This window comes from Leptosomus discolor, chromosome 15, assembly GCF_034619465.1.
Source record: "Leptosomus discolor isolate bLepDis1 chromosome 15, bLepDis1.hap2, whole genome shotgun sequence".
NCBI classification, from domain to species: Eukaryota; Metazoa; Chordata; class Aves; order Leptosomiformes; family Leptosomidae; genus Leptosomus; species Leptosomus discolor.
The window spans coordinates 10,546,693-10,616,698 of NC_141405.1; the positions used below are offsets into that span (position 1 = coordinate 10,546,693).

Below are 70,006 nucleotides of genomic sequence, written 5' to 3' on the forward strand. Positions count from 1 at the left end.
CCACTGTCCTGCCTTCCTGCTTCTGATGCATGAGATGCTTTTGCTTTCGTATCATTAAATGATTTGCTTTCATAGATCACTTCTATATAGCATCCCCGGCTGCCTCAGCTGCCTTTCTGCACTGATGTGATGTTTCCTTTCTTTAAATGCCTTCAGTCCGAAGAACGACGTGCCCGCTTTTATCGCTCTTTATTGCTGCTTTATTGCTGGCTTTATCAGCCAAGTTGCTAGGAAAGTTAGTTTGTGGAAATTCCTTTGCCTCCCACAGCTATATTCCCACCCTCCTGCATCATTCCAACAGACCCTGCAAAGCTGGGCTTGTAAACTAATTGTTTACTGACTGGAGGAAAGAAAATAAATTAATAAAATCAGGACAGCGTTGCTTCATGCAAGGGAAGCTTCATGTTGGTGCAGGACCCAGTTGAACAGTTGAGGCCAGTCCATCAAGAGGCTATTTAGAAAAGAGGCTTGGGTGCTCTGTTGTCCAAGAAGGGAAAAATCATTGAATGTCCTGCAGAATTCTGATAGGAATTTGGGTGAAATGAATGCTTGCCAAAAACCATGTTAACAGTGTATTGCATAACTAATGCAGATTATTATGCTCGAGGGAAACAGACTTCTCAAAATGGCATCAGCAGTCAGAAAAAAAAACCAAAACAAACTCATTGCGATTATTAAAAAAAAAAAAAAAAAAAAAAAGGAGAGAGAGAAAACTGGCAAAATTCTGAGGAAAATTTTGGCAGTATAGGACCATAGAAATGGCTGTGCTGGCTCAGATCAAAGTCCAGAAAGCTCCAGATTCAGCCTCTGACAGAGCCAACAGGAGACGCTTAGATAAAAGCACCAGAGCAAGGCAAGCACCCTGTGATACTTTCCCAGTCTACTTTCCCAGCTTCCAGCAATTAGTATCTCAAGGACTTCCTGAGCTGACAGGGCTGTCTTTGAATTTAATATCCCCCGATGGATTTGTTTCACAGGGTCTTGTTCCAGTTGTTCTTCGAGCCCGTGCAGACTTGCAGCATCCACTGTGTCCCTCAGTGGGGAGCTGCAGGGGATGGAGTATCATCACCCTCGGGGCATCGGCAGCCGCTTTTGGCACCCTGGAGGAGATTAAAAAAGGGCTCAGGCCTTGGACCGCTGAAGCCAAAAGTGTAAAACTCAATAGCTCGGACAAAAATGTGGCTCAAAGCTGTTTTAGATCTGTGTCCTCTGTAGGTTCAACACAGGAGATCACAGCGGGTTGGCTCCTCTTATATGCTGTCAGCATGCAGGAGATGAGCGCGAATCACAATTTCTGAAAGTATCTGAATATGTTCTGACACAGTCATGTCCCCGCCAGGAAGCTTGGTTGGGATTTTTTTGGTTTTGGAGTCAGTGGGTGAATGTTGGTTTCGTTGAAGCCAGTGGGCTTTTCTCCAGTGCTTTCAGTCTGACTCTATCAGTGACGACAACTGGCTTAGAGTCGAAAGTAAAAAGTTGGATGAAGTCGGGTTTTGGGCATGAACGCAGACAGGACTAAAATATTTTAGAAATTTTTCTTGGTTTGGTGGAAAAGAAATGGCAGGAAAAGTAAGTCAATGTCTCCAAGATGTATTAGACCTCTTGTTTTAGAAGTTTGCTGAAGTTAAATGTCTCCCCTTCTGTTTTTCTTCTGCTTGAAATGGCTTTTCAGATAGCCATTCCACCAGTTTTATCAGAAAAGGTCCAAGACCACTCTTTCAGTGCATTTTGATCCAAACGGCGTTTTACGCTGGAGAAAAGGCCCATTCCTCTCACAGCCCTGCTGCGTGGTAGCCGTGAGGCTCAGTAACCCGCAGCGGCACCCCTTCCTGGGGCATGCGTCTGCCTCCTCCCCGGCCGCCTGGCTGAGACCCAGCCGCGCTCGGTGCACATCCCTCCGTGTGCTGGGGAAAGGGCAAGAGCCTGGCAGCCCTCTGAGCCCTGCTCTCGCTGCCAGCTGGGGGCCAGCTCTCAAAGTGGAGAGCATTCCCCCAGCCCTTCAGCTGGAAATACTTATTTAGTAGTTATTTTCTCTCTGGGTGTGTGTATTTTTATATATTTTTATTTGTTTGTTTGTTTGTTTGGAGGAGCATTATAGGTTCTCCATAAAATGTGAGTCAAACCATATATTGCTCTCCTTACTTCCCTAGTTGCACAGTTGTCTGAAACGAGGATTTTTTTCCCCGTTGTTCTGTCCCCAGCCCCACGTGAGCTGCGGGCTCGCTGATGGCAATGCAGGTTTCTGCCCCTTCCCCTTTGCATTTCAAATCCTCCGTTGCTAGTGGTCTGAATCAACAGGGTAGGGAAGAGGACGGAAATCCCTAAAATTGTGATGACAGAGCAAAGTCTTGGGGTTAAACAAGTTCATCCCCAAGAAAATCTTGTCTTTTTGTGTAGTTTGAAAATGCTTTTTTGAAGAGTGGTTTCATTCACCCGGCCCGGGGAAGGGGATGGTGTAGTGTATGCTGGACCGATGGTGGCAGAGCCCGTGATGGGCTGGTTCAGGTGATGCCGCAGACACAGGTAAATGAGGCTTAGACCCTTCTCAGCAAAGTCATCAAAGTCCACCACTGCCTTGTCAGACTAGCATCTGAACTAAAGTGATATAAACCCCACCTTCCCTCCTGAATTATCATTATTTTATTCTAGAAATTCAAGCTGAAGCATTGTAAGAGTTTTAAGTTATCCCACGGAATAGATTCAAAGTGAGAAATCCACATTTTTTTACCCAGTGTTTACACAACCTGTCAATCTTACAGTATTCTCAGCACAGCCTGTGGCAAATCTTGTTTGTGCACAAAACATTTTTCAAATTTATCGTGGCGCCTGCTTTTATTTAGGCGGTGATGACCACTGCCAGCCACACTCGTATGGAGGCTGAGCTGGGGCAGCTGGGCAGCTTTCGAGCCCCTTGATGGGGAGCACTGTGCAATTCCCTGGCCTGTGCCGGGTCGGGCGGCAGTGACGTCTCTCCAGCAAATCCCCAAGGGCTCTGCTGTGGCCATCCTCACTTTCTCCTCTCCTGGCCCGGACAGTCGCCATCCGGCACCTCCTGCTTTCCCTGCAGTGCTCTCACGTGAGCTCCCTGGAGCAGCACGGCCCCCTGTCCCGAGAGCTGCCATGAGACCACGTGCTCAGCAGATGTTTTTCCAAGGCCCTGCTCTGTTAAGTTGATGCACCTTTCCAAGAAAAGAAGTGTCTGAGGAGCACGGGAGTGATGTGCTCTTCTCCCTGGGTTTCCTCCACAGTTTCTAATCCACAACTCTCAGCCAAAATAGGCTTTGTTACCCGCAGGCTACTCTTTTCCCTGATTTGAGTTTCAGATATTTCTCTGGTGCTTAAAAAGCTGCTTTTGGCACCCTTTTCAGAACTGGAGCCGAGGTGGTTTTGCTCTCCCACCTTCACGGAGGAGCTCGGGTGCAGTTATGTGACCCCCACGCCTCCCGCCTGCCTTTCACCACTGTGCATCTCCCCGCTCTGCTTTTGGGGAACGGGTCAGATAATTTGTCCAGAGACACAGCAGCCCAGATCACAGACCTACAAACCCGAATCAGAAGATCGCCTCTAACGGCAGGCTAGATCGCAGCCCTTGGGGACAAGACCCTTCTCGCTCTGTGTTTGCACAGCCCAGAGCGTGACGCCATCAGCACTACCAGGGTCCTCCCGTTTCAGTGCCTGTTCTCAGGCTAAAGCCTGAAATAACTGGGGAAGGACCCTCTCCAGGAAACATCCCTGATGTCGCTGCGTGACTGGTGTGTGATGCCCTGATGCTGCATGAGGCTGTGTCATGGTGGAGCTCCTGGGGACACTGTGCATCTTCTCACCTGGGGTGCCAGCGCCTGGTGCACCCACCCGCCCCAGTGGAGCCTCTGCTGGGCCACGGGCTGGCCCAGGAACACCAGTGCAGGCACTGGGTTGCCCATGAGGGCACTACTTTGCCCATCAGGAGCACTGGGTGGCACACGGTTGCCCATGGGTGGCACTAGGATGCCCAACGGCTGTACTGGGTTGCCCGTTGATGGCACCGGGGGTTGTCCAGGGACAGGATCAGGTTGTCCAGCAAAGGCAGTAGGTTGCACAGAGTCTGCACTAAGTTGCCCAGGAGTGGCACTGGGTTGCCCACTGAGGGCAGTGAGTTCATAGGATCATAGAATCACAGAATGGTTTGGGTTGGAAGGGACCTCAAAGATCATCTTGTTCCAACCCCCCTGCCATGGGCAGGGACACCTCCCACCAGACCAGGTTGCTCAAGGCTCCATCCAGCCTGGCCTTGAGCACTGCCAGGGATGGAGGATCATAGAATATCTCAAGTTAGAAGGGACCCATAAGGATCAGCGAGTCCAACTCCCTGCTCCTTGCAGGACTACCTAAAACTAAACCCCATGACTGAGAGCATTGTCCAGCTGCTCAACACTTGCCCAACAGCTGCACCTGCTTGCCCAGGGGCTGCACAAAGCTGCCCAGCGAGAGCGGTAGGTTGCCCAGGGCAGGAACTAGGGTGCCATACGAGGGTATTTTCTTGCCCAGGGCTGGCCCTGGGTTGCCCATCGAGAGCGCTGTGTTGCCCGAGGGCTGCATCAGGTTGCCATGGCAGCTGCAGGGAGTCGGCCCGGGCAACACCCGGTCACCCGCTTCTTATGTCACTGACGGCACCCGGGACGCTGCAGTGCCTGGCAGAGCTGCCACCGAGCCTGGCAGCACAGCAGTGAGCAGCAGCCCCCGGGGCACCCTCAAGCCTCCGCAGTGCACCCCGCATCCAAGCAGCTAAGGGTGAGCAAGGGGAGGACTAAAAAAGCAGAGATATTTCTCCTGATCTTCTGCATTATCTCTTATGTCGCCTAAGTGTACCCCAGCTAGGTGGTTGGGGGCTCCCGTGGTGTGTCTGTGTTCAGGGGTGGCAGAAAGTAGCACCCTGGGATGACTTATCCCAAGAGGGTGCAGGGACATTTATTTCAGCTGGAAATGCAGGGGAAAGTAACCCTGGTCCATTCCCAAGTTCTTAAATATGTGTCTGTCAGTGGCTGAAAGGGAATAATTTATTTGCAGGGGTAGGAGCCAGGGAAGCAGTCTCCCACTCTCGGAATGCTGTTTCTCACGTATAAATAAGTGGCACGGAGCTAAGGAAAGTGCAGTCGCCTGTCCCTAGCAGGGACAAAAGGGCTGAAGTGACTGGTTTGTGGGAACCGACACACACAGTGGTTTTTGTTGGACCTGAGCACAGACGTTTCATCCTCAGCTCTGCCAAACTGGCTCGGAGGGTTGTGTTTGTGAAAGTTTTTCTGCTAAATTTGAGGGTGTGAGTTTCCCGCTGCCTATCCCACAGCCTCTTCAGCCAGGCTGGATCCTGGGGCGAGACTCGGTGCCCACAGCTATGCTGCTCTCAAGTCAGGTACTGGGGCAGCCCATGCCAGCATGGCCAAAATTGCTCAAGGCTTGCAAATACTGTCCTCAAAGTTCAGTGATTTCCCAGCTGCGGGCTGTACACTTTTGCCCTCTGACTCATCCCTATTTTTCTCCGATTTGCCCGAACTGAAGGTCCTGTTATTCTCCTGTATTCGCCGTTCTCTAATTTAATAGCTGCATTCTGAGACATTGTTCATCTGAATGCACCAAACTGCTACAGGCACAGGTGACGCAAGAAGTCTCTTAGGTCACCTGTCCCCATAGCTAGATGTTGGAAAACGTGCAGTTTAATGAGTCAATGGGCTGCGAGCGTCCGGCATGAAGGAGGGTTACCCTCGGTGTACAGCAACAGCAGCTCCCAGGCAGAGCCTGCCTGTCTCCGTGTGCCTCCCATCCATCGCCTTTTAAGCCTTTAGGAAGGAAAGTAGGAAACTGTGACTCCTTCGTCCTGCCCTTGTGTAGAGAGAGGCATTCTTTGTTGCAGAGGTGACTAAAATGAAAGAAACTCTCTTTCCCAAGGGTTTAATGATTTTAAAAATAAGGCAGTCTCTCTCAGCTCGCCTACACATGCAAAGTGATTAGGGTAGCCCAGGAGGAGAAATTAAACCTCTAGCCACGTGATCGCTTCTGTCGATGCTTTGTTCTAGAATAAAAGTGAGTTTATTTCATGCAAACATCCCATTTTTAAAGGAATAAAGTTGATTTCATGCTGTGACAAATAGGATTTAGCACATGCTTCAGGTCAATCTCCCCTCCCACCCAGGGATCTTGTTGTAGCACACCAGCGTCCCAATCTTTCACTGCGGCTCCGAGCCAGGCTGGGAGCAGTGGGGATGGGATGGTGTTAGGGGAAGGACACATCCCTGCAACACAGCACCTGGCTACAACAGCTATAGGGACTTATTCTGCCCGTGGGTGACACCTGTAACCATACAGAAACTTCACACCGAGCACAGCATACCCTCCTGAGTGTTTGTCCTTAGATGAGGTGTGTCAGGTACATTCGGTGGCCCCTCTGCATTATATTTCTGATAAAATTGACTGATAACCTTAATCTGAAAAGAGCAATGGCACCCACATGCCTTACACAGTTATTGGTAGCAAAATCTTCCTGTGTGACTCTTCCCCTTAGGGTTACTGCAAGGCTGGTGTTTACGAGCTGCTCTGAAAAGACTTTGTGGGATATCTCCTTTCCAAGTGCATTTGTTTTACAGCAGGTGAGCCAGAGATGTTTTTCTTCCTTTGCAAGTCCAGAGATGGCTGTTCTTTTTAGGTTGAAATGGGGGGGGGTGGGGGGGGTGGGTGCAGGGGTGGGGTGAAATTTGGATATAGTCCAAATTTAAGCAAAGCTCAGCTCACCTGCGGACACCTCACTCAAGCTTTTACTGCAAGTGAAAATAGAGATGATGAGGTTGGATTCCCTCACCCACAAACCGCGCTGGGTTGGTAGCAGCTGTGCATCCAAAGCTATCACGGCTGGTAATGGAACTTTTAAAGAGGAAATTACAGCAGGAATACTATAAGATCAGCAAAAACGCTGGCCAAAAGAAACAAATGAACATCAGAGAATCAGCAACTACAGTTTCATTGGACGGACAGACAAAATGAAGGCACAGTATCTGTCATTCTCCTTAGTAGCCATGATTTGTTTCTCTCTACATTCCAAGACCTGATGAGAGATACTGACAACAAAGTAAAATCCTTATATATAAAAATGCTTGGGATGCTGTCAGAAGGGATTTGCTTTCAAGAGTTTTAGGCCTGTCCAGGCGATGTGTGGGTGCTGTGTGCATCGCTCTTCGTATTTTAAGTTGCGTGTGTCGCTGTAAGAAGTAGCGCAAGTGCAGGAGCTTACTGAGTGAGGTTGTCTTCTTCTGTCTCCTTTGTGCAGGACACATACCTGAATAGCGGCGTTCAAGAATGGAGCTGGTTGGATCTCCCTTAACTGCAACATATGCCCATCCAAGATCAACACCTACCAAGTTTCTGCCTGCCATCAGCACCATGGCTTCAAGCTATAAGAACCGTTTTCCTTACTACCCCTTGCCTCAGAGCTTCAGCCTCCCCCGGATGCCCAGAGCCTACTACAAAGCAGCTGCCATCAACCCAACTTTGGCTCCCTTTTCCAAAAGCTCCCAGGGGTTACCCCCAAGCAAGATGCTTCCTTTTGTTTCCAACAGAACAACCCTCTTCAGCCGGTACACCTCTGACGACTGGTACATGTCCAATCTGACCAACTACAAAGAGTCGGAGACTACCCGGCGCAATGCCGAGTGTCTGAGAGTCGATACCTCCCGTCTGATTCACGATAAATATCAGCAGACAAAGAAGACCCAAGTAGAAAGCACCAAAAACCTGGGAGATCGTGTCCAAGAGATAGAATTTTGGAAGTCAGAGCTCTGCCATGAGCTGGATGAGATGATCGGGGAAACGAACGCACTCACAGACTTGAAGAAAAGACTGGAGAGAGCCTTGGCTGAGACAGAGGCCCCTCTCCAGGTAAGCACCCTGTCCGGTGGGCTGCAAGCTGTAGCCTACTGCTGAAACATCTGCAGCCATTCAGACGCCCAATTAAGTTTCATTGCAGCTCCGTAACGTCTAGAAAGTTTTTATTAAGAGACCATTAGTTAAGTTAGTAATAAACAAATGCCTTGCCATCTGCTGCCTCCCCTATCAGTACGTACTGAGCACATCAGAACAGTATTTGCTTAACCAAATATTTTTATAAGTGGTACATCCAAAATCCTGGTTTGGGAGACAAAAGCCCATGTCCTCCTACGAGGCTCTGGCGAGGTCAGCCTCAAGCCTGACACAGGTCCCTGCCTTCAGCTGTGGCTGCGCCAGGGACACGTGTGCTCCCCCACGTTGATTTAATGCTGATGTTGCAGCTCGGCTGCTCGTTGTCAGCTAAACCAGCTGCCCTGGGCACTTTTTTTCCCGTGCTGTCGTCTCTGTGCCCACCTACAATTTCATTTCTTACATTACTTGACATGGGGACCATCCCTGTAGGGATTTGCAACCAGCAGTGATGGCATGTCCCCAACAGGTCACTCAGGAGTGCTTGCTTCACCGGGAGAAGAGGATGGGCATTGACCTGGTCCATGATGATGTGGAGAAACAGCTCTTTGTGGTAAGTTTGTCAACACAGATCATGTGTTATTTTTACCTAAACTACTCTGAACAGGTTTTGCAGCCCTGTTCCCTCTCTGGCTCCTTAGTGCCTGTGAGGTGCTAAACTCTTCAAACCCCCAAAACCTGCAGGGCCAGGGGACGACGTTCCCCCACGCAGCAGCGTGCCCACACGGTGTAGGTAAGACTTGCCCTGCCAGAGGCAGGAATAGCTGAAAACCAGCTGTGTGTTTGTGTAGCCTATCAGGGTCCTCTGTCCCTCTTCAAGGAGCTTGTGGGACTCTCCTGCCTTTCAGAGCCCTGCCGGCACAGGATCTATAAGTATCTGTCACATACATGTGATATATCTCTATATATCTGTGTCACATACATATATATTACGCACACATGCACACACACAGATATGGAGAAGGCAGTGTCTGCCCGACAGCTTGTCTGGTTTTCCCAACTATGTTACTTGGTCTAATAAAAGATATTACATCTACCCCCAGCTTTGCTTTGCTCAGAGCAGCGTGGCCGCAGTAAGACTGTGTGTGCTTAGGCAATGCATTTTATAGCAGTCCTAAAACCGCGCACTCCTGCCTGCCTTTATATAGGCTGCTTTAAATTATGAATAAAAAGCAAACACGATGAGAGCTGGCACAGAAGATGGGATCCTATCGCAGGGTACAACAAAATACAATCACTGCAAAGGCATCGCGAAACTGCAGCCCCTGGGACTGTGAAGCCACTGCTCTGTTAGAAGATTTTTTCTTATGAGTCAGGCCCTAAAAAAATTGAAAGATTAGTTTAAGGGTCATGAGATTTTAAGAAAATAATTGGAGCTGGTTATCTCCATAATGGCATTTTGGATTTTAAGTGTTTCGGACATATTTAGGCCATGCTTTTCAGCTGGCTCCTGCAGACAGGAGGGCTTAAAAATTATGGTTTTGGAGCACTAATCACCTGCCTCCAGTAGCTGGGGCTTCACAAACGCGATAGATTTGTGCTGAAGTCAAGTGAGCTGAGAGCAGCACATGCCTTCCTCCGGTGGAGCTGGATGTTTCTTAGAAATGGCTTAGAAAGTTACACCAAACTCAAGTCCATCTCCTCTTGTCCCAGATGGATGGGATTTCTCCTGGGGAAGAAAACATTTGGGGAGCAAAAAGGGCAGATGCTGATTGGGGATGGGGATGTGTAGCGCTGCTGGTCCAGAGAACCTCTATGCCTGTTCATATCAGGTCAGGATCTGTCCCTGTCTCCTATAGTGGAACTAATCATCACTTGACATTGATGTCAAGATGAGAAAACACTTGGCAACCCACCCTGAAAGTGAAGTGGGAGGCCATGGCTGTGGCCACAGCACCCTCCCATCCCCTCCTGGTCGCTGCGCCCAGGCTCAGCTGCACAAGTGAGCGCTCTGGGGTTGGGGGGCACTTTCTCCACTCCCTGCCAGTTTGCTTTGTCCTTGCTGTGTGCACGGTTGGAGAGGCCTGAGGGGATGAGTGTGACCAGGACAACTGAGCATGGATACTGATGGGGTCATGTTTTGCCTTTGCCCAGGAAGCCGACGTCATCAGATCCTGCCAGGAGAGGATGCAGCAGTACCTGGATAAGGCGAAAGCCCAGCTCGCGTAAGGAGGAGCTCCTTCTCTCATGCTGCATTTGCAGCTGCGATGTGAAACCCCGGCAGACCCCCACCTCTGCCCACACCCTACAGCCGTAAAACCTGGGCAGGCTCCATGGGAAGCGGGCAGTGGCGCCCACAGGAGCACGTAGCTGCCCAGGTGGGAGGAAACCATTCCACCCATACATCCCCACCCATGGCTCTTGTTTGTGTGTTGAAGGTCCAACAGGGCAGCCCAGCATGAGCTGGAGAGGGACCTGGCCAACAAGCAGACAGCCTACCGCATCGACGACAAGTGCCACCACCTGAGGAACACCTCCGATGGCATCAGCTACTTCCGAGGGGTGGAGCGGGTTGACGCCACGTGAGTGCACGCTGGGCAGCACGAGAGCACCGAGCTGTCCCTGGGATGCGCGGTGCCTCGCCCTGGCAGGGAACGGGTTGTCCCCAGCCCACTGTAAAGGCATGTGTCTCTGCATGGCACATCCATCCTGCCTGGAAACACCCATCTTGGAGGGGCCGTTTCTCCCTGCTCACCATAAAGGGAGAACAACCCTCTGCTTTCAGCTGGATGCTGAACACGCAGTGGGTGAAAGCGAGTCCCACCTAATTACACATTATATCAGGGTTCAGAGATCAGCCTGAAAATGAACTCAGCCCAACACCTCTGCACAGCTCATTAAGTTTATGCGTATTTTCAAAGATGTGTCAGTGCTTGCATGAGCGCTCTTGGTTGACGTGACGTCTGGGGGGTTCACCCCTGCATGGAGAGGGCCTGGCAGGGAGCCGAAATGACACAGAAGATAAAGAAATAGAGAGCATGGTCCTGGGATACGGTTCAGCTGCTTTTGGGTGCCAGGAATTCAGCTTCGGCTCTGCAGTAGATGAATGGTGACCTAAACCAGCACTCGCAGAGATACGCGCTAAGTGGCAAAGGGCTGAGGGAATATATCTGCTGCTCACAAGGACGCGTGCAGTTTATGGAGGGGCATAGATTGATTCAATCTTTCTAATATTTGAATAATTATTCACAGCTCAGACATATTGCAAATGAATTGCAAAGGATTGATGCTAAAATTCAGAGGGGGGCAAAATGTGCCGAGAACCAGCATGTTTTAAATGGGGCTTATGTGGTATTTAAGTCTTTTGTTGACCTTGTTCTGGCCTACTGCACAGGCGTGAACTTCATCGTGAATGCACAGACAGGGAAATGAATATTATCTAATGCTTGTTCAGTTTAGTATGAAACTGAGATAAGTTATGAGCAAAATTAATTGACTGCAATCTGCGCGTCGACGTGAAGCTGGGAATCACTTGGCACTTAGATGGCTCGAACGTGTAAATATGAGGTCTGACTAAAATCTTCATTTTTCTGGGGGAATCTTTGCTTTGTCTGGGCTTTCATAAGTACCACAGTTGTCTTCATGAACATGTCATCATTTCATAAGCATATCGAACAAATGGTGTCCAGGTGTTTTACCTTCATGTGGTCAAATTAAGAGCGTAGCTTTAACCTGCATTTAATCCACACTGCTCCCATGGCATGCCTGGCCATGGCCAGCTTCAGCAGCATGGGCTTACTGGAGGCCTCTCCTTCCTCCTCCCCAGGATCTCGGTGCCAGAGTCGTGGGCCAAGTTCTCGGACGACAACATTCTCCTCTCCCAGAGCGAACGGGCGGCCTCCGCCAAGCTGCGGGACAACCTCGAGAACCTGCTGGTGGTGACGGCCAACGAGATGTGGCGCCAGTTCAACAGGGTGAACGTCGCCTTTGCCAACCGCATCGCTGAGACAGCTGACGCCAAGAGCAAGATTCAGACCCACCTGGCCAAGGTAGCCTGAACCCCTCCCTTTCGGTGTGACACCGTCACTTCCCAGTGACACCACTCTCCACACAGACCTGGCCCAAGAAGAGGAACGGTTGCTACAAGGAGCTGGTTATAGTATCATTATCTGTTTGAAATTCCAAGTACTGGGGACATTCTCCTTGGAGCAGGACAAGTTGGCACTGTAACTTCCTCTCAAGGGATCCTTTATTTCCCTAGTGCCCAGCAGCAAAGGGATTTCAAGCAGAAGGTGGAAATGCTGTTTGCATCTCCTGGTAGTTACTTCAGAAGTGCTGGCTGCCCTGCAGAAAGTCTTTGCTGGGCCTCTACTGGGGTGCCTGCCGGGGGGTTTGCAGGCTCCCTTCTCCTCCAAGGACATGCTTTCAGGCTCAGTGCTCCAGGTTTGCTGCATGGTCAGCCGTGTGTTTCCCGCATGGCTCTGCCAAGCAGGGGAAGTGGAGATCAGTGATGGGCACCTGGCTCGGACTGCTGGGTCTCATGGAAAGCTTCCTGAAAAGAGCTTGACACGGTATCGATTAACTGAGCAGAGACTGGGCTTGCAGCTCTGCAGGCTGATGTCACGTCTTTAATTGAGGATCCATTAAAAACTTTCCCTCTATGAGTTGCTATTGATGGATGATCAATTCCTGCAAGCAGTAATTTTGGGTAGCTGGTAATTCAATAGATCCATCACTGCTCCAAAATCTCCTCTGATGTGACAGCAACAGCAAAGAGAGGCTTTTCCTTGAAAAGAAATCTGCTGGATCTGTGCCTTGGCATGTGTCAGAGCGACAGGGGTCTGAGCCCAGGGTCTGCTTATTCATCTTGTTTTTTTCTGCAGATGGACAGGAGAAAAGGGAAATGATGTGGTCACTTGAGAATATATCATTTAATTTATGAATGCGTTTTTTTCATGCCAGACACTGCAGGAAATCTTCCAGATCGAGATGAACATAGAAGCCATCCGAAAAGCCATTAGGGACAATGGGCTAGTGTTAAAAGTGGCTCAGACCCGGCTGGATGAGCGCACGCGGAGACCCAATGTGGAGCTGTGCCGGGACACTGCCCAGCTCCGGTAAGGCAGGACCCAGGGCTGGGAGGGTCCTTGAGGAGTGACTGGTCGTAGCGCTCAGGAGCATCACTGGATGACAAAATTAATCTTTTTTTTTTTTTTTTTCCCCAAAGAGTCATTCCATAAGTGCACTGGTATAATCAAGAGCAATGATTAGGTATCCCGGCCTCGGGGTGGTAGAAGAGCTCTGCACCCACGAAGGAGGCTGTACGCCATGGCCGGGTACAGCCTGATACCACCCCGTGAAGGGATGGATTTTTCCCACTTGGGTAAACCTCACCTACTCTCCTGCCTGCTTCCCAGCTGTTGGATGGCTTAGTTTTGCAGTATAAGCCCTTTAATCTCTGACAGGCTTGTGTTGAGAGCACTTAGCTGCTTCCTTTTGGGTCACTGCAAGAAAGGATGCACCATGTGGAGAAGCAGTAAGGGCTGTCCTCACCTCCCCTGAGGACACTGGAAATCCTTTCAAGGACATAGTGAGCCCTTTGGGACTGCACCCCAAGGGGCCGTGGAGGAGCAGGCTGCCCTGAGTGCCCAACAGCACCCCATGTGAGGGGTGAGGCACCCCAAACCTCACCCCTCCTCCTAGGAGCCCTCTGGGAATGACTCCACGTGAAGCTTTTTAGAAGCCATATAAACCCAGCCCTTGCATGCCATTGGGTTTTTCCATCCTCCACTTGTTTCACATTCACTTTTAGCCTCTCCCAGCTCCCCCATTTTGCTGTGTGTGCATCCGTGGGTGTGGGGAGGAACGCTGCACAGGGAGATCCGGGTGGGTGAACCAACAAACCCGCAAAACCAAACAGGAACAGGAAACCACAGCTGCTCATCCCTCTTCTCGGTGGCACAAGCTGCTCCAGGAGATGAGGCTGCACATCGCCGAAGCCTTAGAGCAAACTTAACCATGCCTGCCCACGGAGGTCTGGAGGAGCTCTGCCCTCGCCTTTCCCGTGCATCTGCCAGAAATGAGGGGTTGAGTTACTCCGAGCACACTGAAGGGGGAAATCCTGTCCCCAAGGGGCCCATCACCAACGCCGTGCTAGAAACCACCCCCGTGACGGGACTGTTAATGGGCATTTCTTGCTGTTTTCCAGCCTCGTCAATGAGGTCCATGAAATCAATGAGACAATCCAGAGCCTTCAGCAGCGGCTGAGAGACGCCGAGAACATACTGCAAATGCTGGTGCATGCCAAGTCGATCTTGGAGCATGACCTGGCCACCAAAGCCAACTCGCTGTTCATTGACCAGGAGAAGTGCATGGGGATGCGCAAGACCTTTCCCAACACTGCACGGCTGCTGGGTTGCTTTTAGGCTGGGCTCAGCTGAACCCACGCTATCTGTTGCAGGAGTATTCCCAGTTTTGCTAGGACGCATTCCCAGTTTTGCTAAGATGCTTTGAAAATACATGATTAGACTTTCACTTCCTCATGAAAGCCCTGAGTAGAAATTAAACGATCACTTTGTGTGTTACATGGTCTACCAGGATTTTTTATTCCTTTGGTTTTTCACTTTCCGTTGCTTTTCCACGGTGTGCCAGAAAGTAGCTGAAAATATCCTGTGTGTGACTAAGAGTAAATCCACCCACAGCGATACATTCCTACCCTTTCAGTCTGTGATTTTAGGAGAAAAACTCTCATGTCCTCCTCGCTTTGAGCCTGTCTGATGCGGAAAAAGCACAAGGGGAAGTAAAGCTAGTTGTCAGAGTAATTAGCTGTTGACATCTTTAATGTATTTTTAATGGTTCAGGAGAAGAAACACAAGCTATCTAGTAAAGCATTACAGTATGTTCTGTTCCTAAACAGAAAAACTTGCATTTTAAGCTGATGTCTAGTGATCATTTTCTTGCTTTTGAAAAATTTTAAATGTCATCTAAAATGTCAGTGCTGGGGTCTTAAAACAAAGAAGTGCTTTTGGCTAGCTAATTGAAGAAAATGCTGCGGTTTTAATCTTGGTGAGTATGGATTGGTTCCTAATTTAACCTCTTGCAAGTAGTTTGTTGGTGGAAGCACCAAAGCACTTTGAAGATAAAGGAACAAATCAGTCCTTAAGTCAGCCACCTCGACTGCCATAGTACCTGCTCTCTGGCTGTAAATTTTACCAAGTGTTTGAATTTTCAGAGGATAAGTCTTTAATCAATCTGAAGTTCAGTGTGACAGTCACTTTGCAAATTGTCCCGTCAGACTCACGTGTCAGACACTCTCGACTCTTTTAACCTAAGCAGAGCTGAGCTCAGCCTAAAGCCTGTAGGCACCAAGAATCCCAAAGGAGCAGAAGCTCAAGTCCCTTCTCTTCCCTTGAGAATCCAGGGCATGGACCTCCTGGCCCAGCGTGGGGACTCTCAGGAGCTGAGAGCATCTTCTCTCATCTCGTACCCCCAGATGACTCCAGCTCACAGCACAGGTCCAGACAGACCTGCCTGCCCTCCCTGCTCTCCCAGGGGCAGCCCCCGAGAGCTGTAACCTGTGCCAAGGTCCTGCCCTGGCCCCAGCATCTTGGCAGGATCTCTCTTCAGAGCTGCAGCCCTAAACAGGAAGCAATTGTCTATTTTTTTTTTTTTCTTTCTTTTTTACTAGCACTTTTGTCTCACGGAGACTAAAGATAGGTTTCCTCTACTTTGTGTGTATCTTGGAGCCAGAGTCTGTCGGAGACAGCAGCCACCCTTTCTAAAGAGACGATATAACCGCAAGCAAGAAAAACTGTCCAGCTCATCGCACCTTCCCTTTCTGCACTTATCTCCCTCCCCAAAATAAGCCGATGGCATGCTGAACTCATAGGGACTTCCAGTTTTTGTTGGCACCCTCGCTAGCCTTTGTGCTGCTTTGAGCTGTTACTCTCCCTGTGTTCCTTTACTGAAAGCTTTCATAAACCCTGGTGATTTTGGCTGCTCGGCTGTTTTGAAGCCCCACTCCAGATGGCTGGTTTTCAGGCAGAGCTGCCTGTTTTCTGTTTTGAGAATTGGGTCCCGTGAATTGTCTCGAGCTGAGCGCTGGGAAACGGAGGCACCCCAGTCCCTTTCTGAAAGACTCATGCTTTTAAGTGACTTGAGCGAAATCCTGGCATCAGCGACAGCTTCACATTCATTTCATTTCCACCTTCATTTTTGAGTCACATAAAAAGATACCTGAGCTCTGTTGTACTATGAGGGCACACCAATATCAGCACCCAAACTTTCCTATTTTCTCCAATTTTGCTTTCAGAGTCCCCCATCTTTCCCCCTAGCCCAACTCCTTTAAGGCTTTCTCCTAATTGACAGTGTTTATGTGGTGTTGCAATTATCCAGCTCTAAATTTTATCTTCCCGTCCTACCCTCTTGATGCTTCTTTACACAAGATAGGCTGTGGGAGCGTAGCTCGCTGAAAACAGGCATGGAATGCTAGAGGGCCTGCACAAGGAAAACTCTGTTGAACAGTTTGTCTAAGCTAACATGGTAGGCCTCAAGGACGCTTCGACCTTGAGGGTCAGAATAGAAGAATTAGAAGCTAACATCCGTATGAGGCGAAACGCATTAGTATTAATAGTAAAGTGATAGGTAGAAGCAGATGACTGATGTATGTATAGCACAATTGGAGTTTATGAAAAACTGCAAGTCATGATGACTTTGGAAAATTATCCTATTTAAGAAAGTGCATCTGCACACAAAAAGGAGTTTCCTGATATAACTCATATTGAGTCTTTTGTGGATTCTCCAACTCCCGTCTCCGCAACTCTCAGCCAGTCGCACACTTGATCTATACTCCTCTATGTGTACATGACAGCCCTTGTAACGACCTTCCCTTTGTATCGCCATACCTCTACATTAGGGGGGGGGGGGGGGGGGGGGGAAAAGCTTTCCAAACTACTAGCTATTAACTGGAGCTATTTAAGATGACCCAGCCAAATCAAGGAAAAAAGGTTTACCATAGGGAGCCATTCTGAAGTCATCCCACTTCATGGGGAGAATTATGTAGGTCACCAAAAAGCCTTTCATTCCTGACCTGCTGGTGCAGCAGTGGCACAGCGAGTACAGAGTAAAGGAAAAGTAACAGCAGTCACCAGTGAAGGCTGAAATCCCAGCACTCGCACAACTCCAATTCCAGGCACTTCAGTGGAACAGATTTCACTCACATGCATCTCAGCTGAGAAGGTAAAAAAGGGACAGCAGACTCAATACTGCAAGTTTGTGACTCAGAGATAAAAAGGGAAACGAAATGCTACCGTCGGAGCCTGCCTGCTGCTCCCAGCCACACCTGCTGAGGCATAAAAAAGCAAACAAAAAGCTTACCACGCCTCCAGCACCAAGAGTCCAACCACAACACCTGCTTTAGAAATTCTTTGTGCCATATGTCCCTCCGTCCCAAGGATGACGTGAACAACCTTTCACATCAGTTAATTGCAGTGCTCGTGCAGTAGGTAACACTTTTATGGCTTTTTATTTCCAACATCCTGCAGCTGTGGTCCGATAGCGCTCACGGTACCAGATCCCTAAATAGCAGCAGCCAAAAAATCCCAGGAACCTGCTTTCACAGCTGAATTGCAAAGTCTTTTCTTAACAGGACAGACACCAGAGCACACACCTCAGCCACTCTGACACTGAATTAGTCTGCTTTTCACCCTGCCACAGGCAGGACTCTGCCCCCCCCCGCCCGCCCTTTTCTTGCCTGCTGGACAGAGAAAGCAATGCTCTGCCCCATTCCAGCTCTCCAGTTCTACGCCAACCACACTGCGAGACGTACAGAATAAACCCAGATATTCAACAAATCCAACGCAGGGTCAGAGAAGCAGCTTTCAGAGACTTTGCTGCTTTCAGCCAAGTTATCATCAGAATGAGACTGAGCTCCTCTAAGCCTACAAACTTAAAGGAGGCTTCTACAGAAGAAGCAGCAAGCCCTGAGCTGTCCTGGTCTCAACATTTCTACTCTTTTCTCATGAAAGATCTTTCATTTTTATTACTTCCTATGCAGAGTGGCAATTAAGAACATAATACCTTTGCACGACAAGCTCCCAGCCTGAGAACTGAAAAGCGGGGCAGACCTCAGAGAGGAAGAAGCAGAGTTATTTTACAGAGCGTCAGCAACACAGCGAGCAAAATATCCCATGTAATCCCTGCCCTGGAGCACCTGAAGGCCATACATAAGCAATTGCTGGGGGTCCCGACCATCCACCTTCAGGTCTCTGCTGATAACAGCAAAGGAAGAGGTAGATACTGGGGCAATTTGAGAGAGGACCCCCTCCCCAAAAGTAAGGCAATCCTAAGCACACCCCAAGCTTTAGGGAGCCAGCCCAGAACAGCAGGAAATAAAGTTAAAATGAACTATCTTGCATTCCGCCAGCCCCCAGCCGGCAGCACACCAACCGCCTCGGGGCTCCGGTGGGAAGGGAAGACAAAGAGCGAGATAAAAGAAAATGGATGCATCCCCGGGGTGCTGGGCAGCGTCCCGGGGGCCTCGTCCCCGCAGCTCCCCCCACCCGGACTCCAGCCCTCGGCGCCGATACCCGCTGCCCCGCACCAGGGCTGGCGCAGCCAGGGCGGCCGGGACACCGTGGGCCTCCCCCGGGCCCGGCGGGCTGAGGTAGTGTGGGCCGAGCGCCCCCCCCACAGTCCTCCCCATCTCCACGAGCTGAGGTGGTGTGGCCCGCGTTCCCCCCCCCCCCCGCCTCCCCACGGGCTGAGGTGTTGCGGCCCGGAGCGCTCACGTGACCGGGTGTTGATGTGTCGCCTGGCAACGGGAACATGGCGCAGACAGCAGCGGGTGACTGTGGGGCTGGGCCGCGGCCGGGCCTTGAACCGCCCGGCCCTCGGCCGCCCGGCCTCCCCGGCCCCGCGGGTGCCCGTGCCCAGCCCTGCGGCGGCCTGCAGCTGGCGGGCCCCGGGGAGCTGGGCTGGTTCTCACTCTTCCCTCCGCTCTGGTTGCAGGCACAGGCCATCCCCAGCCCAGCAATATGGAGGAGGCCGCCGGTGCCGCAGCAGAGGGCTCTGGGGTGGAATCCGGCTCCGCTACGCGGGATATCGGCCGAGTTCTGTCGTATCTTGCTATGGAGGTGATTTCCTTCAGAACGTTCGCGGGGCACCATGGTGTTCCTACGCTCTCCTTGCAGAGTGATGGCTTCGTGAAAGCAGTTTCAATAGCGAGAAGTAAAACAAGGGAGCGGTTGTTGAAGTCTTGCCCTGCCTATTAAAAAAACAAAGTTAAATGTCGTTGTAGTTCTGTGTGTCAGCAGCGTCCTGAAGCATGTGCTTCTCACTCAGCTCCCAGATGGCTGTAGGCATGTTAAACGGGAGCTTGCCCCCATCTCACAGACACACGTACGGGGGCTGTGTTCGAGGTTGGTGGTGATAAGTTTTTTCTGTCTGTTCGTACTCACGATATTTGAATTTGGCAAATGATGGCACGGGATAAAACAGTGTCTCTTTAAAAAGAAGATAATAGTTTGGCTACCTGTAGCACCAGCTGGAGGACTACAATCCCTAAGGGCATTTTTTTAAAAAATAGACGTGAGCCAGAAACACATCTGAAATTAAAAGTGGTGTGTAGAATTTTTGTCAGGATCTTTACCGTCTTCATGCTGCCTGGGTGACTTTTTTTGTGAACGAGATTAAATTTCAGAATTAAACTCCCATGACAAAAAGCAGTTGTTACAGCACCGTAGCATGAGCATTAAATAAAATGCACAACCTGCTGTAACGCTGCTATTCTGCTTTTTGCCTGTGTGTGTGCTAGGCAGTAGAGGAGGAGAATGGGAGCGACAATGAAGAAGCAGGGTCCGTTCCTCCGCAGGACCAAAAAGAGACATTGCCACCAGCAGAAAGAGGAGCTACAGAGCTGTTTGTTAGTTCTGCAGAGGTGAGACACTAATAACACACACAATCTTATGCACAGAAGGCATGGCCGGTATTTGTAACTTCAAATTCTCCTGGGGCGGTTTTGTTGCTGCCAACACAAACCCGACCAGAACTGAACAGAGAGAAGCTAAATGGTCAGGCACAAAGTCTACAAAAGCTGTGACAGAGCTGGAGAGGTTCCTCTGTTGTGCTGCATGTGGGTAAAGGTGGCTTTTGAATCGGCAGAGGCACAGCTTTGCCAGTGTATCTGTGGGCTGAGTTTAGAACAAGGCCCTCTTGCCGATTCTGTGTCTGCATCGTTCTTGTCTCGTGATGACAGAAATAAGCAGATTGTCAGGGCAGACTGAAAAGCTGTTTCAGGTGGTGGATTTTACGTTTCAGAAAAAATCCCCTGAGACTTTCTTGGACAAAGTCAAATTAGACAGTTGTCCTCCTGCGTTGGGTGACATGGAGAAGCCAGTAACTGAGAGAGAAAACCCTCCCCTTCCTTCAGGAGCTCCTCAGCAGGTGTCTGCGTGGTCAGCCTTTATCTTTGACGTACACCAGGTGCATTAAACCACTGTCCTGCCTTCCTGCTTCTGATGCATGAGATGCTTTTGCTTTCGTATCATTAAATGATTTGCTTTCATAGATCACTTCTATATAGCATCCCCGGCTGCCTCAGCTGCCTTTCTGCACTGATGTGATGTTTCCTTTCTTTAAATGCCTTCAGTCCGAAGAACGACGTGCCCGCTTTTATCGCTCTTTATTGCTGCTTTACTGCTGGCTTTATCAGCCAAGTTGCTAGGAAAGTTAGTTTGTGGAAATTCCTTTGCCTCCCACAGCTATATTCCCACCCTCCTGCATCATTCCAACAGACCCTGCAAAGCTGGGCTTGTAAACTAATTGTTTACTGACTGGAGGAAAGAAAATAAATTAATAAAATCAGGACAGCGTTGCTTCATGCAAGGGAAGCTTCATGTTGGTGCAGGACCCAGTTGAACAGTTGAGGCCAGTCCATCAAGAGGCTATTTAGAAAAGAGGCTTGGGTGCTCTGTTGTCCAAGAAGGGAAAAATCATTGAATGTCCTGCAGAATTCTGATAGGAATTTGGGTGAAATGAATGCTTGCCAAAAACCATGTTAACAGTGTATTGCATAACTAATGCAGATTATTATGCTCGAGGGAAACAGACTTCCCAAAATGGCATCAGCAGTCAGAAAAAAAAAACAAAACAAACTCATTGCGATTATTAAAAAAAAAAAAAAAAAAAAAAGGAGAGAGAGAAAACTGGCAAAATTCTGAGGAAAATTTTGGCAGTATAGGACCATAGAAATGGCTGTGCTGGCTCAGATCAAAGTCCAGAAAGCTCCAGATTCAGCCTCTGACAGAGCCAACAGGAGACGCTTAGATAAAAGCACCAGAGCAAGGCAAGCACCCTGTGATACTTTCCCAGTCTACTTTCCCAGCTTCCAGCAATTAGTATCTCAAGGACTTCCTGAGCTGACAGGGCTGTCTTTGAATTTAATATCCCCCGATGGATTTGTTTCACAGGGTCTTGTTCCAGTTGTTCTTCGAGCCCGTGCAGACTTGCAGCATCCACTGTGTCCCTCAGTGGGGAGCTGCAGGGGATGGAGTATCATCACCCTTGGGGCATCGGCAGCCGCTTTTGGCACCCTGGAGGAGATTAAAAAAGGGCTCAGGCCTTGGACCGCTGAAGCCAAAAGTGTAAAACTCAATAGCTCGGACAAAAATGTGGCTCAAAGCTGTTTTAGATCTGTGTCCTCTGTAGGTTCAACACAGGAGATCACAGCGGGTTGGCTCCTCTTATATGCTGTCAGCATGCAGGAGATGAGCGCGAATCACAATTTCTGAAAGTATCTGAATATGTTCTGACACAGTCATGTCCCCGCCAGGAAGCTTGGTTGGGATTTTTTTGGTTTTGGAGTCAGTGGGTGAATGTTGGTTTCGTTGAAGCCAGTGGGCTTTTCTCCAGTGCTTTCAGTCTGACTCTATCAGTGACGACAACTGGCTTAGAGTCGAAAGTAAAAAGTTGGATGAAGTCGGGTTTTGGGCATGAACGCAGACAGGACTAAAATATTTTAGAAATTTTTCTTGGTTTGGTGGAAAAGAAATGGCAGGAAAAGTAAGTCAATGTCTCCAAGATGTATTAGACCTCTTGTTTTAGAAGTTTGCTGAAGTTAAATGTCTCCCCTTCTGTTTTTCTTCTGCTTGAAATGGCTTTTCAGATAGCCATTCCACCAGTTTTATCAGAAAAGGTCCAAGACCACTCTTTCAGTGCATTTTGATCCAAACGGCGTTTTACGCTGGAGAAAAGGCCCATTCCTCTCACAGCCCTGCTGCGTGGTAGCCGTGAGGCTCAGTAACCTGCAGCGGCACCCCTTCCTGGGGCATGCGTCTGCCTCCTCCCCGGCCGCCTGGCTGAGACCCAGCCGCGCTCGGTGCACATCCCTCCGTGTGCTGGGGAAAGGGCAAGAGCCTGGCAGCCCTCTGAGCCCTGCTCTCGCTGCCAGCTGGGGGCCAGCTCTCAAAGTGGAGAGCATTCCCCCAGCCCTTCAGCTGGAAATACTTATTTAGTAGTTATTTTCTCTCTGGGTGTGTGTATTTTTATATATTTTTATTTGTTTGTTTGTTTGTTTGGAGGAGCATTATAGGTTCTCCATAAAATGTGAGTCAAACCATATATTGCTCTCCTTACTTCCCTAGTCGCACAGTTGTCTGAAACGAGGATTTTTTTCCCCGTTGTTCTGTCCCCAGCCCCACGTGAGCTGCGGGCTCGCTGATGGCAACGCAGGTTTCTGCCCCTTCCCCTTTGCATTTCAAATCCTCCGTTGCTAGTGGTCTGAATCAACAGGGTAGGGAAGAGGACGGAAATCCCTAAAATTGTGATGACAGAGCAAAGTCTTGGGGTTAAACAAGTTCATCCCCAAGAAAATCTTGTCTTTTTGTGTAGTTTGAAAATGCTTTTTTGAAGAGTGGTTTCATTCACCCGGCCCGGGGAAGGGGATGGTGTAGTGTATGCTGGACCGATGGTGGCAGAGCCCGTGATGGGCTGGTTCAGGTGATGCCGCAGACACAGGTAAATGAGGCTTAGACCCTTCTCAGCAAAGTCATCAAAGTCCACCACTGCCTTGTCAGACTAGCATCTGAACTAAAGTGATATAAACCCCACCTTCCCTCCTGAATTATCATTATTTTATTCTAGAAATTCAAGCTGAAGCATTGTAAGAGTTTTAAGTTATCCCACGGAATAGATTCAAAGTGAGAAATCCACATTTTTTTACCCAGTGTTTACACAACCTGTCAATCTTACAGTATTCTCAGCACAGCCTGTGGCAAATCTTGTTTGTGCACAAAACATTTTTCAAATTTATCGTGGCGCCTGCTTTTATTTAGGCGGTGATGACCACTGCCAGCCACACTCGTATGGAGGCTGAGCTGGGGCAGCTGGGCAGCTTTCGAGCCCCTTGATGGGGAGCACTGTGCAATTCCCTGGCCTGTGCCGGGTCGGGCGGCAGTGACGTCTCTCCAGCAAATCCCCAAGGGCTCTGCTGTGGCCATCCTCACTTTCTCCTCTCCTGGCCCGGACAGTCGCCATCCGGCACCTCCTGCTTTCCCTGCAGTGCTCTCACGTGAGCTCCCTGGAGCAGCACGGCCCCCTGTCCCGAGAGCTGCCATGAGACCACGTGCTCAGCAGATGTTTTTCCAAGGCCCTGCTCTGTTAAGTTGATGCACCTTTCCAAGAAAAGAAGTGTCTGAGGAGCACGGGAGTGATGTGCTCTTCTCCCTGGGTTTCCTCCACAGTTTCTAATCCACAACTCTCAGCCAAAATAGGCTTTGTTACCCGCAGGCTACTCTTTTCCCTGATTTGAGTTTCAGATATTTCTCTGGTGCTTAAAAAGCTGCTTTTGGCACCCTTTTCAGAACTGGAGCCGAGGTGGTTTTGCTCTCCCACCTTCACGGAGGAGCTCGGGTGCAGTTATGTGACCCCCACGCCTCCCGCCTGCCTTTCACCACTGTGCATCTCCCCGCTCTGCTTTTGGGGAACGGGTCAGGTAATTTGTCCAGAGACACAGCAGCCCAGATCACAGACCTACAAACCCGAATCAGAAGATCGCCTCTAACGGCAGGCTAGATCGCAGCCCTTGGGGACAAGACCCTTCTCGCTCTGTGTTTGCACAGCCCAGAGCGTGACGCCATCAGCACTACCAGGGTCCTCCCGTTTCAGTGCCTGTTCTCAGGCTAAAGCCTGAAATAACTGGGGAAGGACCCTCTCCAGGAAACATCCCTGATGTCGCTGCGTGACTGGTGTGTGATGCCCTGATGCTGCATGAGGCTGTGTCATGGTGGAGCTCCTGGGGACACTGTGCATCTTCTCACCTGGGGTGCCAGCGCCTGGTGCACCCACCCGCCCCAGTGGAGCCTCTGCTGGGCCACGGGCTGGCCCAGGAACACCAGTGCAGGCACTGGGTTGCCCATGAGGGCACTACTTTGCCCATCAGGAGCACTGGGTGGCACACGGTTGCCCATGGGTGGCACTAGGATGCCCAACGGCTGTACTGCGTTGCCCGTTGATGGCACCGGGGGTTGTCCAGGGACAGGATCAGGTTGTCCAGCAAAGGCAGTAGGTTGCATAGAGTCTGCACTAAGTTGCCCAGGAGTGGCACTGGGTTGCCCACTGAGGGCAGTGAGTTCATAGGATCATAGAATCACAGAATGGTTTGGGTTGGAAGGGACCTCAAAGATCATCTTGTTCCAACCCCCCTGCCATGGGCAGGGACACCTCCCACCAGACCAGGTTGCTCAAGGCTCCATCCAGCCTGGCCTTGAGCACTGCCAGGGATGGAGGATCATAGAATATCTCAAGTTAGAAGGGACCCATAAGGATCAGCGAGTCCAACTCCCTGCTCCTTGCAGGACTACCTAAAACTAAACCCCATGACTGAGAGCATTGTCCAGCTGCTCAACACTTGCCCAACAGCTGCACCTGCTTGCCCAGGGGCTGCACAAAGCTGCCCAGCGAGAGCGGTAGGTTGCCCAGGGCAGGAACTAGGGTGCCATACGAGGGTATTTTCTTGCCCAGGGCTGGCCCTGGGTTGCCCATCGAGAGCGCTGTGTTGCCCGAGGGCTGCATCAGGTTGCCATGGCAGCTGCAGGGAGTCGGCCCGGGCAACACCCGGTCACCCGCTTCTTATGTCACTGACGGCACCCGGGACGCTGCAGTGCCTGGCAGAGCTGCCACCGAGCCTGGCAGCACAGCAGTGAGCAGCAGCCCCCGGGGCACCCTCAAGCCTCCGCAGTGCACCCCGCATCCAAGCAGCTAAGGGTGAGCAAGGGGAGGACTAAAAAAGCAGAGATATTTCTCCTGATCTTCTGCATTATCTCTTATGTCGCCTAAGTGTACCCCAGCTAGGTGGTTGGGGGCTCCCGTGGTGTGTCTGTGTTCAGGGGTGGCAGAAAGTAGCACCCTGGGATGACTTATCCCAAGAGGGTGCAGGGACATTTATTTCAGCTGGAAATGCAGGGGAAAGTAACCCTGGTCCATTCCCAAGTTCTTAAATATGTGTCTGTCAGTGGCTGAAAGGGAATAATTTATTTGCAGGGGTAGGAGCCAGGGAAGCAGTCTCCCACTCTCGGAATGCTGTTTCTCACGTATAAATAAGTGGCACGGAGCTAAGGAAAGTGCAGTCGCCTGTCCCTAGCAGGGACAAAAGGGCTGAAGTGACTGGTTTGTGGGAACCGACACACACAGTGGTTTTTGTTGGACCTGAGCACAGACGTTTCATCCTCAGCTCTGCCAAACTGGCTCGGAGGGTTGTGTTTGTGAAAGTTTTTCTGCTAAATTTGAGGGTGTGAGTTTCCCGCTGCCTATCCCACAGCCTCTTCAGCCAGGCTGGATCCTGGGGCGAGACTCGGTGCCCACAGCTATGCTGCTCTCAAGTCAGGTACTGGGGCAGCCCATGCCAGCATGGCCAAAATTGCTCAAGGCTTGCAAATACTGTCCTCAAAGTTCAGTGATTTCCCAGCTGCGGGCTGTACACTTTTGCCCTCTGACTCATCCCTATTTTTCTCCGATTTGCCCGAACTGAAGGTCCTGTTATTCTCCTGTATTCGCCGTTCTCTAATTTAATAGCTGCATTCTGAGACATTGTTCATCTGAATGCACCAAACTGCTACAGGCACAGGTGACGCAAGAAGTCTCTTAGGTCACCTGTCCCCATAGCTAGATGTTGGAAAACGTGCAGTTTAATGAGTCAATGGGTCAATGGGCTGCGAGCGTCCGGCATGAAGGAGGGTTACCCTCGGTGTACAGCAACAGCAGCTCCCAGGCAGAGCCTGCCTGTCTCCGTGTGCCTCCCATCCATCGCCTTTTAAGCCTTTAGGAAGGAAAGTAGGAAACTGTGACTCCTTCGTCCTGCCCTTGTGTAGAGAGAGGCATTCTTTGTTGCAGAGGTGACTAAAATGAAAGAAACTCTCTTTCCCAAGGGTTTAATGATTTTAAAAATAAGGCAGTCTCTCTCAGCTCGCCTACACATGCAAAGTGATTAGGGTAGCCCAGGAGGAGCAATTAAACCTCTAGCCACGTGATCGCTTCTGTCGATGCTTTGTTCTAGAATAAAAGTGAGTTTATTTCATGCAAACATCCCATTTTTAAAGGAATAAAGTTGATTTCATGCTGTGACAAATAGGATTTAGCACATGCTTCAGGTCAATCTCCCCTCCCACCCAGGGATCTTGTTGTAGCACACCAGCGTCCCAATCTTTCACTGCGGCTCCGAGCCAGGCTGGGAGCAGTGGGGATGGGATGGTGTTAGGGGAAGGACACATCCCTGCAACACAGCACCTGGCTACAACAGCTATAGGGACTTATTCTGCCCGTGGGTGACACCTGTAACCATACAGAAACTTCACACCGAGCACAGCATACCCTCCTGAGTGTTTGTCCTTAGATGAGGTGTGTCAGGTACATTCGGTGGCCCCTCTGCATTATATTTCTGATAAAATTGACTGATAACCTTAATCTGAAAAAAGCAATGGCACCCACATGCCTTACACAGTTATTGGTAGCAAAATCTTCCTGTGTGACTCTTCCCCTTAGGGTTACTGCAAGGCTGGTGTTTACGAGCTGCTCTGAAAAGACTTTGTGGGATATCTCCTTTCCAAGTGCATTTGTTTTACAGCAGGTGAGCCAGAGATGTTTTTCTTCCTTTGCAAGTCCAGAGATGGCTGTTCTTTTTAGGTTGAAATGGGGGGGGGGGTGGGTGCAGGGGTGGGGTGAAATTTGGATATAGTCCAAATTTAAGCAAAGCTCAGCTCACCTGCGGACACCTCACTCAAGCTTTTACTGCAAGTGAAAATAGAGATGATGAGGATGGATTCCCTCACCCACAAACCGCGCTGGGTTGGTAGCAGCTGTGCATCCAAAGCTATCACGGCTGGTAATGGAACTTTTAAAGAGGAAATTACAGCAGGAATACTATAAGATCAGCAAAAACGCTGGCCAAAAGAAACAAATGAACATCAGAGAATCAGCAACTACAGTTTCATTGGACGGACAGACAAAATGAAGGCACAGTATCTGTCATTCTCCTTAGTAGCCATGATTTGTTTCTCTCTACATTCCAAGACCTGATGAGAGATACTGACAACAAAGTAAAATCCTTATATATAAAAATGCTTGGGATGCTGTCAGAAGGGATTTGCTTTCAAGAGTTTTAGGCCTGTCCAGGCGATGTGTGGGTGCTGTGTGCATCGCTCTTCGTATTTTAAGTTGCGTGTGTCGCTGTAAGAAGTAGCGCAAGTGCAGGAGCTTACTGAGTGAGGTTGTCTTCTTCTGTCTCCTTTGTGCAGGACACATACCTGAATAGCGGCGTTCAAGAATGGAGCTGGTTGGATCTCCCTTAACTGCAACATATGCCCATCCAAGATCAACACCTACCAAGTTTCTGCCTGCCATCAGCACCATGGCTTCAAGCTATAAGAACCGTTTTCCTTACTACCCCTTGCCTCAGAGCTTCAGCCTCCCCCGGATGCCCAGAGCCTACTACAAAGCAGCTGCCATCAACCCAACTTTGGCTCCCTTTTCCAAAAGCTCCCAGGGGTTACCCCCAAGCAAGATGCTTCCTTTTGTTTCCAACAGAACAACCCTCTTCAGCCGGTACACCTCTGACGACTGGTACATGTCCAATCTGACCAACTACAAAGAGTCGGAGACTACCCGGCGCAATGCCGAGTGTCTGAGAGTCGATACCTCCCGTCTGATTCACGATAAATATCAGCAGACAAAGAAGACCCAAGTAGAAAGCACCAAAAACCTGGGAGATCGTGTCCAAGAGATAGAATTTTGGAAGTCAGAGCTCTGCCATGAGCTGGATGAGATGATCGGGGAAACGAACGCACTCACAGACTTGAAGAAAAGACTGGAGAGAGCCTTGGCTGAGACAGAGGCCCCTCTCCAGGTAAGCACCCTGTCCGGTGGGCTGCAAGCTGTAGCCTACTGCTGAAACATCTGCAGCCATTCAGACGCCCAATTAAGTTTCATTGCAGCTCCGTAACGTCTAGAAAGTTTTTATTAAGAGACCATTAGTTAAGTTAGTAATAAACAAATGCCTTGCCATCTGCTGCCTCCCCTATCAGTACGTACTGAGCACACCAGAACAGTATTTGCTTAACCAAATATTTTTATAAGTGGTACATCCAAAATCCTGGTTTGGGAGACAAAAGCCCATGCCCTCCTACGAGGCTCTGGCGAGGTCAGCCTCAAGCCTGACACAGGTCCCTGCCTTCAGCTGTGGCTGCGCCAGGGACACGTGTGCTCCCCCACGTTGATTTAATGCTGATGTTGCAGCTCGGCTGCTCGTTGTCAGCTAAACCAGCTGCCCTGGGCACTTTTTTTCCCGTGCTGTCGTCTCTGTGCCCACCTACAATTTCATTTCTTACATTACTTGACATGGGGACCATCCCTGTAGGGATTTGCAACCAGCAGTGATGGCATGTCCCCAACAGGTCACTCAGGAGTGCTTGCTTCACCGGGAGAAGAGGATGGGCATTGACCTGGTCCATGATGATGTGGAGAAACAGCTCTTTGTGGTAAGTTTGTCAACACAGATCATGTGTTATTTTTACCTAAACTACTCTGAACAGGTTTTGCAGCCCTGTTCCCTCTCTGGCTCCTTAGTGCCTGTGAGGTGCTAAACTCTTCAAACCCCCAAAACCTGCAGGGCCAGGGGACGACGTTCCCCCACGCAGCAGCGTGCCCACACGGTGTGGGTAAGACTTGCCCTGCCAGAGGCAGGAATAGCTGAAAACCAGCTGTGTGTTTGTGTAGCCTATCAGGGTCCTCTGTCCCTCTTCAAGGAGCTTGTGGGACTCTCCTGCCTTTCAGAGCCCTGCCGGCACAGGATCTATAAGTATCTGTCACATACATGTGATATATCTCTATATATCTGTGTCACATACATATATATTACGCACACATGCACACACACAGATATGGAGAAGGCAGTGTCTGCCCGACAGCTTGTCTGGTTTTCCCAACTATGTTACTTGGTCTAATAAAAGATATTACATCTACCCCCAGCTTTGCTTTGCTCAGAGCAGCGTGGCCGCAGTAAGACTGTGTGTGCTTAGGCAATGCATTTTATAGCAGTCCTAAAACCGCGCACTCCTGCCTGCCTTTATATAGGCTGCTTTAAATTATGAATAAAAAGCAAACACGATGAGAGCTGGCACAGAAGATGGGATCCTATCGCAGGGTACAACAAAATACAATCACTGCAAAGGCATCGCGAAACTGCAGCCCCTGGGACTGTGAAGCCACTGCTCTGTTAGAAGATTTTTTCTTATGAGTCAGGCCCTAAAAAAATTGAAAGATTAGTTTAAGGGTCATGAGATTTTAAGAAAATAATTGGAGCTGGTTATCTCCATAATGGCATTTTGGATTTTAAGTGTTTCGGACATATTTAGGCCATGCTTTTCAGCTGGCTCCTGCAGACAGGAGGGCTTAAAAATTATGGTTTTGGAGCACTAATCACCTGCCTCCAGTAGCTGGGGCTTCACAAACGCGACAGATTTGTGCTGAAGTCAAGTGAGCTGAGAGCAGCACATGCCTTCCTCCGGTGGAGCTGGATGTTTCTTAGAAATGGCTTAGAAAGTTACACCAAACTCAAGTCCGTCTCCTCTTGTCCCAGATGGATGGGATTTCTCCTGGGGAAGAAAACATTTGGGGAGCAAAAAGGGCAGATGCTGATTGGGGATGGGGATGTGTAGCGCTGCTGGTCCAGAGAACCTCTATGCCTGTTCATATCAGGTCAGGATCTGTCCCTGTCTCCTATAGTGGAACTAATCATCACTTGACATTGATGTCAAGATGAGAAAACACTTGGCAACCCACCCTGAAAGTGAAGTGGGAGGCCATGGCTGTGGCCACAGCACCCTCCCATCCCCTCCTGGTCGCTGCGCCCAGGCTCAGCTGCACAAGTGAGCGCTCTGGGGTTGGGGGGCACTTTCTCCACTCCCTGCCAGTTTGCTTTGTCCTTGCTGTGTGCACGGTTGGAGAGGCCTGAGGGGATGAGTGTGACCAGGACAACTGAGCATGGATACTGATGGGGTCATGTTTTGCCTTTGCCCAGGAAGCCGATGTCATCAGATCCTGCCAGGAGAGGATGCAGCAGTACCTGGATAAGGCGAAAGCCCAGCTCGCGTAAGGAGGAGCTCCTTCTCTCATGCTGCATTTGCAGCTGCGATGTGAAACCCCGGCAGACCCCCACCTCTGCCCACACCCTACAGCCGTAAAACCTGGGCAGGCTCCATGGGAAGCGGGCAGTGGCGCCCACAGGAGCACGTAGCTGCCCAGGTGGGAGGAAACCATTCCACCCATACATCCCCACCCATGGCTCTTGTTTGTGTGTTGAAGGTCCAACAGGGCAGCCCAGCATGAGCTGGAGAGGGACCTGGCCAACAAGCAGACAGCCTACCGCATCGACGACAAGTGCCACCACCTGAGGAACACCTCCGATGGCATCAGCTACTTCCGAGGGGTGGAGCGGGTTGACGCCACGTGAGTGCACGCTGGGCAGCACGAGAGCACCGAGCTGTCCCTGGGATGCGCGGTGCCTCGCCCTGGCAGGGAACGGGTTGTCCCCAGCCCACTGTAAAGGCATGTGTCTCTGCATGGCACATCCATCCTGCCTGGAAACACCCATCTTGGAGGGGCCGTTTCTCCCTGCTCACCATAAAGGGAGAACAACCCTCTGCTTTCAGCTGGATGCTGAACACGCAGTGGGTGAAAGCGAGTCCCACCTAATTACACATTATATCAGGGTTCAGAGATCAGCCTGAAAATGAACTCAGCCCAACACCTCTGCACAGCTCATTAAGTTTATGCGTATTTTCAAAGATGTGTCAGTGCTTGCATGAGCGCTCTTGGTTGACGTGACGTCTGGGGGGTTCACCCCTGCATGGAGAGGGCCTGGCAGGGAGCCGAAATGACACAGAAGATAAAGAAATAGAGAGCATGGTCCTGGGATACGGTTCAGCTGCTTTTGGGTGCCAGGAATTCAGCTTCGGCTCTGCAGTAGATGAATGGTGACCTAAACCAGCACTCGCAGAGATATGCGCTAAGTGGCAAAGGGCTGAGGGAATATATCTGCTGCTCACAAGGACGCGTGCAGTTTATGGAGGGGCATAGATTGATTCAATCTTTCTAATATTTGAATAATTATTCACAGCTCAGACATATTGCAAATGAATTGCAAAGGATTGATGCTAAAATTCAGAGGGGGGCAAAATGTGCCGAGAACCAGCATGTTTTAAATGGGGCTTATGTGGTATTTAAGTCTTTTGTTGACCTTGTTCTGGCCTACTGCACAGGCGTGAACTTCATCGTGAATGCACAGACAGGGAAATGAATATTATCTAATGCTTGTTCAGTTTAGTATGAAACTGAGATAAGTTATGAGCAAAATTAATTGACTGCAATCTGCGCGTCGACGTGAAGCTGGGAATCACTTGGCACTTAGATGGCTCGAACGTGTAAATATGAGGTCTGACTAAAATCTTCATTTTTCTGGGGGAATCTTTGCTTTGTCTGGGCTTTCATAAGTACCACAGTTGTCTTCATGAACATGTCATCATTTCATAAGCATATCGAACAAATGGTGTCCAGGTGTTTTACCTTCATGTGGTCAAATTAAGAGCGTAGCTTTAACCTGCATTTAATCCACACTGCTCCCATGGCATGCCTGGCCATGGCCAGCTTCAGCAGCATGGGCTTACTGGAGGCCTCTCCTTCCTCCTCCCCAGGATCTCGGTGCCAGAGTCGTGGGCCAAGTTCTCGGACGACAACATTCTCCTCTCCCAGAGCGAACGGGCGGCCTCCGCCAAGCTGCGGGACAACCTCGAGAACCTGCTGGTGGTGACGGCCAACGAGATGTGGCGCCAGTTCAACAGGGTGAACGTCGCCTTTGCCAACCGCATCGCTGAGACAGCTGACGCCAAGAGCAAGATTCAGACCCACCTGGCCAAGGTAGCCTGAACCCCTCCCTTTCGGTGTGACACCGTCACTTCCCAGTGACACCACTCTCCACACAGACCTGGCCCAAGAAGAGGAACGGTTGCTACAAGGAGCTGGTTATAGTATCATTATCTGTTTGAAATTCCAAGTACTGGGGACATTCTCCTTGGAGCAGGACAAGTTGGCACTGTAACTTCCTCTCAAGGGATCCTTTATTTCCCTAGTGCCCAGCAGCAAAGGGATTTCAAGCAGAAGGTGGAAATGCTGTTTGCATCTCCTGGTAGTTACTTCAGAAGTGCTGGCTGCCCTGCAGAAAGTCTTTGCTGGGCCTCTACTGGGGTGCCTGCCGGGGGGTTTGCAGGCTCCCTTCTCCTCCAAGGACATGCTTTCAGGCTCAGTGCTCCAGGTTTGCTGCATGGTCAGCCGTGTGTTTCCCGCATGGCTCTGCCAAGCAGGGGAAGTGGAGATCAGTGATGGGCACCTGGCTCGGACTGCTGGGTCTCATGGAAAGCTTCCTGAAAAGAGCTTGACACGGTATCGATTAACTGAGCAGAGACTGGGCTTGCAGCTCTGCAGGCTGATGTCACGTCTTTAATTGAGGATCCATTAGAAACTTTCCCTCTATGAGTTGCTATTGATGGATGATCAATTCCTGCAAGCAGTAATTTTGGGTAGCTGGTAATTCAATAGATCCATCACTGCTCCAAAATCTCCTCCGATGTGACAGCAACAGCAAAGAGAGGCTTTTCCTTGAAAAGAAATCTGCTGGATCTGTGCCTTGGCATGTGTCAGAGCGACAGGGGTCTGAGCCCAGGGTCTGCTTATTCAACTTGTTTTTTTCTGCAGATGGACAGGAGAAAAGGGAAATGATGTGGTCACTTGAGAATATATCATTTAATTTATGAATGCGTTTTTTTCATGCCAGACACTGCAGGAAATCTTCCAGATCGAGATGAACATAGAAGCCATCCGAAAAGCCATTAGGGACAATGGGCTAGTGTTAAAAGTGGCTCAGACCCGGCTGGATGAGCGCACGCGGAGACCCAATGTGGAGCTGTGCCGGGACACTGCCCAGCTCCGGTAAGGCAGGACCCAGGGCTGGGAGGGTCCTTGAGGAGTGACTGGTCGTAGCGCTCAGGAGCATCACTGGATGACAAAATTAATCTTTTTTTTTTTTTTTTCCCCAAAGAGTCATTCCATAAGTGCACTGGTATAATCAAGAGCAATGATTAGGTATCCCGGCCTCGGGGTGGTAGAAGAGCTCTGCACCCACGAAGGAGGCTGTACGCCATGGCCGGGTACAGCCTGATACCACCCCGTGAAGGGATGGATTTTTCCCACTTGGGTAAACCTCACCTACTCTCCTGCCTGCTTCCCAGCTGTTGGATGGCTTAGTTTTGCAGTATAAGCCCTTTAATCTCTGACAGGCTTGTGTTGAGAGCACTTAGCTGCTTCCTTTTGGGTCACTGCAAGAAAGGATGCACCATGTGGAGAAGCAGTAAGGGCTGTCCTCACCTCCCCTGAGGACACTGGAAATCCTTTCAAGGACATAGTGAGCCCTTTGGGACTGCACCCCAAGGGGCCGTGGAGGAGCAGGCTGCCCTGAGTGCCCAACAGCACCCCATGTGAGGGGTGAGGCACCCCAAACCTCACCCCTCCTCCTAGGAGCCCTCTGGGAATGACTCCACGTGAAGCTTTTTAGAAGCCATATAAACCCAGCCCTTGCATGCCATTGGGTTTTTCCATCCTCCACTTGTTTCACATTCACTTTTAGCCTCTCCCAGCTCCCCCATTTTGCTGTGTGTGCATCCGTGGGTGTGGGGAGGAACGCTGCACAGGGAGATCCGGGTGGGTGAACCAACAAACCCGCAAAACCAAACAGGAACAGGAAACCACAGCTGCTCATCCCTCTTCTCGGTGGCACAAGCTGCTCCAGGAGATGAGGCTGCACATCGCCGAAGCCTTAGAGCAAACTTAACCATGCCTGCCCACGGAGGTCTGGAGGAGCTCTGCCCTCGCCTTTCCCGTGCATCTGCCAGAAATGAGGGGTTGAGTTACTCCGAGCACACTGAAGGGGGAAATCCTGTCCCCAAGGGGACCATCACCAACGCCGTGCTAGAAACCACCCCCGTGACGGGACTGTTAATGGGCATTTCTTGCTGTTTTCCAGCCTCGTCAATGAGGTCCATGAAATCAATGAGACGATCCAGAGCCTTCAGCAGCGGCTGAGAGACGCCGAGAACATACTGCAAATGCTGGTGCATGCCAAGTCGATCTTGGAGCATGACCTGGCCACCAAAGCCAACTCGCTGTTCATTGACCAGGAGAAGTGCATGGGGATGCGCAAGACCTTTCCCAACACTGCACGGCTGCTGGGTTACTTTTAGGCTGGGCTCAGCTGAACCCACGCTATCTGTTGCAGGAGTATTCCCAGTTTTGCTAGGACGCATTCCCAGTTTTGCTAAGATGCTTTGAAAATACATGATTAGACTTTCACTTCCTCATGAAAGCCCTGAGTAGAAATTAAACGATCACTTTGTGTGTTACATGGTCTACCAGGATTTTTTATTCCTTTGGTTTTTCACTTTCCGTTGCTTTTCCACAGTGTGCCAGAAAGTAGCTGAAAATATCCTGTATGTGACTGAGAGTAAATCCACCCACAGCGATTCATTCCTACCCTTTCAGTCTGTGATTTTAGGAGAAAAACTCTCATGTCCTCCTCGCTTTGAGCCTGTCTGATGCGGAAAAAGCACAAGGGGAAGTAAAGCTAGTTGTCAGAGTAATTAGCTGTTGACATCTTTAATGTATTTTTAATGGTTCAGGAGAAGAAAAACAAACTATCCAGTAAAGCATTACAGTATGTTCTGTTCCTAAACAGAAAAACTTGCATTTTAAGCTGATGTCTAGTGATCATTTTCTTGCTTTTGAAAAATTTTAAATGTCATCTAAAATGTCAGTGCTGGGGTCTTAAAACAAAGAAGTGCTTTTGGCTAGCTAATTGAAGAAAATGCTGCGGTTTTAATCTTGGTGAGTATGGATTGGTTCCTAATTTAACCTCTTGCAAGTAGTCTGTTGGTGGAAGCACCAAAGCACTTTGAAGATAAAGGAACAAATCAGTCCTTAAGTCAGCCACCTCGACTGCCATAGTACCTGCTCTCTGGCTGTAAATTTTACCAAGTGTTTGAATTTTCAGAGGATAAGTCTTTAATCAATCTGAAGTTCAGTGTGACAGTCACTTTGCAAATTGTCCCGTCAGACTCACGTGTCAGACACTCTCGACTCTTTTAACCTAAGCAGAGCTGAGCTCAGCCTAAAGCCTGTAGGCACCAAGAATCCTAAAGGAGCAGAAGTTCAAGTCCCTTCTCTTCCCTCGGGAATCCAGGGCATGGACCTCCTGGCCCAGCGTGGGGACTCTCAGGAGCTGAGAGCATCTTCTCTCGTCTCGTACCCCCAGATGACTCCAGCTCACAGCACAGGTCCAGACAGACCTGCCTGCCCTCCCTGCTCTCCCAGGGGCAGCCCCCGAGAGCTGTAACCTGTGCCAAGGTCCTGCCCTGGCCCCAGCATCTTGGCAGGATCTCTCTTCAGAGCTGCAGCCCTAAACAGGAAGCAATTGTCTATTTTTTTTTTTTTCTTTCTTTTTTACTAGCACTTTTGTCTCACAGAGACTAAAGATAGGTTTCCTCTACTTTGTGTGTATCTTGGAGCCAGAGTCTGTCGGAGACAGCAGCCACCCTTTCTAAAGAGACGATATAACCGCAAGCAAGAAAAACTGTCCAGCTCATCGCACCTTCCCTTTCTGCACTTATCTCCCTCCCCAAAATAAGCCGATGGCATGCTGAACTCATAGGGACTTCCAGTTTTTGTTGGCACCCTCGCTAGCCTTTGTGCTGCTTTGAGCTGTTACTCTCCCTGTGTTCCTTTACTGAAAGCTTTCATAAACCCTGGTGATTTTGGCTGCTCGGCTGTTTTGAAGCCCCGCTCCAGATGGCTGGTTTTCAGGCAGAGCTGCCTGTTTTCTGTTTTGAGAATTGGGTCCCGTGAATTGTCTCGAGCTGAGCGCTGGGAAACGGAGGCACCCCAGTCCCTTTCTGAAAGACTCATGCTTTTAAGTGACTTGAGCGAAATCCTGGCATCAGCGACAGCTTCACATTCATTTCATTTCCACCTTCATTTTTGAGTCACATAAAAAGATACCTGAGCTCTGTTGTACTATGAGGGCACACCAATATCAGCACCCAAACTCTCCTATTTTCTCCAATTTTGCTTTCAGAGTCCCCCATCTTTCCCCCTAGCCCAACTCCTTTAAGGCTTTCTCCTAATTGACAGTGTTTATGTGGTGTTGCAATTATCCAGCTCTAAATTTTATCTTCCCGTCCTACCCTCTTGATGCTTCTTTACACAAGATAGGCTGTGGGAGCGTAGCTCGCTGAAAACAGGCATGGAATGCTAGAGGGCCTGCACAAGGAAAACTCTGTTGAACAGTTTGTCTAAGCTAACATAGTAGGCCTCAAGGACGCTTCGACCTTGAGGGTCAGAATAGAAGAATTAGAAGCTAACATCCGTATGAGGCGAAACGCATTAGTATTAATAGTAAAGTGATAGGTAGAAGCAGATGACTGATGTATGTATAGCACAATTGGAGTTTATGAAAAACTGCAAGTCATGATGACTTTGGAAAATTATCCTATTTAAGAAAGTGCATCTGCACAATAAAAGGAGTTTTCTGATATAACTCATATTGAGTCTTTTGTGGATTCTCCAACTCCCGTCTCCGCAATTGGCAACGCATTTCTTTCCTCCATTTGAGCCATGACCAGAGGAATTTCAGTTGCAGCTTCTCTAATTTCTTTCACAAATACTTTCCCCTTTCCTGCAGCAGATTTCCCAGACATTAGAGAATTCCCAGGTCCCTTTGGGCTTTGATTCTCTCCATGCCAGTTTTCCGTAAGTTGACAATATTGATGTTACTTCTGGTAGCTGACACTCTAAAATCTCCCTCAAGCAATTTAGTCATCTAACCCTATGTGTGCTTCAGTTTGAGTCTGTTTTTTCCCCCTCTCACAGTGTGTCCTATGCCCATCCCATGGCAGGAGCCAGCCCTGCCACAAAACTCCTGTAAAATGGGTCTCTAGGGAGAGGGTTTGGGGTGAAATTCTAACAGACACATGGCTTGTGGCAGGGTCTCCTGCACAGGGATGGATTTTCCTCCCATGACTGAGCTGCTGGTGAGTAAAGCTGCTCGGTTCAGTCACTGCAGGGTTGGTTTTGGGGTTGTAGCCGAGCAGCCTTTATCTTTGACGTACACCAGGTGCATTAAACCACTGTCCTGCCTTCCTGCTTCTGATGCATGAGATGCTTTTGCTTTCGTATCATTAAATGATTTGCTTTCATAGATCACTTCTATATAGCATCCCCGGCTGCCTCAGCTGCCTTTCTGCACTGATGTGATGTTTCCTTTCTTTAAATGCCTTCAGTCCGAAGAACGACGTGCCCGCTTTTATCGCTCTTTATTGCTGCTTTATTGCTGGCTTTATCAGCCAAGTTGCTAGGAAAGTTAGTTTGTGGAAATTCCTTTGCCTCCCACAGCTATATTCCCACCCTTCTGCATCATTCCAACAGACCCTGCAAAGCTGGGCTTGTAAACTAATTGTTTACTGACTGGAGGAAAGAAAATAAATTAATAAAATCAGGACAGCGTTGCTTCATGCAAGGGAAGCTTCATGTTGGTGCAGGACCCAGTTGAACAGTTGAGGCCAGTCCATCAAGAGGCAATTTAGAAAAGAGGCTTGGGTGCGCTGTTGTCCAAGAAGGGAAAAATCATTGAATGTCCTGCAGAATTCTGATAGGAATTTGGGTGAAATGAATGCTTGCCAAAAACCATGTTAACAGTGTATTGCATAACTAATGCAGATTATTATGCTCGAGGGAAACAGACTTCCCAAAACGGCATCAGCAGTCAGAAAAAAAACCAAAACAAACTCATTGTGATTATTAAAAAAAAAAAAAGAAAAAAGGAGAGAGAGAAAACTGGCAAAATTCTGAGGAAAATTTTGGCAGTATAGGACCATAGAAATGGCTGTGCTGGCTCAGATCAAAGTCCAGAAAGCTCCAGATTCAGCCTCTGACAGAGCCAACAGGAGACGCTTAGATAAAAGCACCAGAGCAAGGCAAGCACCCTGTGATACTTTCCCAGTCTACTTTCCCAGCTTCCAGCAATTAGTATCTCAAGGACTTCCTGAGCTGACAGGGCTGTCTTTGAATTTAATATCCCCCGATGGATTTGTTTCACAGGGTCTTGTTCCAGTTGTTCTTCGAGCCCGTGCAGACTTGCAGCATCCACTGTGTCCCTCAGTGGGGAGCTGCAGGGGATGGAGTATCATCACCCTCGGGGCATCGGCAGCCGCTTTTGGCACCCTGGAGGAGATTAAAAAAGGGCTCAGGCCTTGGACCGCTGAAGCCAAAAGTGTAAAACTCAATAGCTCGGACAAAAATGTAGCTCAAAGCTGTTTTAGATCTGTGTCCTCTGTAGGTTCAACACAGGAGATCACAGCGGGTTGGCTCCTCTTATATGCTGTCAGCATGCAGGAGATGAGCGCGAATCACAATTTCTGAAAGTATCTGAATATGTTCTGACACAGTCATGTCCCCGCCAGGAAGCTTGGTTGGGATTTTTTTGGTTTTGGAGTCAGTGGGTGAATGTTGGTTTCGTTGAAGCCAGTGGGCTTTTCTCCAGTGCTTTCAGTCTGACTCTATCAGTGACGACAACTGGCTTAGAGTCGAAAGTAAAAAGTTGGATGAAGTCGGGTTTTGGGCATGAACGCAGACAGGACTAAAATATTTTAGAAATTTTTCTTGGTTTGGTGGAAAAGAAATGGCAGGAAAAGTAAGTCAATGTCTCCAAGATGTATTAGACCTCTTGTTTTAGAAGTTTGCTGAAGTTAAATGTCTCCCCTTCTGTTTTTCTTCTGCTTGAAATGGCTTTTCAGATAGCCATTCCACCAGTTTTATCAGAAAAGGTCCAAGACCACTCTTTCAGTGCATTTTGATCCAAACGGCGTTTTACGCTGGAGAAAAGGCCCATTCCTCTCACAGCCCTGCTGCGTGGTAGCCGTGAGGCTCAGTAACCCGCAGCGGCACCCCTTCCTGGGGCATGCGTCTGCCTCCTCCCCGGCCGCCTGGCTGAGACCCAGCCGCGCTCGGTGCACATCCCTCCGTGTGCTGGGGAAAGGGCAAGAGCCTGGCAGCCCTCTGAGCCCTGCTCTCGCTGCCAGCTGGGGGCCAGCTCTCAAAGTGGAGAGCATTCCCCCAGCCCTTCAGCTGGAAATACTTATTTAGTAGTTATTTTCTCTCTGGGTGTGTGTATTTTTATATATTTTTATTTGTTTGTTTGTTTGTTTGGAGGAGCATTATAGGTTCTCCATAAAATGTGAGTCAAACCATATATTGCTCTCCTTACTTCCCTAGTCGCACAGTTGTCTGAAACGAGGATTTTTTTCCCCGTTGTTCTGTCCCCAGCCCCACGTGAGCTGCGGGCTCGCTGATGGCAATGCAGGTTTCTGCCCCTTCCCCTTTGCATTTCAAATCCTCCGTTGCTAGTGGTCTGAATCAACAGGGTAGGGAAGAGGACGGAAATCCCTAAAATTGTGATGACAGAGCAAAGTCTTGGGGTTAAACAAGTTCATCCCCAAGAAAATCTTGTCTTTTTGTGTAGTTTGAAAATGCTTTTTTGAAGAGTGGTTTCATTCACCCGGCCCGGGGAAGGGGATGGTGTAGTGTATGCTGGACCGATGGTGGCAGAGCCCGTGATGGGCTGGTTCAGGTGATGCCGCAGACACAGGTAAATGAGGCTTAGACCCTTCTCAGCAAAGTCATCAAAGTCCACCACTGCCTTGTCAGACTAGCATCTGAGCTAAAGCGATATAAACCCCACTTTCCCTCCTGAATTATCATTATTTTATTCTAGAAATTCAAGCTGAAGCATTGTAAGAGTTTTAAGTTATCCCACGGAATAGATTCAAAGTGAGAAATCCACATTTTTTTACCCAGTGTTTACACAACCTGTCAATCTTACAGTATTCTCAGCACAGCCTGTGGCAAATCTTGTTTGTACACAAAATATTTTTCAAATTTATCGTGGCGCCTGCTTTTATTTAGGCGGTGATGACCACTGCCAGCCACACTCGTATGGAGGCTGAGCTGGGGCAGCTGGGCAGCTTTCGAGCCCCTTGATGGGGAGCACTGTGCAATTCCCTGGCCTGTGCCGGGTCGGGCGGCAGTGACGTCTCTCCAGCAAAACCCCAAGGGCTCTGCTGTGGCCATCCTCACTTTCTCCTCTCCTGGCCCGGACAGTCGCCATCCGGCACCTCCTGCTTTCCCTGCAGTGCTCTCACGTGAGCTCCCTGGAGCAGCACGGCCCCCTGTCCCGAGAGCTGCCATGAGAGCACGTGCTCAGCAGATGTTTTTCCAAGGCCCTGCTCTATTAAGTTGATGCACCTTTCCAAGAAAAGAAGTGTCTGAGGAGCACGGGAGTGATGTGCTCTTCTCCCTGGATTTCCTCCACAGTTTCTAATCCACAACTCTCAGCCAAAATAGGCTTTGTTACCCGCAGGCTACTCTTTTCCCTGATTTGAGTTTCAGATATTTCTCTGGTGCTTAAAAAGCTGCTTTTGGCACCCTTTTCAGAACTGGAGCCGAGGTGGTTTTGCTCTCCCACCTTCACGGAGGAGCTCGGGTGCAGTTATGTGACCCCCACGCCTCCCGCCTGCCTTTCACCACTGTGCATCTCCCCGCTCTGCTTTTGGGGAACGGGTCAGATAATTTGTCCAGAGACACAGCAGCCCAGATCACAGACCTACAAACCCGAATCAGAAGATCGCCTCTAACGGCAGGCTAGATCGCAGCCCTTGGGGACAAGACCCTTCTCGCTCTGTGTTTGCACAGCCCAGAGCGTGACGCCATCAGCACTACCAGGGTCCTCCCGTTTCAGTGCCTGTTCTCAGGCTAAAGCCTGAAATAACTGGGGAAGGACCCTCTCCAGGAAACATCCCTGATGTCGCTGCGTGACTGGTGTGTGATGCCCTGATGCTGCATGAGGCTGTGTCATGGTGGAGCTCCTGGGGACACTGTGCATCTTCTCACCTGGGGTGCCAGCGCCTGGTGCACCCACCCGCCCCAGTGGAGCCTCTGCTGGGCCACGGGCTGGCCCAGGAACACCAGTGCAGGCACTGGGTTGCCCATGAGGGCACTACTTTGCCCATCAGGAGCACTGGGTGGCACACGGTTGCCCATGGGTGGCACTAGGATGCCCAACGGCTGTACTGGGTTGCCCGTTGATGGCACCGGGGGTTGTCCAGGGACAGGATCAGGTTGTCCAGCAAAGGCAGTAGGTTGCACAGAGTCTGCACTAAGTTGCCCAGGAGTGGCACTGGGTTGCCCACTGAGGGCAGTGAGTTCATAGGATCATAGAATCACAGAATGGTTTGGGTTGGAAGGGACCTCAAAGATCATCTTGTTCCAACCCCCCTGCCATGGGCAGGGACACCTCTCACCAGACCAGGTTGCTCAAGGCTCCATCCAGCCTGGCCTTGAGCACTGCCAGGGATGGAGGATCATAGAATATCTCAAGTTAGAAGGGACCCATAAGGATCAGCGAGTCCAACTCCCTGCTCCTTGCAGGACTACCTAAAACTAAACCCCATGACTGAGAGCATTGTCCAGCTGCTCAACACTTGCCCAACAGCTGCACCTGCTTGCCCAGGGGCTGCACAAAGCTGCCCAGCGAGAGCGGTAGGTTGCCCAGGGCAGGAACTAGGGTGCCATACGAGGGTATTTTCTTGCCCAGGGCTGGCCCTGGGTTGCCCATCGAGAGCGCTGTGTTGCCCGAGGGCTGCATCAGGTTGCCATGGCAGCTGCAGGGAGTCGGCCCGGGCAACACCCGGTCACCCGCTTCTTATGTCACTGACGGCACCCGGGACGCTGCAGTGCCTGGCAGAGCTGCCACCGAGCCTGGCAGCACAGCAGTGAGCAGCAGCCCCCGGGGCACCCTCAAGCCTCCGCAGTGCACCCCGCATCCAAGCAGCTAAGGGTGAGCAAGGGGAGGACTAAAAAAGCAGAGATATTTCTCCTGATCTTCTGCATTATCTCTTATGTCGCCTAAGTGTACCCCAGCTAGGTGGTTGGGGGCTCCCGTGGTGTGTCTGTGTTCAGGGGTGGCAGAAAGTAGCACCCTGGGATGACTTATCCCAAGAGGGTGCAGGGACATTTATTTCAGCTGGAAATGCAGGGGAAAGTAACCCTGGTCCATTCCCAAGTTCTTAAATATGTGTCTGTCAGTGGCTGAAAGGGAATAATTTATTTGCAGGGGTAGGAGCCAGGGAAGCAGTCTCCCACTCTCGGAATGCTGTTTCTCACGTATAAATAAGTGGCACGGAGTTAAGGAAAGTGCAGTCGCCTGTCCCTAGCAGGGACAAAAGGGCTGAAGTGACTGGTTTGTGGGAACCGACACACACAGTGGTTTTTGTTGGACCTGAGCACAGACGTTTCATCCTCAGCTCTGCCAAACTGGCTCGGAGGGTTGTGTTTGTGAAAGTTTTTCTGCTAAATTTGAGGGTGTGAGTTTCCCGCTGCCTATCCCACAGCCTCTTCAGCCAGGCTGGATCCTGGGGCGAGACTCGGTGCCCACAGCTATGCTGCTCTCAAGTCAGGTACTGGGGCAGCCCATGCCAGCATGGCCAAAATTGCTCAAGGCTTGCAAATACTGTCCTCAAAGTTCAGTGATTTCCCAGCTGCGGGCTGTACACTTTTGCCCTCTGACTCATCCCTATTTTTCTCCGATTTGCCCGAACTGAAGGTCCTGTTATTCTCCTGTATTCGCCGTTCTCTAATTTAATAGCTGCATTCTGAGACATTGTTCATCTGAATGCACCAAACTGCTACAGGCACAGGTGACGCAAGAAGTCTCTTAGGTCACCTGTCCCCATAGCTAGATGTTGGAAAACGTGCAGTTTAATGAGTCAATGGGCTGCGAGCGTCCGGCATGAAGGAGGGTTACCCTCGGTGTACAGCAACAGCAGCTCCCAGGCAGAGCCTGCCTGTCTCCGTGTGCCTCCCATCCATCGCCTTTTAAGCCTTTAGGAAGGAAAGTAGGAAACTGTGACTCCTTCGTCCTGCCCTTGTGTAGAGAGAGGCATTCTTTGTTGCAGAGGTGACTAAAATGAAAGAAACTCTCTTTCCCAAGGGTTTAATGATTTTAAAAATAAGGCAGTCTCTCTCAGCTCGCCTACACATGCAAAGTGATTAGGGTAGCCCAGGAGGAGCAATTAAACCTCTAGCCACGTGATCGCTTCTGTCGATGCTTTGTTCTAGAATAAAAGTGAGTTTATTTCATGCAAACATCCCATTTTTAAAGGAATAAAGTTGATTTCATGCTGTGACAAATAGGATTTAGCACATGCTTCAGGTCAATCTCCCCTCCCACCCAGGGATCTTGTTGTAGCACACCAGCGTCCCAATCTTTCACTGCGGCTCCGAGCCAGGCTGGGAGCAGTGGGGATGGGATGGTGTTAGGGGAAGGACACATCCCTGCAACACAGCACCTGGCTACAACAGCTATAGGGACTTATTCTGCCCGTGGGTGACACCTGTAACCATACAGAAACTTCACACCGAGCACAGCATACCCTCCTGAGTGTTTGTCCTTAGATGAGGTGTGTCAGGTACATTCGGTGGCCCCTCTGCATTATATTTCTGATAAAATTGACTGATAACCTTAATCTGAAAAGAGCAATGGCACCCACATGCCTTACACAGTTATTGGTAGCAAAATCTTCCTGTGTGACTCTTCCCCTTAGGGTTACTGCAAGGCTGGTGTTTACGAGCTGCTCTGAAAAGACTTTGTGGGATATCTCCTTTCCAAGTGCATTTGTTTTACAGCAGGTGAGCCAGAGATGTTTTTCTTCCTTTGCAAGTCCAGAGATGGCTGTTCTTTTTAGGTTGAAATGGGGGGGGGTGGGGGGGGGTGGGTGCAGGGGTGGGGTGAAATTTGGATATAGTCCAAATTTAAGCAAAGCTCAGCTCACCTGCGGACACCTCACTCAAGCTTTTACTGCAAGTGAAAATAGAGATGATGAGGATGGATTCCCTCACCCACAAACCACGCTGGGTTGGTAGCAGCTGTGCATCCAAAGCTATCACGGCTGGTAATGGAACTTTTAAAGAGGAAATTACAGCAGGAATACTATAAGATCAGCAAAAACGCTGGCCAAAAGAAACAAATGAACATCAGAGAATCAGCAACTACAGTTTCATTGGACGGACAGACAAAATGAAGGCACAGTATCTGTCATTCTCCTTAGTAGCCATGATTTGTTTCTCTCTACATTCCAAGACCTGATGAGAGATACTGACAACAAAGTAAAATCCTTATATATAAAAATGCTTGGGATGCTGTCAGAAGGGATTTGCTTTCAAGAGTTTTAGGCCTGTCCAGGCGATGTGTGGGTGCTGTGTGCATCGCTCTTCGTATTTTAAGTTGCGTGTGTCGCTGTAAGAAGTAGCGCAAGTGCAGGAGCTTACTGAGTGAGGTTGTCTTCTTCTGTCTCCTTTGTGCAGGACACATACCTGAATAGCGGCGTTCAAGAATGGAGCTGGTTGGATCTCCCTTAACTGCAACATATGCCCATCCAAGATCAACACCTACCAAGTTTCTGCCTGCCATCAGCACCATGGCTTCAAGCTATAAGAACCGTTTTCCTTACTACCCCTTGCCTCAGAGCTTCAGCCTCCCCCGGATGCCCAGAGCCTACTACAAAGCAGCTGCCATCAACCCAACTTTGGCTCCCTTTTCCAAAAGCTCCCAGGGGTTACCCCCAAGCAAGATGCTTCCTTTTGTTTCCAACAGAACAACCCTCTTCAGCCGGTACACCTCTGACGACTGGTACATGTCCAATCTGACCAACTACAAAGAGTCGGAGACTACCCGGCGCAATGCCGAGTGTCTGAGAGTCGATACCTCCCGTCTGATTCACGATAAATATCAGCAGACAAAGAAGACCCAAGTAGAAAGCACCAAAAACCTGGGAGATCGTGTCCAAGAGATAGAATTTTGGAAGTCAGAGCTCTGCCATGAGCTGGATGAGATGATCGGGGAAACGAACGCACTCACAGACTTGAAGAAAAGACTGGAGAGAGCCTTGGCTGAGACAGAGGCCCCTCTCCAGGTAAGCACCCTGTCCGGTGGGCTGCAAGCTGTAGCCTACTGCTGAAACATCTGCAGCCATTCAGACGCCCAATTAAGTTTCATTGCAGCTCCGTAACATCTAGAAAGTTTTTATTAAGAGACCATTAGTTAAGTTAGTAATAAACAAATGCCTTGCCATCTGCTGCCTCCCCTATCAGTACGTACTGAGCACACCAGAACAGTATTTGCTTAACCAAATATTTTTATAAGTGGTACATCCAAAATCCTGGTTTGGGAGACAAAAGCCCATGCCCTCCTACGAGGCTCTGGCGAGGTCAGCCTCAAGCCTGACACAGGTCCCTGCCTTCAGCTGTGGCTGCGCCAGGGACACGTGTGCTCCCCCACGTTGATTTAATGCTGATGTTGCAGCTCGGCTGCTCGTTGTCAGCTAAACCAGCTGCCCTGGGCACTTTTTTTCCCGTGCTGTCGTCTCTGTGCCCACCTACAATTTCATTTCTTACATTACTTGACATGGGGACCATCCCTGTAGGGATTTGCAACCAGCAGTGATGGCATGTCCCCAACAGGTCACTCAGGAGTGCTTGCTTCACCGGGAGAAGAGGATGGGCATTGACCTGGTCCATGATGATGTGGAGAAACAGCTCTTTGTGGTAAGTTTGTCAACACAGATCATGTGTTATTTTTACCTAAACTACTCTGAACAGGTTTTGCAGCCCTGTTCCCTCTCTGGCTCCTTAGTGCCTGTGAGGTGCTAAACTCTTCAAACCCCCAAAACCTGCAGGGCCAGGGGACGACGTTCCCCCACGCAGCAGCGTGCCCACACGGTGTGGGTAAGACTTGCCCTGCCAGAGGCAGGAATAGCTGAAAACCAGCTGTGTGTTTGTGTAGCCTATCAGGGTCCTCTGTCCCTCTTCAAGGAGCTTGTGGGACTCTCCTGCCTTTCAGAGCCCTGCCGGCACAGGATCTATAAGTATCTGTCACATACATGTGATATATCTCTATATATCTGTGTCACATACATATATATTACGCACACATGCACACACACAGATATGGAGAAGGCAGTGTCTGCCCGACAGCTTGTCTGGTTTTCCCAACTATGTTACTTGGTCTAATAAAAGATATTACATCTACCCCCAGCTTTGCTTTGCTCAGAGCAGCGTGGCCGCAGTAAGACTGTGTGTGCTTAGGCAATGCATTTTATAGCAGTCCTAAAACCGCGCACTCCTGCCTGCCTTTATATAGGCTGCTTTAAATTATGAATAAAAAGCAAACACGATGAGAGCTGGCACAGAAGATGGGATCCTATCGCAGGGTACAACAAAATACAATCACTGCAAAGGCATCGCGAAACTGGGAAGGAAACTGCAGCCCCTGGGACTGTGAAGCCACTGCTCTGTTAGAAGATTTTTTCTTATGAGTCAGGCCCTAAAAAAATTGAAAGATTAGTTTAAGGGTCATGAGATTTTAAGAAAATAATTGGAGCTGGTTATCTCCATAATGGCATTTTGGATTTTAAGTGTTTCGGACATATTTAGGCCATGCTTTTCAGCTGGCTCCTGCAGACAGGAGGGCTTAAAAATTATGGTTTTGGAGCACTAATCACCTGCCTCCAGTAGCTGGGGCTTCACAAACGCGATAGATTTGTGCTGAAGTCAAGTGAGCTGAGAGCAGCACATGCCTTCCTCCGGTGGAGCTGGATGTTTCTTAGAAATGGCTTAGAAAGTTACACCAAACTCAAGTCCGTCTCCTCTTGTCCCAGATGGATGGGATTTCTCCTGGGGAAGAAAACATTTGGGGAGCAAAAAGGGCAGATGCTGATTGGGGATGGGGATGTGTAGCGCTGCTGGTCCAGAGAACCTCTATGCCTGTTCATATCAGGTCAGGATCTGTCCCTGTCTCCTATAGTGGAACTAATCATCACTTGACATTGATGTCAAGATGAGAAAACACTTGGCAACCCACCCTGAAAGTGAAGTGGGAGGCCATGGCTGTGGCCACAGCACCCTCCCATCCCCTCCTGGTCGCTGCGCCCAGGCTCAGCTGCACAAGTGAGCGCTCTGGGGTTGGGGGGCACTTTCTCCACTCCCTGCCAGTTTGCTTTGTCCTTGCTGTGTGCACGGTTGGAGAGGCCTGAGGGGATGAGTGTGACCAGGACAACTGAGCATGGATACTGATGGGGTCATGTTTTGCCTTTGCCCAGGAAGCCGACGTCATCAGATCCTGCCAGGAGAGGATGCAGCAGTACCTGGATAAGGCGAAAGCCCAGCTCGCGTAAGGAGGAGCTCCTTCTCTCATGCTGCATTTGCAGCTGCGATGTGAAACCCCGGCAGACCCCCACCTCTGCCCACACCCTACAGCCGTAAAACCTGGGCAGGCTCCATGGGAAGCGGGCAGTGGCGCCCACAGGAGCACGTAGCTGCCCAGGTGGGAGGAAACCATTCCACCCATACATCCCCACCCATGGCTCTTGTTTGTGTGTTGAAGGTCCAACAGGGCAGCCCAGCATGAGCTGGAGAGGGACCTGGCCAACAAGCAGACAGCCTACCGCATCGACGACAAGTGCCACCACCTGAGGAACACCTCCGATGGCATCAGCTACTTCCGAGGGGTGGAGCGGGTTGACGCCACGTGAGTGCACGCTGGGCAGCACGAGAGCACCGAGCTGTCCCTGGGATGCGCGGTGCCTCGCCCTGGCAGGGAACGGGTTGTCCCCAGCCCACTGTAAAGGCATGTGTCTCTGCATGGCACATCCATCCTGCCTGGAAACACCCATCTTGGAGGGGCCGTTTCTCCCTGCTCACCATAAAGGGAGAACAACCCTCTGCTTTCAGCTGGATGCTGAACACGCAGTGGGTGAAAGCGAGTCCCACCTAATTACACATTATATCAGGGTTCAGAGATCAGCCTGAAAATGAACTCAGCCCAACACCTCTGCACAGCTCATTAAGTTTATGCGTATTTTCAAAGATGTGTCAGTGCTTGCATGAGCGCTCTTGGTTGACGTGACGTCTGGGGGGTTCACCCCTGCATGGAGAGGGCCTGGCAGGGAGCCGAAATGACACAGAAGATAAAGAAATAGAGAGCATGGTCCTGGGATACGGTTCAGCTGCTTTTGGGTGCCAGGAATTCAGCTTCGGCTCTGCAGTAGATGAATGGTGACCTAAACCAGCACTCGCAGAGATATGCGCTAAGTGGCAAAGGGCTGAGGGAATATATCTGCTGCTCACAAGGACGCGTGCAGTTTATGGAGGGGCATAGATTGATTCAATCTTTCTAATATTTGAATAATTATTCACAGCTCAGACATATTGCAAATGAATTGCAAAGGATTGATGCTAAAATTCAGAGGGGGGCAAAATGTGCCGAGAACCAGCATGTTTTAAATGGGGCTTATGTGGTATTTAAGTCTTTTGTTGACCTTGTTCTGGCCTACTGCACAGGCGTGAACTTCATCGTGAATGCACAGACAGGGAAATGAATATTATCTAATGCTTGTTCAGTTTAGTATGAAACTGAGATAAGTTATGAGCAAAATTAATTGACTGCAATCTGCGCGTCGACGTGAAGCTGGGAATCACTTGGCACTTAGATGGCTCGAACGTGTAAATATGAGGTCTGACTAAAATCTTCATTTTTCTGGGGGAATCTTTGCTTTGTCTGGGCTTTCATAAGTACCACAGTTGTCTTCATGAACATGTCATCATTTCATAAGCATATCGAACAAATGGTGTCCAGGTGTTTTACCTTCATGTGGTCAAATTAAGAGCGTAGCTTTAACCTGCATTTAATCCACACTGCTCCCATGGCATGCCTGGCCATGGCCAGCTTCAGCAGCATGGGCTTACTGGAGGCCTCTCCTTCCTCCTCCCCAGGATCTCGGTGCCAGAGTCGTGGGCCAAGTTCTCGGACGACAACATTCTCCTCTCCCAGAGCGAACGGGCGGCCTCCGCCAAGCTGCGGGACAACCTCGAGAACCTGCTGGTGGTGACGGCCAACGAGATGTGGCGCCAGTTCAACAGGGTGAACGTCGCCTTTGCCAACCGCATCGCTGAGACAGCTGACGCCAAGAGCAAGATTCAGACTCACCTGGCCAAGGTAGCCTGAACCCCTCCCTTTCGGTGTGACACCGTCACTTCCCAGTGACACACAGACCTGGCCCAAGAAGAGGAACGGTTGCCACAAGGAGCTGGTTATAGTATCATTATCTGTTTGAAATTCCAAGTACTGGGGACATTCTCCTTGGAGCAGGACAAGTTGGCACTGTAACTTCCTCTCAAGGGATCCTTTATTTCCCTAGTGCCCAGCAGCAAAGGGATTTCAAGCAGTAGGTGGAAATGCTGTTTGCATCTCCTGGTAGTTACTTCAGAAGTGCTGGCTGCCCTGCAGAAAGTCTTTGCTGGGCCTCTACTGGGGTGCCTGCCGGGGGGTTTGCAGGCTCCCTTCTCCTCCAAGGACATGCTTTCAGGCTCAGTGCTCCAGGTTTGCTGCATGGTCAGCCGTGTGTTTCCCGCATGGCTCTGCCAAGCAGGGGAAGTGGAGATCAGTGATGGGCACCTGGCTCGGACTGCTGGGTCTCATGGAAAGCTTCCTGAAAAGAGCTTGACACGGTATCGATTAACTGAGCAGAGACTGGGCTTGCAGCTCTGCAGGCTGATGTCACGTCTTTAAATGAGGATCCATTAAAAACTTTCCCTCTATGAGTTGCTATTGATGGATGATCAATTCCTGCAAGCAGTAATTTTGGGTAGCTGGTAATTCAATAGATCCATCACTGCTCCAAAATCTCCTCCGATGTGACAGCAACAGCAAAGAGAGGCTTTTCCTTGAAAAGAAATCTGCTGGATCTGTGCCTTGGCATGTGTCAGAGCGACAGGGGTCTGAGCCCAGGGTCTGCTTATTCAACTTGTTTTTTTCTGCAGATGGACAGGAGAAAAGGGAAATGATGTGGTCACTTGAGAATATATCATTTAATTTATGAATGCGGTTTTTTCATGCCAGACACTGCAGGAAATCTTCCAGATCGAGATGAACATAGAAGCCATCCGAAAAGCCATTAGGGACAATGGGCTAGTGTTAAAAGTGGCTCAGACCCGGCTGGATGAGCGCACGCGGAGACCCAATGTGGAGCTGTGCCGGGACACTGCCCAGCTCCGGTAAGGCAGGACCCAGGGCTGGGAGGGTCCTTGAGGAGTGACTGGTCGTAGCGCTCAGGAGCATCACTGGATGACAAAATTAATCTTTTTTTTTTTTTTTTCCCCAAAGAGTCATTCCATAAGTGCACTGGTATAATCAAGAGCAATGATTAGGTATCCCGGCCTCGGGGTGGTAGAAGAGCTCTGCACCCACGAAAGAGGCTGTACCCATGGCCGGGTACAGCCTGATACCACCCCGTGAAGGGATGGATTTTTCCCACTTGGGTAAACCTCACCTACTCTCCTGCCTGCTTCCCAGCTGTTGGATGGCTTAGTTTTGCAGTATAAGCCCTTTAATCTCTGACAGGCTTGTGTTGAGAGCACTTAGCTGCTTCCTTTTGGGTCACTGCAAGAAAGGATGCACCATGTGGAGAAGCAGTAAGGGCTGTCCTCACCTCCCCTGAGGACACTGGAAATCCTTTCAAGGACATAGTGAGCCCTTTGGGACTGCACCCCAAGGGGCCGTGGAGGAGCAGGCTGCCCTGAGTGCCCAACAGCACCCCATGTGAGGGGTGAGGCACCCCAAACCTCACCCCTCCTCCTAGGAGCCCTCTGGGAATGACTCCACGTGAAGCTTTTTAGAAGCCATATAAACCCAGCCCTTGCATGCCATTGGGTTTTTCCATCCTCCACTTGTTTCACATTCACTTTTAGCCTCTCCCAGCTCCCCCATTTTGCTGTGTGTGCATCCGTGGGTGTGGGGAGGAACGCTGCACAGGGAGATCCGGGTGGGTGAACCAACAAACCCGCAAAACCAAACAGGAACAGGAAACCACAGCTGCTCATCCCTCTTCTCGGTGGCACAAGCTGCTCCAGGAGATGAGGCTGCACATCGCCGAAGCCTTAGAGCAAACTTAACCATGCCTGCCCACGGAGGTCTGGAGGAGCTCTGCCCTCGCCTTTCCCGTGCATCTGCCAGAAATGAGGGGTTGAGTTACTCCGAGCACACTGAAGGGGGAAATCCTGTCCCCAAGGGGCCCATCACCAACGCCGTGCTAGAAACCACCCCCGTGACGGGACTGTTAATGGGCATTTCTTGCTGTTTTCCAGCCTCGTCAATGAGGTCCATGAAATCAATGAGACGATCCAGAGCCTTCAGCAGCGGCTGAGAGACGCCGAGAACATACTGCAAATGCTGGTGCATGCCAAGTCGATCTTGGAGCATGACCTGGCCACCAAAGCCAACTCGCTGTTCATTGACCAGGAGAAGTGCATGGGGATGCGCAAGACCTTTCCCAACACTGCACGGCTGCTGGGTTACTTTTAGGCTGGGCTCAGCTGAACCCACGCTATCTGTTGCAGGAGTATTCCCAGTTTTGCTAGGACGCATTCCCAGTTTTGCTAAGATGCTTTGAAAATACATGATTAGACTTTCACTTCCTCATGAAAGCCCTGAGTAGAAATTAAACGATCACTTTGTGTGTTACATGGTCTACCAGGATTTTTTATTCCTTTGGTTTTTCACTTTCCGTTGCTTTTCCACGGTGTGCCAGAAAGTAGCTGAAAATATCCTGTGTGTGACTAAGAGTAAATCCACCCACAGCGATACATTCCTACCCTTTCAGTCTGTGATTTTAGGAGAAAAACTCTCATGTCCTCCTCGCTTTGAGCCTGTCTGATGCGGAAAAAGCACAAGGGGAAGTAAAGCTAGTTGTCAGAGTAATTAGCTGTTGACATCTTTAATGTATTTTTAATGGTTCAGGAGAAGAAACACAAACTATCTAGTAAAGCATTACAGTATGTTCTGTTCCTAAACAGAAAAACTTGCATTTTAAGCTGATGTCTAGTGATCATTTTCTTGCTTTTGAAAAATTTTAAATGTCATCTAAAATGTCAGTGCTGGGGTCTTAAAACAAAGAAGTGCTTTTGGCTAGCTAATTGAAGAAAATGCTGCGGTTTTAATCTTGGTGAGTATGGATTGGTTCCTAATTTAACCTCTTGCAAGTAGTTTGTTGGTGGAAGCACCAAAGCACTTTGAAGATAAAGGAACAAATCAGTCCTTAAGTCAGCCACCTCGACTGCCATAGTACCTGCTCTCTGGCTGTAAATTTTACCAAGTGTTTGAATTTTCAGAGGATAAGTCTTTAATCAATCTGAAGTTCAGTGTGACAGTCACTTTGCAAATTGTCCCGTCAGACTCACGTGTCAGACACTCTCGACTCTTTTAACCTAAGCAGAGCTGAGCTCAGCCTAAAGCCTGTAGGCACCAAGAATCCTAAAGGAGCAGAAGTTCAAGTCCCTTCTCTTCCCTCGGGAATCCAGGGCATGGACCTCCTGGCCCAGCGTGGGGACTCTCAGGAGCTGAGAGCATCTTCTCTCGTCTCGTACCCCCAGATGACTCCAGCTCACAGCACAGGTCCAGACAGACCTGCCTGCCCTCCCTGCTCTCCCAGGGGCAGCCCCCGAGAGCTGTAACCTGTGCCAAGGTCCTGCCCTGGCCCCAGCATCTTGGCAGGATCTCTCTTCAGAGCTGCAGCCCTAAACAGGAAGCAATTGTCTATTTTTTTTTTTTTTCTTTCTTTTTTACTAGCACTTTTGTCTCACAGAGACTAAAGATAGGTTTCCTCTACTTTGTGTGTATCTTGGAGCCAGAGTCTGTCGGAGACAGCAGCCACCCTTTCTAAAGAGACGATATAACCGCAAGCAAGAAAAACTGTCCAGCTCATCGCACCTTCCCTTTCTGCACTTATCTCCCTCCCCAAAATAAGCCGATGGCATGCTGAACTCATAGGGACTTCCAGTTTTTGTTGGCACCCTCGCTAGCCTTTGTGCTGCTTTGAGCTGTTACTCTCCCTGTGTTCCTTTACTGAAAGCTTTCATAAACCCTGGTGATTTTGGCTGCTCGGCTGTTTTGAAGCCCCGCTCCAGATGGCTGGTTTTCAGGCAGAGCTGCCTGTTTTCTGTTTTGAGAATTGGGTCCCGTGAATTGTCTCGAGCTGAGCGCTGGGAAACGGAGGCACCCCAGTCCCTTTCTGAAAGACTCATGCTTTTAAGTGACTTGAGCGAAATCCTGGCATCAGCGACAGCTTCACATTCATTTCATTTCCACCTTCATTTTTGAGTCACATAAAAAGATACCTGAGCTCTGTTGTACTATGAGGGCACACCAATATCAGCACCCAAACTCTCCTATTTTCTCCAATTTTGCTTTCAGAGTCCCCCATCTTTCCCCCTAGCCCAACTCCTTTAAGGCTTTCTCCTAATTGACAGTGTTTATGTGGTGTTGCAATTATCCAGCTCTAAATTTTATCTTCCCGTCCTACCCTCTTGATGCTTCTTTACACAAGATAGGCTGTGGGAGCGTAGCTCGCTGAAAACAGGCATGGAATGCTAGAGGGCCTGCACAAGGAAAACTCTGTTGAACAGTTTGTCTAAGCTAACATAGTAGGCCTCAAGGACGCTTCGACCTTGAGGGTCAGAATAGAAGAATTAGAAGCTAACATCCGTATGAGGCGAAACGCATTAGTATTAATAGTAAAGTGATAGGTAGAAGCAGATGACTGATGTATGTATAGCACAATTGGAGTTTATGAAAAACTGCAAGTCATGATGACTTTGGAAAATTATCCTATTTAAGAAAGTGCATCTGCACAATAAAAGGAGTTTCCTGATATAACTCATATTGAGTCTTTTGTGGATTCTCCAACTCCCGTCTCCGCAATTGGCAACGCATTTCTTTCCTCCATTTGAGCCATGACCAGAGGAATTTCAGTTGCAGCTTCTCTAATTTCTTTCACAAATACTTTCCCCTTTCCTGCAGCAGATTTCCCAGACATTAGAGAATTCCCAGGTCCCTTTGGGCTTTGATTCTCTCCATGCCAGTTTTCCGTAAGTTGACAATATTGATGTTACTTCTGGTAGCTGACACTCTAAAATCTCCCTCAAGCAATTTAGTCATCTAACCCTATGTGTGCTTCAGTTTGAGTCTGTTTTTTCCCCCTCTCACAGTGTGTCCTATGCCCATCCCATGGCAGGAGCCAGCCCTGCCACAAAACTCCTGTAAAATGGGTCTCTAGGGAGAGGGTTTGGGGTGAAATTCTAACAGACACATGGCTTGTGGCAGGGTCTCCTGCACAGGGATGGATTTTCCTCCCATGACTGAGCTGCTGGTGAGTAAAGCTGCTCGGTTCAGTCACTGCAGGGTTGGTTTTGGGGTTGTAGCCGAGCAGCCTTTATCTTTGACGTACACCAGGTGCATTAAACCACTGTCCTGCCTTCCTGCTTCTGATGCATGAGATGCTTTTGCTTTCGTATCATTAAATGATTTGCTTTCATAGATCACTTCTATATAGCATCCCCGGCTGCCTCAGCTGCCTTTCTGCACTGATGTGATGTTTCCTTTCTTTAAATGCCTTCAGTCCGAAGAACGACGTGCCCGCTTTTATCGCTCTTTATTGCTGCTTTATTGCTGGCTTTATCAGCCAAGTTGCTAGGAAAGTTAGTTTGTGGAAATTCCTTTGCCTCCCACAGCTATATTCCCACCCTCCTGCATCATTCCAACAGACCCTGCAAAGCTGGGCTTGTAAACTAATTGTTTACTGACTGGAGGAAAGAAAATAAATTAATAAAATCAGGACAGCGTTGCTTCATGCAAGGGAAGCTTCATGTTGGTCCAGGACCCAGTTGAACAGTTGAGGCCAGTCCATCAAGAGGCTATTTAGAAAAGAGGCTTGGGTGCTCTGTTGTCCAAGAAGGGAAAAATCATTGAATGTCCTGCAGAATTCTGATAGAAATTTGGGTGAAATGAATGCTTGCCAAAAACCATGTTAACAGTGTATTGCATAACTAATGCAGATTATTATGCTCGAGGGAAAGAGACTTCCCAAAACGGCATCAGCAGTCAGAAAAAAAACCAAAACAAACTCATTGCGATTATTAAAAAAAAAAAAAAAAAAAAAGGAGAGAGAGAAAACTGGCAAAATTCTGAGGAAAATTTTGGCAGTATAGGACCATAGAAATGGCTGTGCTGGCTCAGATCAAAGTCCAGAAAGCTCCAGATTCAGCCTCTGACAGAGCCAACAGGAGACGCTTAGATAAAAGCACCAGAGCAAGGCAAGCACCCTGTGATACTTTCCCAGTCTACTTTCCCAGCTTCCAGCAATTAGTATCTCAAGGACTTCCTGAGCTGACAGGGCTGTCTTTGAATTTAATATCCCCCGATGGATTTGTTTCACAGGGTCTTGTTCCAGTTGTTCTTCGAGCCCGTGCAGACTTGCAGCATCCACTGTGTCCCTCAGTGGGGAGCTGCAGGGGATGGAGTATCATCACCCTCGGGGCATCGGCAGCCGCTTTTGGCACCCTGGAGGAGATTAAAAAAGGGCTCAGGCCTTGGACCGCTGAAGCCAAAAGTGTAAAACTCAATAGCTCGGACAAAAATGTAGCTCAAAGCTGTTTTAGATCTGTGTCCTCTGTAGGTTCAACACAGGAGATCACAGCGGGTTGGCTCCTCTTATATGCTGTCAGCATGCAGGAGATGAGCGCGAATCACAATTTCTGAAAGTATCTGAATATGTTCTGACACAGTCATGTCCCCGCCAGGAAGCTTGGTTGGGATTTTTTTGGTTTTGGAGTCAGTGGGTGAATGTTGGTTTCGTTGAAGCCAGTGGGCTTTTCTCCAGTGCTTTCAGTCTGACTCTATCAGTGACGACAACTGGCTTAGAGTCGAAAGTAAAAAGTTGGATGAAGTCGGGTTTTGGGCATGAACGCAGACAGGACTAAAATATTTTAGAAATTTTTCTTGGTTTGGTGGAAAAGAAATGGCAGGAAAAGTAAGTCAATGTCTCCAAGATGTATTAGACCTCTTGTTTTAGAAGTTTGCTGAAGTTAAATGTCTCCCCTTCTGTTTTTCTTCTGCTTGAAATGGCTTTTCAGATAGCCATTCCACCAGTTTTATCAGAAAAGGTCCAAGACCACTCTTTCAGTGCATTTTGATCCAAACGGCGTTTTACGCTGGAGAAAAGGCCCATTCCTCTCACAGCCCTGCTGCGTGGTAGCCGTGAGGCTCAGTAACCCGCAGCGGCACCCCTTCCTGGGGCATGCGTCTGCCTCCTCCCCGGCCGCCTGGCTGAGACCCAGCCGCGCTCGGTGCACATCCCTCCGTGTGCTGGGGAAAGGGCAAGAGCCTGGCAGCCCTCTGAGCCCTGCTCTCGCTGCCAGCTGGGGGCCAGCTCTCAAAGTGGAGAGCATTCCCCCAGCCCTTCAGCTGGAAATACTTATTTAGTAGTTATTTTCTCTCTGGGTGTGTGTATTTTTATATATTTTTATTTGTTTGTTTGTTTGTTTGGAGGAGCATTATAGGTTCTCCATAAAATGTGAGTCAAACCATATATTGCTCTCCTTACTTCCCTAGTCGCACAGTTGTCTGAAACGAGGATTTTTTTCCCCGTTGTTCTGTCCCCAGCCCCACGTGAGCTGCGGGCTCGCTGATGGCAATGCAGGTTTCTGCCCCTTCCCCTTTGCATTTCAAATCCTCCGTTGCTAGTGGTCTGAATCAACAGGGTAGGGAAGAGGACGGAAATCCCTAAAATTGTGATGACAGAGCAAAGTCTTGGGGTTAAACAAGTTCATCCCCAAGAAAATCTTGTCTTTTTGTGTAGTTTGAAAATGCTTTTTTGAAGAGTGGTTTCATTCACCCGGCCCGGGGAAGGGGATGGTGTAGTGTATGCTGGACCGATGGTGGCAGAGCCCGTGATGGGCTGGTTCAGGTGATGCCGCAGACACAGGTAAATGAGGCTTAGACCCTTCTCAGCAAAGTCATCAAAGTCCACCACTGCCTTGTCAGACTAGCATCTGAGCTAAAGTGATATAAACCCCACTTTCCCTCCTGAATTATCATTATTTTATTCTAGAAATTCAAGCTGAAGCATTGTAAGAGTTTTAAGTTATCCCACGGAATAGATTCAAAGTGAGAAATCCACATTTTTTTACCCAGTGTTTACACAACCTGTCAATCTTACAGTATTCTCAGCACAGCCTGTGGCAAATCTTGTTTGTACACAAAACATTTTTCAAATTTATCGTGGCGCCTGCTTTTATTTAGGCGGTGATGACCACTGCCAGCCACACTCGTATGGAGGCTGAGCTGGGGCAGCTGGGCAGCTTTCGAGCCCCTTGATGGGGAGCACTGTGCAATTCCCTGGCCTGTGCCGGGTCGGGCGGCAGTGACGTCTCTCCAGCAAAACCCCAAGGGCTCTGCTGTGGCCATCCTCACTTTCTCCTCTCCTGGCCCGGACAGTCGCCATCCGGCACCTCCTGCTTTCCCTGCAGTGCTCTCACGTGAGCTCCCTGGAGCAGCACGGCCCCCTGTCCCGAGAGCTGCCATGAGAGCACGTGCTCAGCAGATGTTTTTCCAAGGCCCTGCTCTATTAAGTTGATGCACCTTTCCAAGAAAAGAAGTGTCTGAGGAGCACGGGAGTGATGTGCTCTTCTCCCTGGATTTCCTCCACAGTTTCTAATCCACAACTCTCAGCCAAAATAGGCTTTGTTACCCGCAGGCTACTCTTTTCCCTGATTTGAGTTTCAGATATTTCTCTGGTGCTTAAAAAGCTGCTTTTGGCACCCTTTTCAGAACTGGAGCCGAGGTGGTTTTGCTCTCCCACCTTCACGGAGGAGCTCGGGTGCAGTTATGTGACCCCCACGCCTCCCGCCTGCCTTTCACCACTGTGCATCTCCCCGCTCTGCTTTTGGGGAACGGGTCAGATAATTTGTCCAGAGACACAGCAGCCCAGATCACAGACCTACAAACCCGAATCAGAAGATCGCCTCTAACGGCAGGCTAGATCGCAGCCCTTGGGGACAAGACCCTTCTCGCTCTGTGTTTGCACAGCCCAGAGCGTGACGCCATCAGCACTACCAGGGTCCTCCCGTTTCAGTGCCTGTTCTCAGGCTAAAGCCTGAAATAACTGGGGAAGGACCCTCTCCAGGAAACATCCCTGATGTCGCTGCGTGACTGGTGTGTGATGCCCTGATGCTGCATGAGGCTGTGTCATGGTGGAGCTCCTGGGGACACTGTGCATCTTCTCACCTGGGGTGCCAGCGCCTGGTGCACCCACCCGCCCCAGTGGAGCCTCTGCTGGGCCACGGGCTGGCCCAGGAACACCAGTGCAGGCACTGGGTTGCCCATGAGGGCACTACTTTGCCCATCAGGAGCACTGGGTGGCACACGGTTGCCCATGGGTGGCACTAGGATGCCCAACGGCTGTACTGGGTTGCCCGTTGATGGCACCGGGGGTTGTCCAGGGACAGGATCAGGTTGTCCAGCAAAGGCAGTAGGTTGCACAGAGTCTGCACTAAGTTGCCCAGGAGTGGCACTGGGTTGCCCACTGAGGGCAGTGAGTTCATAGGATCATAGAATCACAGAATGGTTTGGGTTGGAAGGGACCTCAAAGATCATCTTGTTCCAACCCCCCTGCCATGGGCAGGGACACCTCTCACCAGACCAGGTTGCTCAAGGCTCCATCCAGCCTGGCCTTGAGCACTGCCAGGGATGGAGGATCATAGAATATCTCAAGTTAGAAGGGACCCATAAGGATCAGCGAGTCCAACTCCCTGCTCCTTGCAGGACTACCTAAAACTAAACCCCATGACTGAGAGCATTGTCCAGCTGCTCAACACTTGCCCAACAGCTGCACCTGCTTGCCCAGGGGCTGCACAAAGCTGCCCAGCGAGAGCGGTAGGTTGCCCAGGGCAGGAACTAGGGTGCCATACGAGGGTATTTTCTTGCCCAGGGCTGGCCCTGGGTTGCCCATCGAGAGCGCTGTGTTGCCCGAGGGCTGCATCAGGTTGCCATGGCAGCTGCAGGGAGTCGGCCCGGGCAACACCCGGTCACCCGCTTCTTATGTCACTGACGGCACCGGGGACGCTGCAGTGCCTGGCAGAGCTGCCACCGAGCCTGGCAGCACAGCAGTGAGCAGCAGCCCCCGGGGCACCCTCAAGCCTCCGCAGTGCACCCCGCATCCAAGCAGCTAAGGGTGAGCAAGGGGAGGACTAAAAAAGCAGAGATATTTCTCCTGATCTTCTGCATTATCTCTTATGTCGCCTAAGTGTACCCCAGCTAGGTGGTTGGGGGCTCCCGTGGTGTGTCTGTGTTCAGGGGTGGCAGAAAGTAGCACCCTGGGATGACTTATCCCAAGAGGGTGCAGGGACATTTATTTCAGCTGGAAATGCAGGGGAAAGTAACCCTGGTCCATTCCCAAGTTCTTAAATATGTGTCTGTCAGTGGCTGAAAGGGAATAATTTATTTGCAGGGGTAGGAGCCAGGGAAGCAGTCTCCCACTCTCGGAATGCTGTTTCTCACGTATAAATAAGTGGCACGGAGTTAAGGAAAGTGCAGTCGCCTGTCCCTAGCAGGGACAAAAGGGCTGAAGTGACTGGTTTGTGGGAACCGACACACACAGTGGTTTTTGTTGGACCTGAGCACAGACGTTTCATCCTCAGCTCTGCCAAACTGGCTCGGAGGGTTGTGTTTGTGAAAGTTTTTCTGCTAAATTTGAGGGTGTGAGTTTCCCGCTGCCTATCCCACAGCCTCTTCAGCCAGGCTGGATCCTGGGGCGAGACTCGGTGCCCACAGCTATGCTGCTCTCAAGTCAGGTACTGGGGCAGCCCATGCCAGCATGGCCAAAATTGCTCAAGGCTTGCAAATACTGTCCTCAAAGTTCAGTGATTTCCCAGCTGCGGGCTGTACACTTTTGCCCTCTGACTCATCCCTATTTTTCTCCGATTTGCCCGAACTGAAGGTCCTGTTATTCTCCTGTATTCGCCGTTCTCTAATTTAATAGCTGCATTCTGAGACATTGTTCATCTGAATGCACCAAACTGCTACAGGCACAGGTGACGCAAGAAGTCTCTTAGGTCACCTGTCCCCATAGCTAGATGTTGGAAAACGTGCAGTTTAATGAGTCAATGGGCTGCGAGCGTCCGGCATGAAGGAGGGTTACCCTCGGTGTACAGCAACAGCAGCTCCCAGGCAGAGCCTGCCTGTCTCCGTGTGCCTCCCATCCATCGCCTTTTAAGCCTTCCCGTAGGAAACTGTGACTCCTTCGTCCTGCCCTTGTGTAGAGAGAGGCATTCTTTGTTGCAGAGGTGACTAAAATGAAAGAAACTCTCTTTCCCAAGGGTTTAATGATTTTAAAAATAAGGCAGTCTCTCTCAGCTCGCCTACACATGCAAAGTGATTAGGGTAGCCCAGGAGGAGCAATTAAACCTCTAGCCACGTGATCGCTTCTGTCGATGCTTTGTTCTAGAATAAAAGTGAGTTTATTTCATGCAAACATCCCATTTTTAAAGGAATAAAGTTGATTTCATGCTGTGACAAATAGGATTTAGCACATGCTTCAGGTCAATCTCCCCTCCCACCCAGGGATCTTGTTGTAGCACACCAGCGTCCCAATCTTTCACTGCGGCTCCGAGCCAGGCTGGGAGCAGTGGGGATGGGATGGTGTTAGGGGAAGGACACATCCCTGCAACACAGCACCTGGCTACAACAGCTATAGGGACTTATTCTGCCCGTGGGTGACACCTGTAACCATACAGAAACTTCACACCGAGCACAGCATACCCTCCTGAGTGTTTGTCCTTAGATGAGGTGTGTCAGGTACATTCGGTGGCCCCTCTGCATTATATTTCTGATAAAATTGACTGATAACCTTAATCTGAAAAGAGCAATGGCACCCACATGCCTTACACAGTTATTGGTAGCAAAATCTTCCTGTGTGACTCTTCCCCTTAGGGTTACTGCAAGGCTGGTGTTTACGAGCTGCTCTGAAAAGACTTTGTGGGATATCTCCTTTCCAAGTGCATTTGTTTTACAGCAGGTGAGCCAGAGATGTTTTTCTTCCTTTGCAAGTCCAGAGATGGCTGTTCTTTTTAGGTTGAAATGGGGGGGGGTGGGGGGGGGTGGGTGCAGGGGTGGGGTGAAATTTGGATATAGTCCAAATTTAAGCAAAGCTCAGCTCACCTGCGGACACCTCACTCAAGCTTTTACTGCAAGTGAAAATAGAGATGATGAGGATGGATTCCCTCACCCACAAACCGCGCTGGGTTGGTAGCAGCTGTGCATCCAAAGCTATCACGGCTGGTAATGGAACTTTTAAAGAGGAAATTACAGCAGGAATACTATAAGATCAGCAAAAACGCTGGCCAAAAGAAACAAATGAACATCAGAGAATCAGCAACTACAGTTTCATTGGACGGACAGACAAAATGAAGGCACAGTATCTGTCATTCTCCTTAGTAGCCATGATTTGTTTCTCTCTACATTCCAAGACCTGATGAGAGATACTGACAACAAAGTAAAATCCTTATATATAAAAATGCTTGGGATGCTGTCAGAAGGGATTTGCTTTCAAGAGTTTTAGGCCTGTCCAGGCGATGTGTGGGTGCTGTGTGCATCGCTCTTCGTATTTTAAGTTGCGTGTGTCGCTGTAAGAAGTAGCGCAAGTGCAGGAGCTTACTGAGTGAGGTTGTCTTCTTCTGTCTCCTTTGTGCAGGACACATACCTGAATAGCGGCGTTCAAGAATGGAGCTGGTTGGATCTCCCTTAACTGCAACATATGCCCATCCAAGATCAACACCTACCAAGTTTCTGCCTGCCATCAGCACCATGGCTTCAAGCTATAAGAACCGTTTTCCTTACTACCCCTTGCCTCAGAGCTTCAGCCTCCCCCGGATGCCCAGAGCCTACTACAAAGCAGCTGCCATCAACCCAACTTTGGCTCCCTTTTCCAAAAGCTCCCAGGGGTTACCCCCAAGCAAGATGCTTCCTTTTGTTTCCAACAGAACAACCCTCTTCAGCCGGTACACCTCTGACGACTGGTACATGTCCAATCTGACCAACTACAAAGAGTCGGAGACTACCCGGCGCAATGCCGAGTGTCTGAGAGTCGATACCTCCCGTCTGATTCACGATAAATATCAGCAGACAAAGAAGACCCAAGTAGAAAGCACCAAAAACCTGGGAGATCGTGTCCAAGAGATAGAATTTTGGAAGTCAGAGCTCTGCCATGAGCTGGATGAGATGATCGGGGAAACGAACGCACTCACAGACTTGAAGAAAAGACTGGAGAGAGCCTTGGCTGAGACAGAGGCCCCTCTCCAGGTAAGCACCCTGTCCGGTGGGCTGCAAGCTGTAGCCTACTGCTGAAACATCTGCAGCCATTCAGACGCCCAATTAAGTTTCATTGCAGCTCCGTAACGTCTAGAAAGTTTTTATTAAGAGACCATTAGTTAAGTTAGTAATAAACAAATGCCTTGCCATCTGCTGCCTCCCCTATCAGTACGTACTGAGCACATCAGAACAGTATTTGCTTAACCAAATATTTTTATAAGTGGTACATCCAAAATCCTGGTTTGGGAGACAAAAGCCCATGTCCTCCTACGAGGCTCTGGCGAGGTCAGCCTCAAGCCTGACACAGGTCCCTGCCTTCAGCTGTGGCTGCGCCAGGGACACGTGTGCTCCCCCACGTTGATTTAATGCTGATGTTGCAGCTCGGCTGCTCGTTGTCAGCTAAACCAGCTGCCCTGGGCACTTTTTTTCCCGTGCTGTCGTCTCTGTGCCCACCTACAATTTCATTTCTTACATTACTTGACATGGGGACCATCCCTGTAGGGATTTGCAACCAGCAGTGATGGCATGTCCCCAACAGGTCACTCAGGAGTGCTTGCTTCACCGGGAGAAGAGGATGGGCATTGACCTGGTCCATGATGATGTGGAGAAACAGCTCTTTGTGGTAAGTTTGTCAACACAGATCATGTGTTATTTTTACCTAAACTACTCTGAACAGGTTTTGCAGCCCTGTTCCCTCTCTGGCTCCTTAGTGCCTGTGAGGTGCTAAACTCTTCAAACCCCCAAAACCTGCAGGGCCAGGGGACGACGTTCCCCCACGCAGCAGCGTGCCCACACGGTGTGGGTAAGACTTGCCCTGCCAGAGGCAGGAATAGCTGAAAACCAGCTGTGTGTTTGTGTAGCCTATCAGGGTCCTCTGTCCCTCTTCAAGGAGCTTGTGGGACTCTCCTGCCTTTCAGAGCCCTGCCGGCACAGGATCTATAAGTATCTGTCACATACATGTGATATATCTCTATATATCTGTGTCACATACATATATATTACGCACACATGCACACACACAGATATGGAGAAGGCAGTGTCTGCCCGACAGCTTGTCTGGTTTTCCCAACTATGTTACTTGGTCTAATAAAAGATATTACATCTACCCCCAGCTTTGCTTTGCTCAGAGCAGCGTGGCCGCAGTAAGACTGTGTGTGCTTAGGCAATGCATTTTATAGCAGTCCTAAAACCGCGCACTCCTGCCTGCCTTTATATAGGCTGCTTTAAATTATGAATAAAAAGCAAACACGATGAGAGCTGGCACAGAAGATGGGATCCTATCGCAGGGTACAACAAAATACAATCACTGCAAAGGCATCGCGAAACTGGGAAGGAAACTGCAGCCCCTGGGACTGTGAAGCCACTGCTCTGTTAGAAGATTTTTTCTTATGAGTCAGGCCCTAAAAAAATTGAAAGATTAGTTTAAGGGTCATGAGATTTTAAGAAAATAATTGGAGCTGGTTATCTCCATAATGGCATTTTGGATTTTAAGTGTTTCGGACATATTTAGGCCATGCTTTTCAGCTGGCTCCTGCAGACAGGAGGGCTTAAAAATTATGGTTTTGGAGCACTAATCACCTGCCTCCAGTAGCTGGGGCTTCACAAACGCGATAGATTTGTGCTGAAGTCAAGTGAGCTGAGAGCAGCACATGCCTTCCTCCGGTGGAGCTGGATGTTTCTTAGAAATGGCTTAGAAAGTTACACCAAACTCAAGTCCGTCTCCTCTTGTCCCAGATGGATGGGATTTCTCCTGGGGAAGAAAACATTTGGGGAGCAAAAAGGGCAGATGCTGATTGGGGATGGGGATGTGTAGCGCTGCTGGTCCAGAGAACCTCTATGCCTGTTCATATCAGGTCAGGATCTGTCCCTGTCTCCTATAGTGGAACTAATCATCACTTGACATTGATGTCAAGATGAGAAAACACTTGGCAACCCACCCTGAAAGTGAAGTGGGAGGCCATGGCTGTGGCCACAGCACCCTCCCATCCCCTCCTGGTCGCTGCGCCCAGGCTCAGCTGCACAAGTGAGCGCTCTGGGGTTGGGGGGCACTTTCTCCACTCCCTGCCAGTTTGCTTTGTCCTTGCTGTGTGCACGGTTGGAGAGGCCTGAGGGGATGAGTGTGACCAGGACAACTGAGCATGGATACTGATGGGGTCATGTTTTGCCTTTGCCCAGGAAGCCGACGTCATCAGATCCTGCCAGGAGAGGATGCAGCAGTACCTGGATAAGGCGAAAGCCCAGCTCGCGTAAGGAGGAGCTCCTTCTCTCATGCTGCATTTGCAGCTGCGATGTGAAACCCCGGCAGACCCCCACCTCTGCCCACACCCTACAGCCGTAAAACCTGGGCAGGCTCCATGGGAAGCGGGCAGTGGCGCCCACAGGAGCACGTAGCTGCCCAGGTGGGAGGAAACCATTCCACCCATACATCCCCACCCATGGCTCTTGTTTGTGTGTTGAAGGTCCAACAGGGCAGCCCAGCATGAGCTGGAGAGGGACCTGGCCAACAAGCAGACAGCCTACCGCATCGACGACAAGTGCCACCACCTGAGGAACACCTCCGATGGCATCAGCTACTTCCGAGGGGTGGAGCGGGTTGACGCCACGTGAGTGCACGCTGGGCAGCACGAGAGCACCGAGCGGTCCCTGGGATGCGCGGTGCCTCGCCCTGGCAGGGAACGGGTTGTCCCCAGCCCACTGTAAAGGCATGTGTCTCTGCATGGCACATCCATCCTGCCTGGAAACACCCATCTTGGAGGGGCCGTTTCTCCCTGCTCACCATAAAGGGAGAACAACCCTCTGCTTTCAGCTGGATGCTGAACACGCAGTGGGTGAAAGCGAGTCCCACCTAATTACACATTATATCAGGGTTCAGAGATCAGCCTGAAAATGAACTCAGCCCAACACCTCTGCACAGCTCATTAAGTTTATGCGTATTTTCAAAGATGTGTCAGTGCTTGCATGAGCGCTCTTGGTTGACGTGACGTCTGCGGGGTTCACCCCTGCATGGAGAGGGCCTGGCAGGGAGCCGAAATGACACAGAAGATAAAGAAATAGAGAGCATGGTCCTGGGATACGGTTCAGCTGCTTTTGGGTGCCAGGAATTCAGCTTCGGCTCTGCAGTAGATGAATGGTGACCTAAACCAGCACTCGCAGAGATATGCGCTAAGTGGCAAAGGGCTGAGGGAATATATCTGCTGCTCACAAGGACGCGTGCAGTTTATGGAGGGGCATAGATTGATTCAATCTTTCTAATATTTGAATAATTATTCACAGCTCAGACATATTGCAAATGAATTGCAAAGGATTGATGCTAAAATTCAGAGGGGGGCAAAATGTGCCGAGAACCAGCATGTTTTAAATGGGGCTTATGTGGTATTTAAGTCTTTTGTTGACCTTGTTCTGGCCTACTGCACAGGCGTGAACTTCATCGTGAATGCACAGACAGGGAAATGAATATTATCTAATGCTTGTTCAGTTTAGTATGAAACTGAGATAAGTTATGAGCAAAATTAATTGACTGCAATCTGCGCGTCGACGTGAAGCTGGGAATCACTTGGCACTTAGATGGCTCGAACGTGTAAATATGAGGTCTGACTAAAATCTTCATTTTTCTGGGGGAATCTTTGCTTTGTCTGGGCTTTCATAAGTACCACAGTTGTCTTCATGAACATGTCATCATTTCATAAGCATATCGAACAAATGGTGTCCAGGTGTTTTACCTTCATGTGGTCAAATTAAGAGCGTAGCTTTAACCTGCATTTAATCCACACTGCTCCCATGGCATGCCTGGCCATGGCCAGCTTCAGCAGCATGGGCTTACTGGAGGCCTCTCCTTCCTCCTCCCCAGGATCTCGGTGCCAGAGTCGTGGGCCAAGTTCTCGGACGACAACATTCTCCTCTCCCAGAGCGAACGGGCGGCCTCCGCCAAGCTGCGGGACAACCTCGAGAACCTGCTGGTGGTGACGGCCAACGAGATGTGGCGCCAGTTCAACAGGGTGAACGTCGCCTTTGCCAACCGCATCGCTGAGACAGCTGACGCCAAGAGCAAGATTCAGACCCACCTGGCCAAGGTAGCCTGAACCCCTCCCTTTCGGTGTGACACCGTCACTTCCCAGTGACACCACTCTCCACACAGACCTGGCCCAAGAAGAGGAACGGTTGCTACAAGGAGCTGGTTATAGTATCATTATCTGTTTGAAATTCCAAGTACTGGGGACATTCTCCTTGGAGCAGGACAAGTTGGCACTGTAACTTCCTCTCAAGGGATCCTTTATTTCCCTAGTGCCCAGCAGCAAAGGGATTTCAAGCAGAAGGTGGAAATGCTGTTTGCATCTCCTGGTAGTTACTTCAGAAGTGCTGGCTGCCCTGCAGAAAGTCTTTGCTGGGCCTCTACTGGGGTGCCTGCCGGGGGGTTTGCAGGCTCCCTTCTCCTCCAAGGACATGCTTTCAGGCTCAGTGCTCCAGGTTTGCTGCATGGTCAGCCGTGTGTTTCCCGCATGGCTCTGCCAAGCAGGGGAAGTGGAGATCAGTGATGGGCACCTGGCTCGGACTGCTGGGTCTCATGGAAAGCTTCCTGAAAAGAGCTTGACACGGTATCGATTAACTGAGCAGAGACTGGGCTTGCAGCTCTGCAGGCTGATGTCACGTCTTTAATTGAGGATCCATTAAAAACTTTCCCTCTATGAGTTGCTATTGATGGATGATCAATTCCTGCAAGCAGTAATTTTGGGTAGCTGGTAATTCAATAGATCCATCACTGCTCCAAAATCTCCTCTGATGTGACAGCAACAGCAAAGAGAGGCTTTTCCTTGAAAAGAAATCTGCTGGATCTGTGCCTTGGCATGTGTCAGAGCGACAGGGGTCTGAGCCCAGGGTCTGCTTATTCATCTTGTTTTTTTCTGCAGATGGACAGGAGAAAAGGGAAATGATGTGGTCACTTGAGAATATATCATTTAATTTATGAATGCGTTTTTTTCATGCCAGACACTGCAGGAAATCTTCCAGATCGAGATGAACATAGAAGCCATCCGAAAAGCCATTAGGGACAATGGGCTAGTGTTAAAAGTGGCTCAGACCCGGCTGGATGAGCGCACGCGGAGACCCAATGTGGAGCTGTGCCGGGACACTGCCCAGCTCCGGTAAGGCAGGACCCAGGGCTGGGAGGGTCCTTGAGGAGTGACTGGTCGTAGCGCTCAGGAGCATCACTGGATGACAAAATTAATCTTTTTTTTTTTTTTTTCCCCAAAGAGTCATTCCATAAGTGCACTGGTATAATCAAGAGCAATGATTAGGTATCCCGGCCTCGGGGTGGTAGAAGAGCTCTGCACCCACGAAGGAGGCTGTACGCCATGGCCGGGTACAGCCTGATACCACCCCGTGAAGGGATGGATTTTTCCCACTTGGGTAAACCTCACCTACTCTCCTGCCTGCTTCCCAGCTGTTGGATGGCTTAGTTTTGCAGTATAAGCCCTTTAATCTCTGACAGGCTTGTGTTGAGAGCACTTAGCTGCTTCCTTTTGGGTCACTGCAAGAAAGGATGCACCATGTGGAGAAGCAGTAAGGGCTGTCCTCACCTCCCCTGAGGACACTGGAAATCCTTTCAAGGACATAGTGAGCCCTTTGGGACTGCACCCCAAGGGGCCGTGGAGGAGCAGGCTGCCCTGAGTGCCCAACAGCACCCCATGTGAGGGGTGAGGCACCCCAAACCTCACCCCTCCTCCTAGGAGCCCTCTGGGAATGACTCCACGTGAAGCTTTTTAGAAGCCATATAAACCCAGCCCTTGCATGCCATTGGGTTTTTCCATCCTCCACTTGTTTCACATTCACTTTTAGCCTCTCCCAGCTCCCCCATTTTGCTGTGTGTGCATCCGTGGGTGTGGGGAGGAACGCTGCACAGGGAGATCCGGGTGGGTGAACCAACAAACCCGCAAAACCAAACAGGAACAGGAAACCACAGCTGCTCATCCCTCTTCTCGGTGGCACAAGCTGCTCCAGGAGATGAGGCTGCACATCGCCGAAGCCTTAGAGCAAACTTAACCATGCCTGCCCACGGAGGTCTGGAGGAGCTCTGCCCTCGCCTTTCCCGTGCATCTGCCAGAAATGAGGGGTTGAGTTACTCCGAGCACACTGAAGGGGGAAATCCTGTCCCCAAGGGGCCCATCACCAACGCCGTGCTAGAAACCACCCCCGTGACGGGACTGTTAATGGGCATTTCTTGCTGTTTTCCAGCCTCGTCAATGAGGTCCATGAAATCAATGAGACGATCCAGAGCCTTCAGCAGCGGCTGAGAGACGCCGAGAACATACTGCAAATGCTGGTGCATGCCAAGTCGATCTTGGAGCATGACCTGGCCACCAAAGCCAACTCGCTGTTCATTGACCAGGAGAAGTGCATGGGGATGCGCAAGACCTTTCCCAACACTGCACGGCTGCTGGGTTGCTTTTAGGCTGGGCTCAGCTGAACCCACGCTATCTGTTGCAGGAGTATTCCCAGTTTTGCTAGGACGCATTCCCAGTTTTGCTAAGATGCTTTGAAAATACATGATTAGACTTTCACTTCCTCATGAAAGCCCTGAGTAGAAATTAAACGATCACTTTGTGTGTTACATGGTCTACCAGGATTTTTTATTCCTTTGGTTTTTCACTTTCCGTTGCTTTTCCACGGTGTGCCAGAAAGTAGCTGAAAATATCCTGTGTGTGACTAAGAGTAAATCCACCCACAGCGATACATTCCTACCCTTTCAGTCTGTGATTTTAGGAGAAAAACTCTCATGTCCTCCTCGCTTTGAGCCTGTCTGATGCGGAAAAAGCACAAGGGGAAGTAAAGCTAGTTGTCAGAGTAATTAGCTGTTGACATCTTTAATGTATTTTTAATGGTTCAGGAGAAGAAACACAAACTATCTAGTAAAGCATTACAGTATGTTCTGTTCCTAAACAGAAAAACTTGCATTTTAAGCTGATGTCTAGTGATCATTTTCTTGCTTTTGAAAAATTTTAAATGTCATCTAAAATGTCAGTGCTGGGGTCTTAAAACAAAGAAGTGCTTTTGGCTAGCTAATTGAAGAAAATGCTGCGGTTTTAATCTTGGTGAGTATGGATTGGTTCCTAATTTAACCTCTTGCAAGTAGTTTGTTGGTGGAAG

At 49.7% G+C, this 70,006-nt stretch overlaps 2 protein-coding genes and 2 pseudogenes across 2 annotated transcripts; all 4 read left to right on the plus strand.

Moving 5' to 3' along the window:
- The first annotated feature begins 7,323 nt into the window (after positions 1–7,323).
- Positions 7,324–14,345, plus strand: LOC147414411 (tektin-3-like). Its single transcript, XM_086473518.1, has 7 exons — positions 7,324–7,902; positions 8,450–8,533; positions 10,075–10,145; positions 10,359–10,502; positions 11,747–11,969; positions 12,883–13,037; positions 14,129–14,345. Exons 1-7 carry the CDS (start codon positions 7,324–7,326, stop codon positions 14,343–14,345), a joined length of 1,473 nt encoding a protein of 490 aa, XP_086329644.1.
- Positions 14,346–27,733: 13,388 nt separating this feature from the next.
- Positions 27,734–34,769, plus strand: LOC147414412 (tektin-3-like; annotated as a pseudogene).
- Positions 34,770–45,008: 10,239 nt separating this feature from the next.
- On the plus strand, positions 45,009–52,045 carry LOC147414413 (tektin-3-like; annotated as a pseudogene).
- A 10,233-nt stretch (positions 52,046–62,278) lies between these two features.
- LOC147414414 (tektin-3-like) lies at positions 62,279–69,311 on the plus strand. Its single transcript, XM_086473519.1, has 7 exons — positions 62,279–62,857; positions 63,405–63,488; positions 65,042–65,112; positions 65,326–65,469; positions 66,714–66,936; positions 67,850–68,004; positions 69,095–69,311. Exons 1-7 carry the CDS (start codon positions 62,279–62,281, stop codon positions 69,309–69,311), a joined length of 1,473 nt encoding a protein of 490 aa, XP_086329645.1.
- The last annotated feature ends 695 nt before the right edge of the window (positions 69,312–70,006 follow it).

What these genes read in the sequence shown, in the direction of transcription:
- LOC147414414 (XM_086473519.1), top strand. Translation starts at nt 62,279, where the DNA reads ATGGAGCTGGTTGGATCTCCCTTAACTGCAACATATGCCCATCCAAGA. An exon ending in GTGGAGCGGGTTGACGCCAC is followed by an intron (nt 65,470 to 66,713) that starts GTGAGTGCACGC and finishes CCTCCTCCCCAG; the next exon opens with GATCTCGGTGCCAGAGTCGT. An exon ending in TTCAGACCCACCTGGCCAAG is followed by an intron (nt 66,937 to 67,849) that starts GTAGCCTGAACC and finishes TTTTCATGCCAG; the next exon opens with ACACTGCAGGAAATCTTCCA.
- LOC147414411 (XM_086473518.1), top strand. Translation starts at nt 7,324, where the DNA reads ATGGAGCTGGTTGGATCTCCCTTAACTGCAACATATGCCCATCCAAGA. An exon ending in TGGAGAAACAGCTCTTTGTG is followed by an intron (nt 8,534 to 10,074) that starts GTAAGTTTGTCA and finishes GCCTTTGCCCAG; the next exon opens with GAAGCCGACGTCATCAGATC. An exon ending in GTGGAGCGGGTTGACGCCAC is followed by an intron (nt 10,503 to 11,746) that starts GTGAGTGCACGC and finishes CCTCCTCCCCAG; the next exon opens with GATCTCGGTGCCAGAGTCGT.